The following is a 72,089-nucleotide window of genomic DNA, read 5'->3' as shown; positions in this document are numbered from 1 at the left end:
GAAAAGACATATGACAATGTTGTTTCCAATGCAAATGATAAAAACCAATGTGTTTTCAATTGAATTAACTAAAATGTTCCTGATTTTCCGTTTATATTACCGATAGAAGATGTACACGAAAACCGCTCTATTCCGGCTGAAATGTCGATATATGCAATAAAAACAGAACTTCTCCCCTTTTCAATATCTTACTCAGCATTTTAACGAGAAACAAATAGTTGATTGAAAATGAAGTATTTAAGGTTATTATCTAATCAATTGTGTGCTTGCATCATTTTTATCGTATATATAATGAATTAATACCCATAAACTGAAAATTCAAAAAAACGTGGAAAAACGGCAAAATATTGCCTAATTCGATGATATTTTGTTTAAATCACATAGAGGAAAAGGGGATGATAAACGTCAAAATATTGCTAAATTCGATGATTTTTCGTACGAAAGAAAATGCAAGAAAACTTGCTTAAAATGCAATATTATGCGACATTCTGAGATTTGAAGGCCAAATCACATATCGTGATACTACATGAAATAGTATCGAAATATTGGTAAAAACGAATATATTTACGTAAAATCACACTACATGAAAAACGTGAAAAAAGTCACTATTTTACCATATATGAGGATTTTAACTTCAAATCATAGAGCGAGGTTTCAGATTATTTAGATCCCAGAAAAGACATATGACAATGTTGTTTCCAATACAAATGATAGAAACCAATGTGTTTTCATTAGAATTAACTAAAATGTTCCTGATTTTCCGTTTATATTACCAATGGAAGATGTACACGAAAACCGCTCTATTCCGGCTGAAACGTCGATATATGCAATTAAAACAGAACTTCCCCCCTTTTCAATAACTTACTCAGTATTTTATCGAGAAACAAATAGTTGATTGAAAATGAAGTATTTAAGGTTATTATCTAATCAATTATGTGTTTGCATCATTTTTATCGTATATATAATGAATTAATACCTATAAACTGAAAAAAAAAAAAACGTGGAAAAACAGCAAAATATTGCCTAATTCGATATTTTTTTTAAATCACAATCACATAGAGGAAAAGGGGATGATAAACGTCAAAATATTGCTAAATTCGATGATTTTTCGTACGAAACAAAATGCAAGAAAGCTTGCTTAAAATGCAATATTATGCGACATTCTGAGATTTGAAGGCCAAATCACATATCGTGATACTACATGAAATAGTATCGAAATATTGGTAAAAATGAATATATTTACGTAAAATCACACTACATGAAAAACGTGAAAAAAGTCACTATTTTACCCTATATGAGGATTTTAACTTCAAATCATAGAGCGAGTTTCGTATTATTTAGATCCAAGAAAAGACATATGACAATGTTGTTTCCAATACAAATGATAAAAAACAATGTGTTTTCATTAGAATTAACTAAAATGTTCCTGATTTTCCGTTTATATTACCATTGGAAGATGTACACGAAAACCGCTCTATTCCGGCTGAAACGTCGATATATGCAATAAAAACCGAACTTCTCCCCTCTTCAATATCCTACTCGGTATTTCAACGAGAAACAAATGGTTGATTGAAAATGAAGTATTTAAGGTTAATTTCTAATCAATTATGTGTTTGCATCATTTTTATCGTATATTTATTGAATTAATACCCATACACTGAAAATTCACAAAAACGTGGAAAAACGGCAAAATATTGCATAATTCGATGATATTTTGTTTAAATCACATAGAGGAAAATGAGATGATAAACGTCAAAATATTGCTAAATTCGGTGATTTTTCGTACGAAACAAAATGCAAGAAAACTTGCTTAAAATGCAATATTATGCGACATTCTGAGATTTGAAGGCCAAATCACATATCGTGATACTACATGAAATAGTATCGAAATATTGGTAAAAATTAATATATTTACGTAATATCAAACTACATGATTAACGTGAAAAAGTCACTATTTTACCATATTTGAGGATTTTGACTTCAAATCATAGAGCGAGGTTTTGTATTATTTAGATCCAAGAAAAGACATATGACAATGTTGTTTCCAATGCAAATGATAAAAACCAATGTGTTTTCATTAGAATTAACTAAAATGTTCCTGATTTTCCGTTTATATTACCGATGGAAGATGTACACGAAAACGGCTCTATTCCGGCAGAAACGTCGATATATGCAATAAAAACAGAACTTCTCCTCTTTTCAATATCTTGCTCAGTATTTTAACGAGAAACAAATAGTTGATTGAAAATTAAGTATTGAAAGTTATTATCTAATCAATTATGTGTTTGCATCATTTTTATCGTATATATAATGAATTAATACCCATAAAATAAAAATTAAAAAAAACTTGGAAAAACAGCAAAATATTGCCTAATTCGATGATATTTTGTTTAAATCACATAGAGGAAAAGGGGATGATAAACGTCAAAATATTGCTAAATTCGGTAATTTTTCGTACGAAACAAAATGCAAGAAAACTTGCTTAAAATGCAATATTATGCGACATTCTGAGATTTGAAGGCCAAATCACATATTGAGATACTACATGAAATAGTATCGAAATATTGGTAAAAATGAATATATTTACGTAATATCAAACTACATGATTAACGTGAAAAAGTCACTATTTTACCATATATGAGGATTTTAACTTCAAATCATAGAGCGTGGTTTCGTATTATTTAGATCCAAGAAAAGACATATGACAATAATGTTTCCAATACAAATGATAAAAACCAATGTGTTTTCAATTGAATTAACTAAAATGTTCCTGATTTTCCGTTTATATTACCGATGGAAGATGTACACGAAAACCGCTCTATTCCGGCTGAAATGTCGATATATGCAATAAAAACAGAACTTTTCCCCTTTTCAATATCTTACTCAGTATTTTAACGAGAAACAAATAGTTGATTGAAAATGAAGTATTTAAGGTTATTATCTAATCAATTATGTGTTTGCATCATTTTTATCGTATATATAATGAATTAATACCCATAAACTGAATGTTCAAAAAAATTTGGAAAAACGGCAAAATATTGCATAATTCGATTATATTTTGTTTAAATCACATAGGGGAAAATGAGATGATAAACGTCAAAATATTGCTAAATTCGGTGATTTTTCGTACGAAACAAAATGCAAGAAAACATGCTTAAAATGCAATATTATGCGACATTCTGAGATATGAAGGCCAAATCACATATCGTGATACTACATGAAATAGTATCGAAATATTGGTAAAAATGAATAAATTTACGAAATATCAAACTACATGATTAACGTGAAAAAGTCACTATTTTACCATATTTGAGGATTTTGATTTCAAATCATAGAGCGAGGTTTTGTATTATTTAGATCCAAGAAAAGACATATGACAATGTTGTTTCCAAAACAAATGATAAAAAACAATGTGTTTTCATAAGAATTAACTAAAATATTCCTGATTTTCCGTTTATATTACAGATGGAAGATGTACACGTAAAACCGCTCTAATCCGGCTGAAACGTCGATATATGCAATAAAAACCGAACTTCTCCCCTCTTCAATATCCTACTCAGTATTTTAACGAGAAACAAATAGTTGATTGAAAATGAAGTATTTAAGGTTATTATCTAATCAATTATGTGCTTGCATCATTTTTATCGTATATATAATGAATTAATACCCATAAACTGAAAATTCAAAAAAACGTGGAAAAACGGCAAAATATTGCCTAATTCGATGATATTTTGTTTAAATCACATAGAGGAAAAGGGGATGATAAACGTCAAAATATTGCTAAATTCGATGATTTTTCGTACGAAACAAAATGCAAGAAAACTTGCTTAAAATGCAATATTATGCGACATTCTGAGATTTGAAGGCCAAATCACATATCGTGATACTACATGAAATAGTATCGAAATATTGGTAAAAATTAATATATTTGCGTAATATCAAACTATATGATTAACGTGAAAAAGTCACTATTTTACCATATATGAGGATTTTAACTTCAAATCATAGAGCGAGGTTTCGTATTATTTAGATCCAAGAATAGACATATGACAATGTTGTTTCCAATACAAATGATAAAAACCAATGTGTTTTCATTAGAATTAACTAAAATGTTTCTGATTTTCCGTTTATATTACCGATGGAAGATGTACACGAAAACCGCTCTATTCCGGCTGAAACGTCGATATATGCAATAAAAACCGAACTTCTCCCCTCTTCAATATCTTACTCAGTATTTTACCGAGAAACAAATAGTTGATTGAAAATGAAGTATTTAAGGTTAATTTCTAATCAATTATGTGTTTGCATCATTTTTATCGTATATTTATTGAATTAATACCCATAGACTGAAAATTCACAAAAACGTGGAAAAACGGCAAAATATTGCCTAATTCGATGATATTTTGTTTAAATCACATAAAGGAAAAGGAGATGATAAACGTCAAAATATTGCTAAATTCGGTGATTTTTCGTACGAAACAAAATGCAAGAAAACTTGATTAAAATGCAATATTACGCGAAATTCTGAGATTTGAAGGGCAAATCACATATCCTGATACTACATGAAATAGTATCGAAATAATGGTAAAAATTAATATATTTGCGTAATATCAAACTACATGATTAACGTGAAAAAGTCACTATTTTACCATATTTGAGGATTTTAACTTCAAATCATGGAGCTAGGTTTCGTATTATTTAAATCCAAGAAAAGACATATGACAATGTTGTTTCCAATACAAATGATAAAAACCAATGTGTTTTCATTAGAATTAACTAAAATGTTCCTGATTTTCCGTTTATATTACCGATGGAAGATGTACACGAAAACGGCTCTATTCCGGCAGAAACGTCGATATATGCAATAAAAACAGAACTTCTCCCCTTTTCAATATCTTACTCAGTATTTTAACGAGAAACAAATAGTTGATTGAAAATGAAGTATTTAAGGTTATTATCAATTATGTGTTTGCATCATTTTTTATCGTATATTTATTGAATTAATACTCATAGACTGAAAATTCACAAAAACGTGGAAAAACGGCAAAATATTGCCTAATTCGATGATATTTTGTTTAAATCATATAGAGGAAAAGGAGATGATAAACGTCAAAATAATGCTAAATTCGGTGATTTTTCGTACGAAACAAAATGCAAGAAAACTTGCTTAAAATGCTATATTACGCGAAATTCTGAGATTTGAAGGGCAAATCACATATCGTGATACTACATGAAATAGTATCGAAATATTCGTAAAAACGAATATATTTACGTAAAATAACACTACATGAAAAAAGTCACTATTTTACCATATATGAGGATTTTAACTTCAAATCATTGTGCGAAGTTTCGTATTATTTAGATCCAAGAAAAGACATATGACAATGTTGTTCAAATATACAAATGATAAAAACCAATGTGTTTTCATTAGAATTAACTAAAATGTTCCTGATTTTCAGTTTATATTACAGATGGAAGATGTACAGGTAAAACCGCTCTTATCCAGCTGAAACGTCGATATATGCAATAAAAACCGAATTTCTCCCCTCTTCAATATCCTACTCAGTATTTTAACGAGAAACAAATGGTTGATTGAAAATGAAGTATTTAAGGTTATTTTCTAATCAATTATGTGTTTGCATCATTTGTATCGTATATTTATTGAATTAATACCCATTGACTGAAAATTCACAAAACTTGGAAAACGGCAAAATGTTGCCTAATTCGATGATATTTTGTTTATTCCCATAAAGGAAAAGGAGATGATAAACGTCAAAATATTGCTAAATTCAAGGATTTCTCGTACGAAACAAAATGCAAGAAAACTTGCTTAAAATGCAATATTACGCGAAATTCTGAGATTTGAAGGCCAAATCACTTATCGTGATACTACATGAAATAGTATCGAAATATTGGTAAAAACGAATATATTTACGTAAAATCACACTACATGAAAAACGTGAAAAAAGTCACTATTTTACCATATATGAGGATTTTAACTTCAAATCATAGAGCGAGGTTTCGGATTATTTAGATCCAAGAAAAGACATATGACAATGTTGTTTCCAATACAAATGATAGAAACCAATGTGTTTTCATTAGAATTAACTAAAATGTTCCTGATTTTCCGTTTATATTACCGTTGGAAGATGTACACGAAAACCGCTCTATTCCGGCTGAAACGTCGATATATGCAATAAAAACAGAACTTCCCCCTTTTCAATAACTTAGTATTTTATCGAGAAACAAATAGTTGATTGAAAATGAAGTATTTAAGGTTATTATCTAATCAATTATGTGTTTGCATCATTTTTATCGTATATTTAATGAATTAATACCCATAAACTGAAAATTAAAAAAAAACGTGGAAAAACAGCAAAATATTGCCTAATTCGATGATATTTTTTTTAAATCACATAGAGGAAAAGGGGATGATAAACGTCAAAATATTGCTAAATTCGATGATTTTTCGTACGAAACAAAATGCAAGAAAACTTGCTTAAAATGCAATATTATGCGACATTCTGAGATTTGAAGGCCAAATCACATATTGAGATACTACATGAAATAGTATCGAAATATTGGTAAAAATGAATATATTTACGTAATATCAAACTACATGATTAACGTGAAAAAGTCACTATTTTACCATATATGAGGATTTTAACTTCAAATCATAGAGCGTGGTTTCGTATTATTTAGATCCAAGAAAAGACATATGACAATAATGTTTCCAATACAAATGATAAAAACCAATGTGTTTTCAATTGAATTAACTAAAATGTTCCTGATTTTCCGTTTATATTACCGATGGAAGATGTACACGAAAACCGCTCTATTCCGGCTGAAACGTCGATATATGCAATAAAAACCGAACTTCTCCCCTCTTCAATATCTTACTCAGTATTTTACCGAGAAACAAATAGTTGATTGAAAATGAAGTATTTAAGGTTAATTTCTAATCAATTATGTGTTTGCATCATTTTTATCGTATATTTATTGAATTAATACCCATAGACTGAAAATTCACAAAAACGTGGAAAAACGGCAAAATATTGCCTAATTCGATGATATTTTGTTTAAATCACATAAAGGAAAAGGAGATGATAAACGTCAAAATATTGCTAAATTCGGTGATTTTTCGTACGAAACAAAATGCAAGAAAACTTGATTAAAATGCAATATTACGCGAAATTCTGAGATTTGAAGGGCAAATCACATATCCTGATACTACATGAAATAGTATCGAAATAATGGTAAAAATTAATATATTTGCGTAATATCAAACTACATGATTAACGTGAAAAAGTCACTATTTTACCATATTTGAGGATTTTAACTTCAAATCATGGAGCTAGGTTTCGTATTATTTAAATCCAAGAAAAGACATATGACAATGTTGTTTCCAATACAAATGATAAAAACCAATGTGTTTTCATTAGAATTAACTAAAATGTTCCTGATTTTCCGTTTATATTACCGATGGAAGATGTACACGAAAACGGCTCTATTCCGGCAGAAACGTCGATATATGCAATAAAAACAGAACTTCTCCCCTTTTCAATATCTTACTCAGTATTTTAACGAGAAACAAATAGTTGATTGAAAATGAAGTATTTAAGGTTATTATCAATTATGTGTTTGCATCATTTTTTATCGTATATTTATTGAATTAATACTCATAGACTGAAAATTCACAAAAACGTGGAAAAACGGCAAAATATTGCCTAATTCGATGATATTTTGTTTAAATCATATAGAGGAAAAGGAGATGATAAACGTCAAAATAATGCTAAATTCGGTGATTTTTCGTACGAAACAAAATGCAAGAAAACTTGCTTAAAATGCTATATTACGCGAAATTCTGAGATTTGAAGGGCAAATCACATATCGTGATACTACATGAAATAGTATCGAAATATTCGTAAAAACGAATATATTTACGTAAAATAACACTACATGAAAAAAGTCACTATTTTACCATATATGAGGATTTTAACTTCAAATCATTGTGCGAAGTTTCGTATTATTTAGATCCAAGAAAAGACATATGACAATGTTGTTCAAATATACAAATGATAAAAACCAATGTGTTTTCATTAGAATTAACTAAAATGTTCCTGATTTTCAGTTTATATTACAGATGGAAGATGTACAGGTAAAACCGCTCTTATCCAGCTGAAACGTCGATATATGCAATAAAAACCGAATTTCTCCCCTCTTCAATATCCTACTCAGTATTTTAACGAGAAACAAATGGTTGATTGAAAATGAAGTATTTAAGGTTATTTTCTAATCAATTATGTGTTTGCATCATTTGTATCGTATATTTATTGAATTAATACCCATTGACTGAAAATTCACAAAACTTGGAAAACGGCAAAATGTTGCCTAATTCGATGATATTTTGTTTATTCCCATAAAGGAAAAGGAGATGATAAACGTCAAAATATTGCTAAATTCAAGGATTTCTCGTACGAAACAAAATGCAAGAAAACTTGCTTAAAATGCAATATTACGCGAAATTCTGAGATTTGAAGGCCAAATCACTTATCGTGATACTACATGAAATAGTATCGAAATATTGGTAAAAACGAATATATTTACGTAAAATCACACTACATGAAAAACGTGAAAAAAGTCACTATTTTACCATATATGAGGATTTTAACTTCAAATCATAGAGCGAGGTTTCGGATTATTTAGATCCAAGAAAAGACATATGACAATGTTGTTTCCAATACAAATGATAGAAACCAATGTGTTTTCATTAGAATTAACTAAAATGTTCCTGATTTTCCGTTTATATTACCGTTGGAAGATGTACACGAAAACCGCTCTATTCCGGCTGAAACGTCGATATATGCAATAAAAACAGAACTTCCCCCTTTTCAATAACTTAGTATTTTATCGAGAAACAAATAGTTGATTGAAAATGAAGTATTTAAGGTTATTATCTAATCAATTATGTGTTTGCATCATTTTTATCGTATATTTAATGAATTAATACCCATAAACTGAAAATTAAAAAAAAACGTGGAAAAACAGCAAAATATTGCCTAATTCGATGATATTTTTTTTAAATCACATAGAGGAAAAGGGGATGATAAACGTCAAAATATTGCTAAATTCGATGATTTTTCGTACGAAACAAAATGCAAGAAAACTTGCTTAAAATGCAATATTATGCGACATTCTGAGATTTGAAGGCCAAATCACATATCGTGATACTACATGAAATAGTATCGAAATATTGGGAAAAATGAATATATTTACGTAAAATCACACAACATGAAAAACGTGAAAAAAGTCACTATTTTACCATATATGAGGATTTTAACTTCAAATCATAGAGTGAGGATCGTATTATTTAGATCCAAGAAAAGACATATGACAATGTTGTTTCCAATACAAATGATAAAAACCAATGTGTTTTCATTAGAATTAACTAAAATGTTCCTGATTTTCCGTTTATATTACCGATGGAAGATGTACACGAAAACCGCTCTATTCCGGCTGAAACGTCGATATATGCAATAAAAACCGAACTTCTCCCTTCTTCAATATCCTACTCGGTATTTTAACGAGAAAAAAATGGTTGATTGAAAATGAAGTATTTAAGGTTAATTTCTAATCAATTATGTGTTTGCATCATTTTTATCGTATATTTATTGAATTAATACCCATAGACTGAAAATTCACAAAAACGTGGAAAAACGGCAAAATATTGCCTAATTCGATGATATTTTGTTTAAATCACATATAGGAAAAGGAGATGATAAACGTCAAAATATTGCTAAATTCGGTGACTTTTTCGTACGAAACAAAATGCAAGAAAACTTGCTTTAAATGCAATATTACGCGAAATTCTGAGATTTGAAGGCCAAATCACATATCGTGATACTACATGAAATAGTATCGAAATATTCGTAAAAACGAATATATTTACGTAAAATAACACTACATGAAAAAAGTCACTATTTTGCCATATATGAGGATTTTAACTTCAAATCATGGAGCGAGGTTTCGTATTATTTAGATCCAAGAAAAGACATATGACAATGTTGTTTCCAATGCAAATGATAAAAACCAATGTGTTTTCATTAGAATTAACTAAAATGTTCCTGATTTTCAGTTTATATTACCGATGGAAGATGTACACGAAAACGGCTCTTTTCCGGCAGAAACGTCGATATATGCAATAAAAACAGAACTTCTCCTCTTTTCAATATCTTACTCAGTATTTTAACGAGAAACAAATAGTTGATTGAAAATGAAGTATTTAAGGTTATTATCTAATCAATTATGTGTTTGCATCATTTTTATCGTATATATAATGAATTAATACCCATAAACTGAAAGTTCAAAAAAATGTGGAAAAACGGCAAAATATTGCATAATTCGATGATATTTTGTTTAAATCACATAGAGGAAAATGAGATGATAAACGTCAAAATATTGCTAAATTCGGTGATTTTTCGTACTAAACAAAATGCAAGAAAACTTGCTTAAAATGCAATATTATGCGACATTCTGAGATTTGAAGGCCAAATCACATATCGTGATACTACATGAAATAGTATCGAAATATTGGTAAAAATGAATATATTTACGTAATATCAAACTATATGATTAACGTGAAAAAGTCACTATTTTACCATATATGAGGATTTTAACTTCAAATCATAGAGCGAGGTTTCGTATTATTTAGATCCAAGAATAGACATATGACAATGTTGTTTCCAATACAAATGATAAAAACCAATGTGTTTTCATTAGAATTAACTAAAATGTTCCTGATTTTCCGTTTATATTACCGATGGAAGATGTACACGAAAACCGCTCTATTCCGGCTGAAACGTCGATATATGCAATAAAAACCGAACTTCTCCCTTCTTCAATATCCTACTCGGTATTTTAACGAGAAAAAAATGGTTGATTGAAAATGAAGTATTTAAGGTTAATTTCTAATCAATTATGTGTTTGCATCATTTTTATCGTATATTTATTGAATTAATACCCATAGACTGAAAATTCACAAAAACGTGGAAAAACGGCAAAATATTGCCTAATTCGATGATATTTTGTTTAAATCACATATAGGAAAAGGAGATGATAAACGTCAAAATATTGCTAAATTCAAGGATTTCTCGTACGAAACAAAATGCAAGAAAACTTGCTTAAAATGCAATATTACGCGAAATTCTGAGATTTGAAGGCCAAATCACTTATCGTGATACTACATGAAATAGTATCGAAATATTGGTAAAAACGAATATATTTACGTAAAATCACACTACATGAAAAAAGTCACTATTTTACCATATATGAGGATTTTAACTTCAAATCATAGAGCGAGGTTTCGGATTATTTAGATCCAAGAAAAGACATATGACAATGTTGTTTCCAATACAAATGATAGAAACCAATGTGTTTTCATTAGAATTAACTAAAATGTTCCTGATTTTCCGTTTATATTACCGTTGGAAGATGTACACGAAAACCGCTCTATTCCGGCTGAAACGTCGATATATGCAATAAAAACAGAACTTCCCCCTTTTCAATAACTTAGTATTTTATCGAGAAACAAATAGTTGATTGAAAATGAAGTATTTAAGGTTATTATCTAATCAATTATGTGTTTGCATCATTTTTATCGTATATTTAATGAATTAATACCCATAAACAGAAAATTAAAAAAAAACGTGGAAAAACAGCAAAATATTGCCTAATTCGATGATATTTTTTTTAAATCACATAGAGGAAAAGGGGATGATAAACGTCAAAATATTGCTAAATTCGATGATTTTTCGTACGAAACAAAATGCAAGAAAACTTGCTTAAAATGCAATATTATGCGACATTCTGAGATTTGAAGGCCAAATCACATATCGTGATACTACATGAAATAGTATCGAAATATTGGAAAAAATGAATATATTTACGTAAAATCACACAACATGAAAAACGTGAAAAAAGTCACTATTTTACCATATATGAGGATTTTAACTTCAAATCATAGAGTGAGGATCGTATTATTTAGATCCAAGAAAAGACATATGACAATGTTGTTTCCAATACAAATGATAAAAACCAATGTGTTTTCATTAGAATTAACTAAAATGTTCCTGATTTTCCGTTTATATTACCGATGGAAGATGTACACGAAAACCGCTCTATTCCGGCTGAAACGTCGATATATGCAATAAAAACCGAACTTCTCCCTTCTTCAATATCCTACTCGGTATTTTAACGAGAAAAAAATGGTTGATTGAAAATGAAGTATTTAAGGTTAATTTCTAATCAATTATGTGTTTGCATCATTTTTATCGTATATTTATTGAATTAATACCCATAGACTGAAAATTCACAAAAACGTGGAAAAACGGCAAAATATTGCCTAATTCGATGATATTTTGTTTAAATCACATATAGGAAAAGGAGATGATAAACGTCAAAATATTGCTAAATTCGGTGACTTTTTCGTACGAAACAAAATGCAAGAAAACTTGCTTTAAATGCAATATTACGCGAAATTCTGAGATTTGAAGGCCAAATCACATATCGTGATACTACATGAAATAGTATCGAAATATTCGTAAAAACGAATATATTTACGTAAAATAACACTACATGAAAAAAGTCACTATTTTGCCATATATGAGGATTTTAACTTCAAATCATGGAGCGAGGTTTCGTATTATTTAGATCCAAGAAAAGACATATGACAATGTTGTTTCCAATGCAAATGATAAAAACCAATGTGTTTTCATTAGAATTAACTAAAATGTTCCTGATTTTCCGTTTATATTACCGATGGAAGATGTACACGAAAACGGCTCTTTTCCGGCAGAAACGTCGATATATGCAATAAAAACAGAACTTCTCCTCTTTTCAATATCTTACTCAGTATTTTAACGAGAAACAAATAGTTGATTGAAAATGAAGTATTTAAGGTTATTATCTAATCAATTATGTGTTTGCATCATTTTTATCGTATATATAATGAATTAATACCCATAAACTGAAAGTTCAAAAAAATGTGGAAAAACGGCAAAATATTGCATAATTCGATGATATTTTGTTTAAAAAACATAGAGGAAAATGAGATGATAAACGTCAAAATATTGCTAAATTCGGTGATTTTTCGTACTAAACAAAATGCAAGAAAACTTGCTTAAAATGCAATATTATGCGACATTCTGAGATTTGAAGGCCAAATCACATATCGTGATACTACATGAAATAGTATCGAAATATTGGTAAAAATGAATATATTTACGTAATATCAAACTATATGATTAACGTGAAAAAGTCACTATTTTACCATATATGAGGATTTTAACTTCAAATCATAGAGCGAGGTTTCGTATTATTTAGATCCAAGAATAGACATATGACAATGTTGTTTCCAATACAAATGATAAAAACCAATGTGTTTTCATTAGAATTAACTAAAATGTTCCTGATTTTCCGTTTATATTACCGATGGAAGATGTACACGAAAACCGCTCTATTCCGGCTGAAACGTCGATATATGCAATAAAAACCGAACTTCTCCCCTCTTCAATATCTTACTCAGTATTTTACCGAGAAACAAATAGTTGATTGAAAATGAAGTATTTATGGTTATTATCAATTATGTGTTTGCATCATTTTTATCGTATATTTATTGAATATACGATATACCCATAGACTGAAAATTCACAAAAACGTGGAAAAACGGCAAAATATTGCCTAATTCGATGATATTTTGTTTAAATCATATAGAGGAAATGGAGATGATAAACGTCAAAATAATGCTAAATTCGGTGATTTTTCGTACGAAACAAAATGCAAGAAAACTTGCTTAAAATGCTATATTACGCGAAATTCTGAGATTTGAAGGGCAAATCACATATCGTGATACTACATGAAATAGTATCGAAATATTGGTAAAATGAATGTATTTACGTGAAATCACACTACATGAAAAACGTGAAAAAAAGTCACTATTTTACCATATATGAGGATTTTAACTTCAAATCATAGAGTGAGGTTTCGTATTATTTAGATCCAAGAAAAGACATATGACAATGTTGTTTCCAATACAAATGATAAAAACCAATGTGTTTTCATTAGAATTAACTAAAATGTTCCTGATTTTCCGTTTAAATTACCGATGGAAGATGTACACGAAAACCGCTCTATTCCATCTGAAACGTCGATATATGCAATAAAAACCGAATTTCTCCCCTCTTCAATATCCTACTCAGTATTTTAACGAGAAACAAATGGTTGATTGAAAATGAAGTATTTAAGGTTATTTTCTAATCAATTATGTGTTTGCATCATTTGCATCGTATATTTATTGAATTAATACCCATTGACTGAAAATTCACAAAACTTGGAAAAACGGCAAAATGTTGCCTAATTCGATGATATTTTGTTTATTCCCATAAAGGAAAAAGAGATGATAAACGTCAAAATATTGCTAAATTCAAGGATTTTTCGTACGAAACAAAATGCAAGAAAACTTGCTTAAAATGCAATATTACGCGAAATTCTGAGATTTGAAGGCCAAATCACGTATCGTGATACGACATGAAATAGTATCGAAATATTGGTAAAAACGAATATATTTACGAAAAATCACACTACATGAAAAACGTGAAAAAAGTCACTATTTTACCATATATGAGGATTTTAACTTCAAATCATAGAGCGAGGTTTCGGATTATTTAGATCCAAGAAAAGACATATGACAATGTTGTTTCCAATACAAATGATTGAAACCAATGTGTTTTCATTAGAATTAACTAAAATGTTCCTGATTTTCCGTTTATATTACCAATGGAAGATGTACACGAAAACCGCTCTATTCCGGCTGAAACGTCGATATATGCAATAAAAACAGAGCTTCCCCCTTTTCAATAATTTACTCAGTATTTTATCGAGAAACAAATAGTTGATTGAAAATGAAGTATTTAAGGTTATTATCTAATCAATTATGTGTTTGCATCATTTTTATCGTATATATAATGAATTAATACCCATAAACTGAAAATTTAAAAAAAAACGTGGAAAAACAGCAAAATATTGCCTAATTCGATGATATTTTTTTTAAATCACATAGAGGAAAAGGGGATGATAAACGTCAAAATGTTGCTAAATTCGATGATTTTTCGTACGAAACAAAATGCAAGAAAACTTGTTAAAATGCAATATTATGCGACATTCTGAGATTTGAAGGCCAAATCACATATCGTGATACTACATGAAATAGTATCGAAATATTGGGAAAAATGAATATATTTACGTAAAATCACACAACATGAAAAACGTGAAAAAAGTCACTATTTTACCATATATGAGGATTTTAACTTTAAATCATAGAGCGAGGATCGTATTATTTAGATCCAAGAAAAGACATATGACAATGTTGTTTTCATATACAAATGATAAAAACCAATGTGTTTTCATTAGAATTAACTAAAATGTTCCTGATTTTCCGTTTATATTACCGATGGAAGATGTACACGAAAACGGCTCTTTTCCGGCAGAAACGTCGATATATGCAATAAAAACAGAACTTCTCCTCTTTTCAATATCTTACTCAGTATTTTAACGAGAAACAAATAGTTGATTGAAAATGAAGTATTTAAGGTTATTATCTAATCAATTATGTGTTTGCATCATTTTTATCGTATATATAATGAATTAATACCCATAAACTAAAAATTAAAAAAAAACGTGGAAAAACGGCAAAATATTGCCTAATTCGATGATATTTAGTTTAAATCACATAGAGGAAAGAGAGATGTTAAACGTCAAAATATTGCTAAATTCGGTGATTTTTCGTATGAAACAAAATGCAAGAAAACTTGCTTAAAATGCAATATTATGCGACATTCTGAGATTTGAAGGCCAAATCACATATTGTGATACTACATGAAATAGTATCGAAATATTGGTAAAAATGAATATATATACATAATATCAAACTACATGATTAACGTGAAAAAGTCACTATTTTACCTTATTTGAGGATTTTAACTTTAAATCATAGTGCGTGGTTTCGTATTATTTAGATCCAAGAAAAGACATATGACAATAATGTTTCCAATACAAATGATAAAAACCAATGTGTTTTCAATTGAATTAACTAAAATGTTCCTGATTTTCCGTTTATATTACCGATAGAAGATGTACACGAAAACCGCTCTATTCCAGGTGAAATGTCGATATATGCAATAAAAACAGAACTTCTCCCCTTTTCAATATCTTACTCAGTATTTTAACGAGAAACAAATAGTTGATTGAAAATGAAGTATTTAAGGTTATTATCTAATCAATTATGTGTTTGCATCATTTTTATCGTATATATAATGAATTAATACCCATAAACTGAAAGTTCAAAAAAATGTGGAAGAACGGCAAAATATTGCATAATTCGATGATATTTTGTTTAAATCACATAGAGGAAAATGAGATGATAAACGTCAAAATATTGATAAATTCGGTGATTTTTCGTACGAAACAAAATGCAAGAAAACTTGCTTTAAATGCAATAATATGCGACATTCTGAGATTTGAAGGCCAAATCACCTATCGTGATACTACATGAAATAGTATCGAAATATTGGTAAAAATTAATATATTTGCGTAATATCAAACTAGATGATTAACGTGAAAAAGTCACTATTTTACCATATTTGAGGATTTTGACTTCAAATCATAGAGCGAGGTTTTGTATTATTTAGATCCAAGAAAAGACATATGACAATGTTGTTTCCAAAACAAATGATAAAAAACAATGTGTTTTCATAAGAATTAACTAAAATATTCCTGATTTTCCGTTTATATTACAGATGGAAGATGTACACGTAAAACCGCTCTAATCCGGCTGAAACGTCGATATATGCAATAAAAACAGAACTTCTCCCCTCTTCAATATCCTACTCAGTATTTTAACGAGAAACAAATAGTTGATTGAAAATGAAGTATTTAAGGTTATTATCTAATCAATTATGTGCTTGCATCATTTTTATCATTTTTTATCATTTGAAGGCCAAATCACATATCGTGATACTACATGAAATAGTATCGAAATATTGGTAAAAATGAATATAGTTACGTAATATCAAACTACATGATTAACGTGAAAAAGTCACTATTTTACCATATATGAGGATTTTACTTCAAATCATAGAGCGAGGTTTCGAATTATTTAGATCCAAGAATAGACATATGACAATGTTGTTTCCAATACAAATGATAAAAACCAATGTGTTTTCATTAGAATTAACTAAAATGTTCCTGATTTTCCGTTTATATTACCGATAAAAGATGTACACGAAAACCGCTCTCTTTCGGCTGAAATGTCGATATATGCAATAAAAACAGAACTTCTCCCCTTTTCAATATCTTACTCAGTATTTTAACGAGAAACAAATACTTGATTGAAAATGAAGTATTTAAGGTTATTATCTAATCAATTATGTGTTTGCATCATTTTTATCGTATATATAATGAATTAATACCCACAAACTGAAAGTTCAAAAAAATGTGGAAAAACGGCAAAATATTGCATAATTCGATGATATTTTGTTTAAATCACATAGAGGAAAATGAGATGATAAACGTCTAAATATTGCTAAATTCGGTGATTTTTCGTACGAAACAAAATGCAAGAAAACTTGCTTAAAATGCAATAATATGCGACATTCTGAGATTTGAAGGACAAATCACCTATCGTGATACTACATGAAATAGTATCGAAATATTGGTAAAAATGAATATATTTACATAATATCAAACTACATGATTAACGTGAAAAAGTCACTATTTTACCTTATTTGAGGATTTTAACTTTAAATCATAGAGCGTGGTTTCGAATTATTTAGATCCAAGAAAAGACATATGACAATAATGTTTCCAATACAAATGATAAAAACTAATGTGTTTTCAATTGAATTAACTAAAATGTTCCTGATTTTCCGTTTATATTACCGATAGAAGATGTACACGAAAACCGCTCTATTCCGGCTGAAATGTCGATATATGCAATAAAAACAGAACTTCTCCCCTTTTCAATATCTTACTCAGTATTTTAACGAGAAACAAATAGTTGATTGAAAATGAAGTATTTAAGGTTATTATCTAATCAATTATGTGTTTGCATCATTTTTATCGTATATATAATGAATTAATACCCATAAACTGAAAGTTCAAAAAAATGTGGAAAAACGGCAAAATATTGCATAATTCGATGATATTTTGTTTAAATCACATAGAGGAAAATGAGATGATAAACGTCAAAATATTGCTAAATTCGGTGATTTTTCGTACGAAACAAAATGCAAGAAAACTTGCTTAAAATGCAATAATATGCGACATTCTGAGATTTGAAGGCCAAATCACCTATCGTGATACTACATGAAATAGTATCGAAATATTGGTAAAAATTAATATATTTGCGTAATATCAAACTAGATGATTAACGTGAAAAAGTCACTATTTTACCATATTTGAGGTTTTTGACTTCAAATCATAGAGCGAGGTTTTGTATTATTTAGATCCAAGAAAAGACATATGACAATGTTGTTTCCAAAACAAATGATAAAAAACAATGTGTTTTCATAAGAATTAACTAAAATATTCCTGATTTTCCGTTTATATTACAGATGGAAGATGTACACGTAAAACCGCTCTAATCCGGCTGAAACGTCGATATATGCAATAAAAACAGAACTTCTCCCCTCTTCAATATCCTACTCAGTATTTTAACGAGAAACAAATAGTTGATTGAAAATGAAGTATTTAAGGTTATTATCTAATCAATTATGTGCTTGCATCATTTTTATCATTTTTTATCATTTGAAGGCCAAATCACATATCGTGATACTACATGAAATAGTATCGAAATATTGGTAAAATTGAATATAGTTACGTAATATCAAACTACATGATTAACGTGAAAAAGTCACTATTTTACCATATATGAGGATTTTAACTTCAAATCATAGAGCGAGGTTTCGAATTATTTAGATCCAAGAAAAGACATATGACAATGTTGTTTCCAATACAAATGATAAAAACCAATGTGTTTTCATTAGAATTAACTAAAATGTTCCTGATTTTCCGTTTATATTACCGATAAAAGATGTACACGAAAACCGCTCTCTTCCGGCTGAAATGTCGATATATGCAATAAAAACAGAACTTCTCCCCTTTTCAATATCTTACTCAGTATTTTAACGAGAAAAAATTGTTGATTGAAAATGAAGTATTTAAGGTTATTATCTAATCAATTATGTGTTTGCATCATTTTTATCGTATATATAATGAATTAATACCCAAAAACTGAAAGTTCAAAAAAATGTGGAAAAACGGCAAAATATTGAATAATTCGATGATATTTTGTTTAAATCACATAGAGGAGAATGAGATGATAAACGTCAAAATATTGCTAAATTCGGTGATTTTTCGTACGAAACAAAATGCAAGAAAACTTGCTTAAAATGCAATAATATGCGACATTCTGAGATTTAAAGGCCAAATCACCTATCGTGATACTACATGAAATAGTATCGAAATATTGGTAAAAATTAATATATTTGCGTAATATCAAACTAGATGATTAACGTGAAAAAGTCACTATTTTACCATATTTGAGGATTTTGACTTCAAATCATAGAGCGAGGTTTTGTATTATTTAGATCCAAGAAAAGACATATGACAATGTTGTTTCCAAAACAAATGATTAAAAACAATGTGTTTTCATAAGAATTAACTAAAATATTCCTGATTTTCCGTTTATATTACAGATGGAAGATGTACACGTAAAACCGCTCTAATCCGGCTGAAACGTCGATATATGCAATAAAAACAGAACTTCTCCCCTCTTCAATATCCTACTCAGTATTTTAACGAGAAACAAATAGTTGATTGAAAATGAAGTATTTAAGGTTATTATCTCATCAATTATGTGTTTGCATCATTTTTATCGTATATATAATGAATTAATACCTATAAACTGAAAATTCAAAAAAAACGTGGAAAAACAGAAAAATATTGCCTAATTCGATGATATTTTTTTTAAATCACATAGAGGAAAAGGGGATGATAAACGTCAAAATATTGCTAAATTCGATGATTTTTCGTACGAAACAAAATACAAGAAAACTTGCTTAAAATGCAATATTATGCGACATTCTGAGATTTGAAGGCCAAATCACATATCGTGATACTACATGAAATAGTATCGAAATATTGGGAAAAATGAATATATTTACGTAAAATCACACTACATGAAAAACGTGAAAAAAGTCACTATTTTACCATATATGAGGATTTTAACTTTAAATCATAGAGCGAGGATCGTATTATTTAGATCCAAGAAAAGACATATGACAATGTTGTTTCCAATACAAATGATAAAAACCAATGTGTTTTCATTAGAATTAACTAAAATGTTCCTGATTTTCCGTTGATATTACCGATGGAAGATGTACACGAAAACCGCTCTATTCCGGCTGAAACGTCGATATATGCAATAAAAACCGAACTTCTCCCTTCTTCAATATCCTACTCGGTATTTTAACGAGAAAAAAATGGTTGATTGAAAATGAAGTATTTAAGGTTAATTTCTAATTAATTATGTGTTTGCGTCATTTTTATCGTATATTTATTGAATTAATACCCATAGACTGAAAATTCACAAAAACGTGGAAAAACGGCAAAATATTGCCTAATTCGATGATATTTTGTTTAAATCACATAAAGGAAAAGGAGATGATAAACGTCAAAATATTGCAAAATTCGGTGACTTTTTCGTACGAAACAAAATGCAAGAAAACTTGCTTTAAATGCAATATTACGCGAAATTCTGAGATTTGAAGGCCAAATCACATATCGTGATACTACATGAAATAGTATCGAAATATTCGTAAAAACGAATATATTTACGTAAAATAACACTACATGAAAAAAGTCACTATTTTACCATATATGAGGATTTTAACTTCAAATCATGGAGCGAGGTTTCGTATTATTTAGATCCAAGAAAAGACATATGACAATGTTGTTTCCAATGCAAATGATAAAAACCAATGTGTTTTCATTAGAATTAACTAAAATGTTCCTGATTTTCCGTTTATATTACCGATGGAAGATGTACACGAAAACGGCTCTTTTCCGGCAGAAACGTCGATATATGCAATAAAAACAGAACTTCTCCTCTTTTCAATATCTTACTCAGTATTTTAACGAGAAACAAATAGTTGATTGAAAATGAAGTTTTTAAGGTTATTATCTAATCAATTATGTGTTTGCATCATTTTTATCGGATATATAATGAATTAATACCCATAAACTAAAAATTCAAAATAAAACGTGGAAAAACGGCAAAATATTGCCTAATTCGATGATATTTTGTTTAAATCACATAGAGGAAAGAGAGATGTTAAACGTCCAAATATTGCTAAATTCGGTGATTTTTCGTACGAAACAAAATGCAAGAAAACTTGCTTAAAATGCAATATTATGCGACATTCTGAGATTTGAAGGCCAAATCACATATTGTGATACTACATGAAATAGTATCGAAATATTGGTAAAAATGAATATATTTACATAATATCAAACTACATGATTAACGTGAAAAAGTCACTATTTTACCTTATTTGAGGATTTTAACTTTAAATCATAGAGCGTGGTTTCGTATTATTTAGATCCAAGAAAAGACATATGACAATAATGTTTCCAATACAAATGATAAAAACCAATGTGTTTTCAATTGAATTAACTAAAATGTTCCTGATTTTCCGTTTATATTACCGATAGAAGATGTACACGAAAACCGCTCTATTCCGGCTGAAATGTCGATATATGCAATAAAAACAGAACTTCTCCCCTTTTCAATATCTTACTCAGTATTTTAACGAGAAACAAATAGTTGATTGAAAATGAAGTATTTAAGGTTATTATCTAATCAATTATGTGTTTGCATCATTTTTATCGTATATATAATGAATTAATACCCATAAACTGAAAGTTCAAAAAAATGTGGAAAAACGGCAAAATATTGCATAATTCGATGATATTTTGTTTAAATCACATAGAGGAAAATGAGATGATAAACGTCAAAATATTGCTAAATTCGGTGATTTTTCGTACGAAACAAAATGCAAGAAAACTTGCTTAAAATGCAATAATATGCGACATTCTGAGATTTGAAGGCCAAATCACCTATCGTGATACTACATGAAATAGTATCGAAATATTGGTAAAAATTAATATATTTGCGTAATATCAAACTAGATGATTGACGTGAAAAAGTCACTATTTTACCATATTTGAGGATTTTGACTTCAAATCATAGAGCGAGGTTTTGTATTATTTAGATCCAAGAAAAGACATATGACAATGTTGTTTCCAAAACAAATGATAAAAAACAATGTGTTTTCATAAGAATTAACTAAAATATTCCTGATTTTCCGTTTATATTACAGATGGAAGATGTACACGTAAAACGGCTCTAATCCGGCTGAAACGTCGATATATGCAATAAAAACAGAACTTCTCCCCTCTTCAATATCCTACTCAGTATTTTAACGAGAAACAAATAGTTGATTGAAAATGAAGTATTTAAGGTTATTATCTAATCAATTATGTGCTTGCATCATTTTTATCATTTTTTATCATTTGAAGGCCAAATCACATATCGTGATACTACATGAAATAGTATCGAAATATTGGTAAAATTGAATATAGTTACGTAATATCAAACTACATGATTAACGTGAAAAAGTCACTATTTTACCATATATGAGGATTTTAACTTCAAATCATAGAGCGAGGTTTCGAATTATTTAGATCCAAGAAAAGACATATGACAATGTTGTTTCCAATACAAATGATAAAAACCAATGTGTTTTCATTAGAATTAACTAAAATGTTCCTGATTTTCCGTTTATATTACCGATAAAAGATGTACACGAAAACCGCTCTCTTCCGGCTGAAATGTCGATATATGCAATAAAAACAGAACTTCTCCCCTTTTCAATATCTTACTCAGTATTTTAACGAGAAAAAATTGTTGATTGAAAATGAAGTATTTAAGGTTATTATCTAATCAATTATGTGTTTGCATCATTTTTATCGTATATATAATGAATTAATACCCAAAAACTGAAAGTTCAAAAAAATGTGGAAAAACGGCAAAATATTGCATAATTCGATGATATTTTGTTTAAATCACATAGAGGAGAATGAGATGATAAACGTCAAAATATTGCTAAATTCGGTGATTTTTCGTACGAAACAAAATGCAAGAAAACTTGCTTAAAATGCAATAATATGCGACATTCTGAGATTTAAAGGCCAAATCACCTATCGTGATACTACATGAAATAGTATCGAAATATTGGTAAAAATTAATATATTTGCGTAATATCAAACTAGATGATTAACGTGAAAAAGTCACTATTTTACCATATTTGAGGATTTTGACTTCAAATCATAGAGCGAGGTTTTGTATTATTTAGATCCAAGAAAAGACATATGACAATGTTGTTTCCAAAACAAATGATTAAAAACAATGTGTTTTCATAAGAATTAACTAAAATATTCCTGATTTTCCGTTTATATTACAGATGGAAGATGTACACGTAAAACCGCTCTAATCCGGCTGAAACGTCGATATATGCAATAAAAACAGAACTTCTCCCCTCTTCAATATCCTACTCAGTATTTTAACGAGAAACAAATAGTTGATTGAAAATGAAGTATTTAAGGTTATTATCTAATCAATTATGTGTTTGCATCATTTTTATCGTATATATAATGAATTAATACCCATAAACTGAAAATTCAAAAAAAACGTGGAAAAACAGAAAAATATTGCCTAATTCGATGATATTTTTTTTAAATCACATAGAGGAAAAGGGGATGATAAACGTCAAAATATTGCTAAATTCGATGATTTTTCGTACGAAAAAAATGCAAGAAAACTTGCTTAAAATGCAATATTATGCGACATTCTGAGATTTGAAGGCCAAATCACATATCGTGATACTACATGAAATAGTATCGAAATATTGGGAAAAATGAATATATTTACGTAAAATCACACTACATGAAAAACGTGAAAAAAGTCACTATTTTACCATATATGAGGATTTTAACTTTAAATCATAGAGCGAGGATCGTATTATTTAGATCCAAGAAAAGACATATGACAATGTTGTTTCCAATACAAATGATAAAAACCAATGTGTTTTCATTAGAATTAACTAAAATGTTCCTGATTTTCCGTTGATATTACCGATGGAAGATGTACACGAAAACCGCTCTATTCCGGCTGAAACGTCGATATATGCAATAAAAACCGAACTTCTCCCTTCTTCAATATCCTACTCGGTATTTTAACGAGAAAAAAATGGTTGATTGAAAATGAAGTATTTAAGGTTAATTTCTAATCAATTATGTGTTTGCGTCATTTTTATCGTATATTTATTGAATTAATACCCATAGACTGAAAATTCACAAAAACGTGGAAAAACGGCAAAATATTGCCTAATTCGATGATATTTTGTTTAAATCACATAAAGGAAAAGGAGATGATAAAAGTCAAAATATTGCTAAATTCGGTGACTTTTTCGTACGAAACAAAATGCAAGAAAACTTGCTTTAAATGCAATATTACGCGAAATTCTGAGATTTGAAGGCCAAATCACATATCGTGATACTACATGAAATAGTATCGAAATATTCGTAAAAACGAATATATTTACGTAAAATAACACTACATGAAAAAAGTCACTATTTTACCATATATGAGGATTTTAACTTGAAATCATGGAGCGAGGTTTCGTATTATTTAGATCCAAGAAAAGACATATGACAATGTTGTTTCCAATGCAAATGATAAAAACCAATGTGTTTTCATTAGAATTAACTAAAATGTTCCTGATTTTCCGTTTATATTACCGATGGAAGATGTACACGAAAACGGCTCTTTTCCGGCAGAAACGTCGATATATGCAATAAAAACAGAACTTCTCCTCTTTTCAATATCTTACTCAGTATTTTAACGAGAAACAAATAGTTGATTGAAAATGAAGTATTTAAGGTTATTATCTAATCAATTATGTGTTTGCATCATTTTTATCGGATATATAATGAATTAATACCCATAAACTAAAAATTAAAAATAAAACGTGGAAAAACGGCAAAATATTGCCTAATTCGATGATATTTTGTTTAAATCACATAGAGGAAAGAGAGATGTTAAACGTCCAAATATTGCTAAATTCGGTGATTTTTCGTACGAAACAAAATGCAAGAAAACTTGCTTAAAATGCAATATTATGCGACATTCTGAGATTTGAAGGCCAAATCACATATTGTGATACTACATGAAATAGTATCGAAATATTGGTAAAAATGAATATATTTACATAATATCAAACTACATGATTAACGTGAAAAAGTCACTATTTTACCTTATTTGAGGATTTTAACTTTAAATCATAGAGCGTGGTTTCGTATTATTTAGATCCAAGAAAAGACATATGACAATAATGTTTCCAATACAAATGATAAAAACCAATGTGTTTTCAATTGAATTAACTAAAATGTTCCTGATTTTCCGTTTATATTACCGATAGAAGATGTACACGAAAACCGCACTATTCCGGCTGAAATGTCGATATATGCAATAAAAACAGAACTTCTCCCCTTTTCAATATCTTACTCAGTATTTTAACGAGAAACAAATAGTTGATTGAAAATGAAGTATTTAAGGTTATTATCTAATCAATTATGTGTTTGCATCATTTTTATCGTATATATAATGAATTAATACCCATAAACTGAAAGTTCAAAAAAATGTGGAAAAACGGCAAAATATTGCATAATTCGATGATATTTTGTTTAAATCACATAGAGGAAAATGAGATGATAAACGTCAAAATATTGCTAAATTCGGTGATTTTTCGTACGAAACAAAATGCAAGAAAACTTGCTTAAAATGCAATAATATGCGACATTCTGAGATTTGAAGGCCAAATCACCTATCGTGATACTACATGAAATAGTATCGAAATATTGGTAAAAATTAATATATTTGCGTAATATCAAACTAGATGATTAACGTGAAAAGGTCACTATTTTACCATATTTGAGGATTTTGACTTCAAATCATAGAGCGAGGTTTTGTATTATTTAGATCCAAGAAAAGACATATGACAATGTTGTTTCCAAAACAAATGATAAAAAACAATGTGTTTTCATAAGAATTAACTAAAATATTCCTGATTTTCCGTTTATATTACAGATGGAAGATGTACACGTAAAACCGCTCTAATCCGGCTGAAACGTCGATATATGCAATAAAAACAGAACTTCTCCCCTCTTCAATATCCTACTCAGTATTTTAACGAGAAAGAAATAGTTGATTGAAAATGAAGTATTTAAGGTTATTATCTAATCAATTATGTGCTTGCATCATTTTTATCATTTTTTATCATTTGAAGGCCAAATCACATATCGTGATACTACATGAAATAGTATCGAAATATTGGTAAAAATTAATATATTTACGTAATATCAAACTACATGATTAACGTGAAAAAGTCACTATTTTACCATATATGAGGATTTTAACTTCAAATCATAGAGCGAGGTTTCGTATTATTTAGATCCAAGAATAGACATATGACAATGTTGTTTCCAATACAATGATAAAAACCAATGTGTTTTCATTAGAATTAACTAAAATGTTATTGATTTTCCATTTATATTACCGATGGAAGATGTACACGAAAACCGCTCTCTTCCGGCTGAAACGTCGATATATGCAATAAAAACCGAACTTCTCCCCTCTTCAATATCCTACTCGGTATTTCAACGAGAAACAAATGGTTGATTGAAAATGAAGTATTTAAGGTTAATTTCTAATAAATTATGTGTTTGCATCATTTTTATCGTATATTTATTGAATTAATACCCATAGACTGAAAATTCACAAAAACGCGGAAAAACGGCAAAATATTGCCTAATTCGATGATATTTTGTTTAAATCACATAATGGAAAAGGAGATGATAAACGTCAAAATATTGCTAAATTCGGTGATTTTTCGTACGAAACAAAATGCAAGAAAACTTGCTTAAAATACAATATTACGCGAAATTCTGAGATTTAAAGGGCAAATCACATATCGTGATACTACATGAAATAGTATCGAAATATTCGTAAAAACGAATATATTTACGTAAAATAACACTACATGAAAAAAGTCACTATTTTACCATATATGAGGATTTTAACTTCAAATCATGGAGCGAGGTTTCGTATTATTTAGATCCAAAAAAAGACATATGACAATGTTGTTCAAATATACAAATGATAAAAACCAATGTGTTTTCATTAGAATTAACTAAAATGTTACTGATTTTCCGTTTAAATTACCGATGGAAGATGTACACGAAAACCGCTCTATTCCGGCTGAAACGTCGATATATGCAATAAAAACAGAACTTCTCCCCTTTTCAATATCTTACTCAGTATTTTAACGAGAAACAAATAGTTGATTGAAAATGAAGTATTTAAAGTTATTATCTAATCAATTATGTGTTTGCATCATTTTTATCGTATATATAGAGAATTAATACCCATAAACTAGAAATTCAAAAAAACGTGCAAAAACGGCAAAATATTGCCTAATTCGATGATATTTTGTTTATTCCCATAAAGGAAAAGGAGATGATAAACGTCAAAATATTGCTAAATTCGAGGATTTTTCGCACGAAACAAAATGCAAGAAAACTTGCTTAAAATGCAATATTACGCGAAATTCTGAGATTTGAAGGCCAAATCACGTATCGTGATACTATATGAAATAGTATCGAAATATTGGTAAAAACGAATATATTTACGTAAAATCACACTACATGAAAAACGTGAAAAAAGTCACTATTTTACCATATATGAGGATTTTAACTTCAAATCATAGAGCGAGGTTTCGGATTATTTAGATCCAAGAAAAGACATATGACAATTTTGTTTCCAATACAAATGATAGAAACCAATGTGTTTTCATTAGAATTAACTAAAATGTTCCTGATTTTCCGTTTATATTACCGATGGAAGATGTACACGAAAACCGCTCTATTCCGGCTGAAACGTCGATATATGCAATAAAAACAGAACTTCCCCCCTTTTCAATAACTTACTCAGTATTTTATCGAGAAACAAATAGTTGATTGAAAATGAATTATTTAAGGTTATTATCTAATCAATTATGTGTTTGCATCATTTTTATCGTATATATAATGAATTAATACCTATAAACTGAAAATTCACAAAAACGTGGAAAAACGGCAAAATATTGCCTAATTCGATGATATTTTGTTTAAATCACATAGAGGAAAAAGAGATGTTAAACGTCAAAATATTGCTAAATTCGGTGATTTTTCGTACGAAACAAAATGCAAGAAAACTTGCTTAAAATGCAATATTATGCGACATTCTGAGATTTGAAGGCCAAATCACATATCGTGATACTACATGAAATAGTATCGAAATATTGGTAAAAATGAATATATTTACGTAAAATCACACTACATGAAAAACGTGAAAAAAGTCACTATTTTACCATATATGAGGATTTTATCTTCAAATCATAGAGCGAGGTTTCGTATTATTTAGATCCAAGAAAAGACATATGACAATGTTGTTTCCAATACAAATGATAAAAACCAATGTGTTTTCATTAGAATTAACTAAAATGTTCCTGATTTTCCGTTTATATTACCGATGGAAGATGTACACGAAAACCGCTCTATTCCGGCTGAACCGTCGATATATGCAATAAAAACCGAACTTCTCCCCTCTTCAATATCCTACTCGGTATTTCAACGAGAAACAAATGGTTGATTGAAAATTAAGTATTTAAGGTTAATTTCTAATCAATTATGTGTTTGCATCATTTTTATCGTATATTTATTGAATTAATACCCATACACTGAAAATTCACAAAAACGTGGAAAAACGGCAAAATATTGCCTAATTCGATGATATTTTGTTTAAATCACATAGAGGAAAAAGAGATGTTAAACGTCAAAATATTGCTAAATTCGGTGATTTTTCGTACGAAACAAAATGCAAGAAAACTTGCTTAAAATGCAATATTATGCGACATTCTGAGATTTGAAGGCCAAATCACATATTGTGATACTACATGAAATAGTATCGAAATATTGGTAAAAATGAATATATTTACGTAATATCAAACTACATGATTAACGTGAAAAAGTCACTATTTTACCTTATTTGAGGATTTTAACTTCAAATCATAGAGCGTGGTTTCGTATTATTTAGATCCAAGAAAAGACATATGACAATAATGTTTCCAATACAAATGATAAAAACCAATGTGTTTTCAATTGAATTAACTAAACTGTTCCTGATTTTCCGTTTATATTACCGATGGAAGATATACACGAAAACCGCTCTATTCCGGCTGAAATGTCGATATATGCAATAAAAACAGAACTTCTCCCCTTTTCAATATCTTACTCAGTATTTTAACGAGAAACAAATAGTTGATTGAAAATGAAGTATTTAAGGTTATTATCTAATCAATTATGTGTTTGCATCATTTTTATCGTATATATAATGAATTAATACCCATAAACTGATAGTTCAAAAAAATGTGGAAAAACGGAAAAATATTGCATAATTCGATGATATTTTGTTTAAATCACATAGAGGAAAAGGGGATGATAAACGTCAAAATATTGCTAAATTCGGTGATTTTTCGTACGAAACAAAATGCAAGAAAACTTGCTTAAAATGCAATAATATGCGACATTCTGAGATTTGAAGGCCAAATCACCTATCGTGATACTACATGAAATAGCATCGAAATATTGGTAAAAATTAATATATTTGCGTAATATCAAACTACATGATTAACGTGAAAAAGTCACTATTTTACCATATTTGAGGATTTTGACTTCAAATCATAGAGCGAGGTTTTGTATTATTTACATCCAAGAAAAGACATATGACAATGTTGTTTCCAAAACAAATGATAAAAAACAATGTGTTTTCATAAGAATTAACTAAAATATTCCTGATTTTCCGTTTATATTACAGATGGAAGATGTACACGTAAAACCGCTCTAATCCGGCTGAAACGTCGATATATGCAATAAAAACAGAACTTCTCCCCTCTTCAATATCCTACTCAGTATTTTAACGAGAAACAAATAGTTGATTGAAAATGAAGTATTTAAGGTTAATTTCTAATCAATTATGTGTTTGCATCATTTTTATCGTATATATAATGAATTAATACCCATAAACTAAAAATTCAAAAAAACGTGGAAAAACGGCAAAATATTGCCTAATTCGATGATATTTTGTTTAAATCACAAAAAGGAAAAGGAGATGATAAACGTCAAAATATTGCTAAATTCGGTGATTTTTCGTACGAAACAAAATGCAAGAAAACTTGCTTAAAATGCAATATTATGCGACATTCTGAGATTTGAAGGCCAAATCACATATCGTGATACTACATGAAATAGTATCGAAATATTGGTAAAAATTAATATATTTGCGTAATATCAAACTACATGATTAACGTGAAAAAGTCACTATTTTACCATATTTGAGGATTTTAACTTCAAATCATGGAGCGAGGTTTCGTATTATTTCGATCCAAGAAAAGACATATGACAATGTTGTTCAAATATACAAATGATAAAAACCAATGTGTTTTCATTAGAATTAACTAAAATGTTCCTAATTTTCCGTTTAAATTACCGATGGAAGATGTACACGAAAACCGCTCTATTGCGGCTGAAACGTCGATATATGCAATAAAAACAGAACTTCTCCCCTTTTCAATATCTTACTCAGTGTTTTATCGAAAAACAAATGGTTGATTGAAAATGAAGTATTTAAGGTTATTATCTAATCAATTACGTGTTTGCATCATTTTTATCGTATATATAATGAATTAATACCCATAAACTAAAAATTCAAAAAAACGTGGAAAAACGGCAAAATATTGCCTAATTCGATGATATTTTGTTTAAATCACATAGAGGAAAAAGAGATGATAAACGTCGAAATATTGCTAAATTCGGTGATTTTTCGTACGAAACAAAATGCAAGAAAACTTGCTTAAAATGCAATATTACGCGAAATTCTGAGATTTAAAGGGCAAATCACATATCGTGATACTACATGAAATAGTATCGAAATATTCGTAAAAACGAATATATTTACGTAAAATAACACTACATGAAAAAAGTCACTATTTTACCATATATGAGGATTTTAACTTCAAATCATGGAGCGTGGTTTCGTATTATTTAGATCCAAAAAAAGACATATGACAATGTTGTTCAAATATACAAATGATAAAAACCAATGTGTTTTCATTAGATTTAACTAAAATGTTACTGATTTTCCGTTTAAATTACCGATGGAAGATGTACACGAAAACCGCTCTATTCCGGCTGAAACGTCGATATATGCAATAAAAACAGAACTTCTCCCCTTTTCAATATCTTACTCAGTATTTTAACGAGAAACAAATAGTTGATTGAAAATGAAGTATTTAAAGTTATTATCTAATCAATTATGTGTTTGCATCATTTTTATCGTATATATAGAGAATTAATACCCATAAACTAGAAATTCAAAAAAACGTGGAAAAACGGCAAAATATTGCCTAATTCGATGATATTTTGTTTATTCCCATAAAGGAAAAAGAGATGATAAACGTCAAAATATGGCTAAATTCGAGGATTTTTCGCACGAAACAAAATGCAAGAAAACTTGCTTAAAATGCAATATTACGCGAAATTCTGAGATTTGAAGGCCAAATCACGTATCGTGATACTACATGAAATAGTATCGAAATATTGGTAAAAACGAATATATTTACGTAAAATCACACTACATGAAAAACGTGAAAAAAGTCACTATTTTACCATATATGAGGATTTTAACTTCAAATCATAGAGCGAGGTTTCGGATTATTTAGATCCAAGAAAAGACATATGACAATGTTGTTTCCAATACAAATGATAGAAACCAATGTGTTTTCATTAGAATTAACTAAAATGTTCCTGATTTTCCGTTTATATTACTGATGGAAGATGTACACGAAAACCGCTCTATTCCGGCTGAAACGTCGATATATGCAATAAAAACAGAACTTCCCCCCTTTTCAATAACTTACTCAGTATTTTATCGAGAAACAAATAGTTGATTGAAAATGAAGTATTTAAGGTTATTATCTAATCAATTATGTGTTTGCATCATTTTTATCGTATATATAATGAATTAATACCCATAAACTGATAGTTCAAAAAAATGTGGAAAAACGGAAAATATTGCATAATTCGATGATATTTTGTTTAAATCACATAGAGGAAAAGGGGATGATAAACGTCAAAATATTGCTAAATTCGGTGATTTTTCGTACGAAACAAAATGCAAGAAAACTTGCTTAAAATGCAATAATATGCGACATTCTGAGATTTGAAGGCCAAATCACCTATCATGATACTACATGAAATAGCATCGAAATATTGGTAAAAATTAATATATTTGCGTAATATCAAACTACATGATTAACGTGAAAAAGTCACTATTTTACCATATTTGAGGATTTTGACTTCAAATCATAGAGCGAGGTTTTGTATTATTTGCATCCAAGAAAAGACATATGACAATGTTGTTTCCAAAACAAATGATAAAAAACAATGTGTTTTCATAAGAATTAACTAAAATATTCCTGATTTTCCGTTTATATTACAGATGGAAGATGTACACGTAAAACCGCTCTAATCCGGCTGAAACGTCGATATATGCAATAAAAACAGAACTTCTCCCCTCTTCAATATCCTACTCAGTATTTTAACGAGAAACAAATAGTTGATTGAAAATGAAGTATTTAAGGTTAATTTCTAATCAATTATGTGTTTGCATCATTTTTATCGTATATATAATGAATTAATACCCATAAACTAAAAATTCAAAAAAACGTGGAAAAACGGCAAAATATTGCCTAATTCGATGATATTTTGTTTAAATCACAAAAAGGAAAAGGAGATGATAAACGTCAAAATATTGCTAAATTCGGTGATTTTTCGTACGAAACAAAATGCAAGAAAACTTGCTTAAAATGCAATATTATGCGACATTCTGAGATTTGAAGGCCAAATCACATATCGTGATACTACATGAAATAGTATCGAAATATTGGTAAAAATTAATATATTTGCGTAATATCAAACTACATGATTAACGTGAAAAAGTCACTATTTTACCATATTTGAGGATTTTAACTTCAAATCATGGAGCGAGGTTTCGTATTATTTCGATCCAAGAAAAGACATATGACAATGTTGTTCAAATATACAAATGATAAAAACCAATGTGTTTTCATTAGAATTAACTAAAATGTTCCTAATTTTCCGTTTAAATTACCGATGGAAGATGTACACGAAAACCGCTCTATTGCGGCTGAAACGTCGATATATGCAATAAAAACAGAACTTCTCCCCTTTTCAATATCTTACTCAGTGTTTTATCGAAAAACAAATGGTTGATTGAAAATGAAGTATTTAAGGTTATTATCTAATCAATTACGTGTTTGCATCATTTTTATCGTATATATAATGAATTAATACCCATAAACTAAAAATTCAAAAAAACGTGGAAAAACGGCAAAATATTGCCTAATTCGATGATATTTTGTTTAAATCACATAGAGGAAAAAGAGATGATAAACGTCGAAATATTGCTAAATTCGGTGATTTTTCGTACGAAACAAAATGCAAGAAAACTTGCTTAAAATGCAATATTACGCGAAATTCTGAGATTTAAAGGGCAAATCACATATCGTGATACTACATGAAATAGTATCGAAATATTCGTAAAAACGAATATATTTACGTAAAATAACACTACATGAAAAAAGTCACTATTTTACCATATATGAGGATTTTAACTTCAAATCATGGAGCGTGGTTTCGTATTATTTAGATCCAAAAAAAGACATATGACAATGTTGTTCAAATATACAAATGATAAAAACCAATGTGTTTTCATTAGATTTAACTAAAATGTTACTGATTTTCCGTTTAAATTACCGATGGAAGATGTACACGAAAACCGCTCTATTCCGGCTGAAACGTCGATATATGCAATAAAAACAGAACTTCTCCCCTTTTCAATATCTTACTCAGTATTTTAACGAGAAACAAATAGTTGATTGAAAATGAAGTATTTAAAGTTATTATCTAATCAATTATGTGTTTGCATCATTTTTATCGTATATATAGAGAATTAATACCCATAAACTAGAAATTCAAAAAAACGTGGAAAAACGGCAAAATATTGCCTAATTCGATGATATTTTGTTTATTCCCATAAAGGAAAAAGAGATGATAAACGTCAAAATATGGCTAAATTCGAGGATTTTTCGCACGAAACAAAATGCAAGAAAACTTGCTTAAAATGCAATATTACGCGAAATTCTGAGATTTGAAGGCCAAATCACGTATCGTGATACTACATGAAATAGTATCGAAATATTGGTAAAAACGAATATATTTACGTAAAATCACACTACATGAAAAACGTGAAAAAAGTCACTATTTTACCATATATGAGGATTTTAACTTCAAATCATAGAGCGAGGTTTCGGATTATTTAGATCCAAGAAAAGACATATGACAATGTTGTTTCCAATACAAATGATAGAAACCAATGTGTTTTCATTAGAATTAACTAAAATGTTCCTGATTTTCCGTTTATATTACTGATGGAAGATGTACACGAAAACCGCTCTATTCCGGCTGAAACGTCGATATATGCAATAAAAACAGAACTTCCCCCCTTTTCAATAACTTACTCAGTATTTTATCGAGAAACAAATAGTTGATTGAAAATGAAGTTTTTAAGGTTAATTTCTAATCAATTATGTGTTTGCATCATTTTTATCGTATATATAATGAATTAATACCCATAAACTGAAAATTCAAAAAACGTGGAAAAACGGCAAAATATTGCCTAATTCGATGATATTTTGTTTAAATCACATAGAGGAAAAGGGGATGATAAACGTCAAAATATTGCTAAATTCGATGATTTTTCGTAGGAAACAAAATGCAAGAAAACTTGCTTAAAATGCAATATTATGCGACATTCTGAGATTTGAAGGCCAAATCACATATCGTGATACTACATGAAATAGTATCGAAATATTGGTAAAAATGAATATATTTACGTAATATCAAACTACACGATTAACGTGAAAAAGTCACTATTTTACCATATATGAGGATTTTAACTTCAAATCATAGAGCGAGGTTTCGTATTATTTAGATCCAAGAATAGACATATGACAATGTTGTTTCCAATACAAATGATAAAAACCAATGTGTTTTCATTAGAATTAACTAAAATGTTCCTGATTTTCCGTTTATATTACCGATGGAAGATGTACACGAAAACCCCTCTATTCCGGCTGAAACGTCGATATATGCAATAAAAACCGAACTTCTCCCCTCTTCAATATCCTACTCGGTATTTCAACGAAAAACAAATAGTTGATTGAAAATGAAGTATTTAAGGTTATTATCTAATCAATTATGTGTTTGCATCATTTTTATCGTATATATAATGAATTAATACCCATAAACTAAAAATTCAAAAAAACGTGGAAAAACGGCAAAATATTGCCTAATTCGATGATATTTTGTTTAAATCACATTAAGGAAAAGGAGATGATAAACGTCAAAATATTGCTAAATTCGGTGATTTTTCGTACGAAACAAAATGCAAGAAAACTTGCTTAAAATGCAATATTATGCGACATTCTGAGATTTGAAGGCCAAATCACCTATCGTGATACTACATGAAATAGCATCGAAATATTGGTAAAAATTAATATATTTGCGTAATATCAAACTACATGATTAACGTGAAAAAGTCACTATTTTACCATATTTGAGGATTTTGACTTCAAATCATAGAGCGAGGTTTTGTATTATTTACATCCAAGAAAAGACATATGACAATGTTGTTTCCAAAACAAATGATAAAAAACAATGTGTTTTCATAAGAATTAACTAAAATATTCCTGATTTTCCGTTTATATTACAGATGGAAGATGTACACGTAAAACCGCTCTAATCCGGCTGAAACGTCGATATATGCAATAAAAACCGAACTTCTCCCCTCTTCAATATCCTACTCAGTATTTTAACGAGAAACAAATAGTTGATTGAAAATGAAGTTTTTAAGGTTAATTTCTAATCAATTATGTGTTTGCATCATTTTTATCGTATATATAATGAATTAATACCCATAAACTGAAAATTCAAAAAACGTGGAAAAACGGCAAAATATTGCCTAATTCGATGATATTTTGTTTAAATCCCATAGAGGAAAAGGGGATGATAAACGTCAAAATATTGCTAAATTCGATGATTTTTCGTACGAAACAAAATGCAAGAAAACTTGCTTAAAATGCAATATTATGCGACATTCTGAGATTTGAAGGCCAAATCACATATCGTGATACTACATGAAATAGTATCGAATTATTGGTAAAAATGAATATATTTACGTAATATCAAACTACACGATTAACGTGAAAAAGTCACTATTTTACCATATATGAGGATTTTAACTTCAAATCATAGAGCGAGGTTTCGTATTATTTAGATCCAAGAATATACATATGACAATGTTGTTTCCAATACAAATGATAAAAACCAATGTGTTTTCATTAGAATTAACTAAAATGTTCCTGATTTTCCGTTTATATTACCGATGTAAGATGTACACGAAAACCGCTCTATTCCGGCTGAAACGTCGATATATGCAATAAAAACCGAACTTCTCCCCTCTTCAATATCCTACTCGGTATTTCAACGAAAAACAAATAGTTGATTGAAAATGAAGTATTTAAGGTTATTATCTAATCAATTATGTGTTTGCATCATTTTTATCGTATATATAATGAATTAATACCCATAAACTAAAAATTCAAAAAAACGTGGAAAAACGGCAAAATATTGCCTAATTCGATGATATTTTGTTTAAATCACATAAAGGAAAAGGAGATGATAAACGTCAAAATATTGCTAAATTCGGTGATTTTTCGTACGAAACAAAATGCAAGAAAACTTGCTTAAAATGCAATATTATGCGACATTCTGAGATTTGAAGGCCAAATCACATATCGTGATACTACATGAAACAGTATCGAAATATTGGTAAAAATTAATATATTTGCGTAATATCAAACTACATGATTAACGTGAAAAAGTCACTATTTTACCATATTTGAGGATTTTAACTTCAAATCATGGAGCGAGGTTTCGTATTATTTCGATCCAAGAAAAGACATATGACAATGTTGTTCAAATATACAAATGATAAAAACCAATGTGTTTTTATTAGAATTAACTAAAATGTTCCTAATTTTCCGTTTAAATTACCGATGGAAGATGTACACGAAAACCGCTCTATTGCGGCTGAAACGTCGATATATGCAATAAAAACAGAACTTCTCCCCTTTTCAATATCTTACTCAGTGTTTTAACGAAAAACAAATGGTTGATTGAAAATGAAGTATTTAAGGTTACTATCTAATCAATTATGTGTTTGCATCATTTTTATCGTATATATAATGAATTAATACCCATAAACTAAAAATTCAAAAAAACGTGGAAAAACGGCAAAATATTGCCTAATTCGATGATATTTTGTTAATAATCACATAGAGGAAAAAGAGATGATAAACGTCGAAATATTGCTAAATTCGGTGATTTTTCGTACGAAACAAAATGCAAGAAAACTTGCTTAAAATGCAATATTACGCGAAATTCTGAGATTTAAAGGGCAAATCACATATCGTGATACTACATGAAATAGTATCGAAATATTCGTAAAAACGAATATATTTACGTAAAATAACACTACATGAAAAAAGTCACTATTTTACCATATATGAGGATTTTAACTTCAAATCATGGAGCGTGGTTTCGTATTATTTAGATCCAAAAAAAGACATATGACAATGTTGTTCAAATATACAAATGATAAAAACCAATGTGTTTTCATTAGAATTAACTAAAATGTTACTGATTTTCCATTTAAATTACCGATGGAAGATGTACACGAAAACCGCTCTATTCCGGCTGAAACGTCGATATATGCAATAAAAACAGAACTTCTCCCCTTTTCAATATCTTACTCAGTATTTTAACGAGAAACAAATAGTTGATTGAAAATGAAGTATTTAAAGTTATTATCTAATCAATTATGTGTTTGCATCATTTTTATCGTATATATAGAGAATTAATACCCATAAACTAGAAATTCAAAAAAACGTGGAAAAACGGCAAAATATTGCCTAATTCGATGATATTTTGTTTATTCCCATAAAGGAAAAAGAGATGATAAACGTCAAAATATGGCTCAATTCGAGGATTTTTCGCACGAAACAAAATGCAAGAAAACTTGCTTAAAATGCAATATTACGCGAAATTCTGAGATTTGAAGGCCAAATCACGTATCGTGATACTACATGAAATAGTATCGAAATATTGGTAAAAACGAATATATTTACGTAAAATCACACTACATGAAAAACGTGAAAAAAGTCACTATTTTACCATATATGAGGACTTTAACTTCAAATCATAGAGCGAGGTTTCGGATTATTTAGATCCAAGAAAAGACATATGACAATGTTGTTTCCAATACAAATGATAGAAACCAATGTGTTTTCATTAGAATTAACTAAAATGTTCCTGATTTTCCGTTTATATTACCGATGGAAGATGTACACGAAAACCCCTCTATTCCGGCTGAAACGTCGATATATGCAATAAAAACCGAACTTCTCCCCTCTTCAATATCCTACTCGGTATTTCAACGAAAAACAAATAGTTGATTGAAAATGAAGTATTTAAGGTTATTATCTAATCAATTATGTGTTTGCATCATTTTTATCGTATATATAATGAATTAATACCCATAAACTAAAAATTCAAAAAAACGTGGAAAAACGGCAAAATATTGCCTAATTCGATGATATTTTGTTTAAATCACATAAAGGAAAAGGAGATGATAAACGTCAAAATATTGCTAAATTCGGTGATTTTTCGTACGAAACAAAATGCAAGAAAACTTGCTTAAAATGCAATATTATGCGACATTCTGAGATTTGAAGGCCAAATCACCTATCGTGATACTACATGAAATAGCATCGAAATATTGGTAAAAATTAATATATTTGCGTAATATCAAACTACATGATTAACGTGAAAAAGTCACTATTTTACCATATTTGAGGATTTTGACTTCAAATCATAGAGCGAGGTTTTGTATTATTTACATCCAAGAAAAGACATATGACAATGTTGTTTCCAAAACAAATGATAAAAAACAATGTGTTTTCATAAGAATTAACTAAAATATTCCTGATTTTCCGTTTATATTACAGATGGAAGATGTACACGTAAAACCGCTCTAATCCGGCTGAAACGTCGATATATGCAATAAAAACCGAACTTCTCCCCTCTTCAATATCCTACTCAGTATTTTAACGAGAAACAAATAGTTGATTGAAAATGAAGTTTTTAAGGTTAATTTCTAATCAATTATGTGTTTGCATCATTTTTATCGTATATATAATGAATTAATACCCATAAACTGAAAATTCAAAAAACGTGGAAAAACGGCAAAATATTGCCTAATTCGATGATATTTTGTTTAAATCCCATAGAGGAAAAGGGGATGATAAACGTCAAAATATTGCTAAATTCGATGATTTTTCGTACGAAACAAAATGCAAGAAAACTTGCTTAAAATGCAATATTATGCGACATTCTGAGATTTGAAGGCCAAATCACATATCGTGATACTACATGAAATAGTATCGAATTATTGGTAAAAATGAATATATTTACGTAATATCAAACTACACGATTAACGTGAAAAAGTCACTATTTTACCATATATGAGGATTTTAACTTCAAATCATAGAGCGAGGTTTCGTATTATTTAGATCCAAGAATATACATATGACAATGTTGTTTCCAATACAAATGATAAAAACCAATGTGTTTTCATTAGAATTAACTAAAATGTTCCTGATTTTCCGTTTATATTACCGATGTAAGATGTACACGAAAACCGCTCTATTCCGGCTGAAACGTCGATATATGCAATAAAAACCGAACTTCTCCCCTCTTCAATATCCTACTCGGTATTTCAACGAAAAACAAATAGTTGATTGAAAATGAAGTATTTAAGGTTATTATCTAATCAATTATGTGTTTGCATCATTTTTATCGTATATATAATGAATTAATACCCATAAACTAAAAATTCAAAAAAACGTGGAAAAACGGCAAAATATTGCCTAATTCGATGATATTTTGTTTAAATCACATAAAGGAAAAGGAGATGATAAACGTCAAAATATTGCTAAATTCGGTGATTTTTCGTACGAAACAAAATGCAAGAAAACTTGCTTAAAATGCAATATTATGCGACATTCTGAGATTTGAAGGCCAAATCACATATCGTGATACTACATGAAACAGTATCGAAATATTGGTAAAAATTAATATATTTGCGTAATATCAAACTACATGATTAACGTGAAAAAGTCACTATTTTACCATATTTGAGGATTTTAACTTCAAATCATGGAGCGAGGTTTCGTATTATTTCGATCCAAGAAAAGACATATGACAATGTTGTTCAAATATACAAATGATAAAAACCAATGTGTTTTTATTAGAATTAACTAAAATGTTCCTAATTTTCCGTTTAAATTACCGATGGAAGATGTACACGAAAACCGCTCTATTGCGGCTGAAACGTCGATATATGCAATAAAAACAGAACTTCTCCCCTTTTCAATATCTTACTCAGTGTTTTAACGAAAAACAAATGGTTGATTGAAAATGAAGTATTTAAGGTTACTATCTAATCAATTATGTGTTTGCATCATTTTTATCGTATATATAATGAATTAATACCCATAAACTAAAAATTCAAAAAAACGTGGAAAAACGGCAAAATATTGCCTAATTCGATGATATTTTGTTAATAATCACATAGAGGAAAAAGAGATGATAAACGTCGAAATATTGCTAAATTCGGTGATTTTTCGTACGAAACAAAATGCAAGAAAACTTGCTTAAAATGCAATATTACGCGAAATTCTGAGATTTAAAGGGCAAATCACATATCGTGATACTACATGAAATAGTATCGAAATATTCGTAAAAACGAATATATTTACGTAAAATAACACTACATGAAAAAAGTCACTATTTTACCATATATGAGGATTTTAACTTCAAATCATGGAGCGTGGTTTCGTATTATTTAGATCCAAAAAAAGACATATGACAATGTTGTTCAAATATACAAATGATAAAAACCAATGTGTTTTCATTAGAATTAACTAAAATGTTACTGATTTTCCATTTAAATTACCGATGGAAGATGTACACGAAAACCGCTCTATTCCGGCTGAAACGTCGATATATGCAATAAAAACAGAACTTCTCCCCTTTTCAATATCTTACTCAGTATTTTAACGAGAAACAAATAGTTGATTGAAAATGAAGTATTTAAAGTTATTATCTAATCAATTATGTGTTTGCATCATTTTTATCGTATATATAGAGAATTAATACCCATAAACTAGAAATTCAAAAAAACGTGGAAAAACGGCAAAATATTGCCTAATTCGATGATATTTTGTTTATTCCCACAAAGGAAAAAGAGATGATAAACGTCAAAATATGGCTCAATTCGAGGATTTTTCGCACGAAACAAAATGCAAGAAAACTTGCTTAAAATGCAATATTACGCGAAATTCTGAGATTTGAAGGCCAAATCACGTATCGTGATACTACATGAAATAGTATCGAAATATTGGTAAAAACGAATATATTTACGTAAAATCACACTACATGAAAAACGTGAAAAAAGTCACAATTTTACCATATATGAGGACTTTAACTTCAAATCATAGAGCGAGGTTTCGGATTATTTAGATCCAAGAAAAGACATATGACAATGTTGTTTCCAATACAAATGATAGAAACCAATGTGTTTTCATTAGAATTAACTAAAATGTTCCTGATTTTCCGTTTATATTACCGATGGAAGATGTACACGAAAACCCCTCTATTCCGGCTGAAACGTCGATATATGCAATAAAAACCGAACTTCTCCCCTCTTCAATATCCTACTCGGTATTTCAACGAAAAACAAATAGTTGATTGAAAATGAAGTATTTAAGGTTATTATCTAATCAATTATGTGTTTGCATCATTTTTATCGTATATATAATGAATTAATACCCATAAACTAAAAATTCAAAAAAACGTGGAAAAACGGCAAAATATTGCCTAATTCGATGATATTTTGTTTAAATCACATAAAGGAAAAGGAGATGATAAACGTCAAAATATTGCTAAATTCGGTGATTTTTCGTACGAAACAAAATGCAAGAAAACTTGCTTAAAATGCAATATTATGCGACATTCTGAGATTTGAAGGCCAAATCACCTATCGTGATACTACATGAAATAGCATCGAAATATTGGTAAAAATTAATATATTTGCGTAATATCAAACTACATGATTAACGTGAAAAAGTCACTATTTTACCATATTTGAGGATTTTGACTTCAAATCATAGAGCGAGGTTTTGTATTATTTACATCCAAGAAAAGACATATGACAATGTTGTTTCCAAAACAAATGATAAAAAACAATGTGTTTTCATAAGAATTAACTAAAATATTCCTGATTTTCCGTTTATATTACAGATGGAAGATGTACACGTAAAACCGCTCTAATCCGGCTGAAACGTCGATATATGCAATAAAAACCGAACTTCTCCCCTCTTCAATATCCTACTCAGTATTTTAACGAGAAACAAATAGTTGATTGAAAATGAAGTTTTTAAGGTTAATTTCTAATCAATTATGTGTTTGCATCATTTTTATCGTATATATAATGAATTAATACCCATAAACTGAAAATTCAAAAAACGTGGAAAAACGGCAAAATATTGCCTAATTCGATGATATTTTGTTTAAATCCCATAGAGGAAAAGGGGATGATAAACGTCAAAATATTGCTAAATTCGATGATTTTTCGTACGAAACAAAATGCAAGAAAACTTGCTTAAAATGCAATATTATGCGACATTCTGAGATTTGAAGGCCAAATCACATATCGTGATACTACATGAAATAGTATCGAATTATTGGTAAAAATGAATATATTTACGTAATATCAAACTACACGATTAACGTGAAAAAGTCACTATTTTACCATATATGAGGATTTTAACTTCAAATCATAGAGCGAGGTTTCGTATTATTTAGATCCAAGAATATACATATGACAATGTTGTTTCCAATACAAATGATAAAAACCAATGTGTTTTCATTAGAATTAACTAAAATGTTCCTGATTTTCCGTTTATATTACCGATGTAAGATGTACACGAAAACCGCTCTATTCCGGCTGAAACGTCGATATATGCAATAAAAACCGAACTTCTCCCCTCTTCAATATCCTACTCGGTATTTCAACGAAAAACAAATAGTTGATTGAAAATGAAGTATTTAAGGTTATTATCTAATCAATTATGTGTTTGCATCATTTTTATCGTATATATAATGAATTAATACCCATAAACTAAAAATTCAAAAAAACGTGGAAAAACGGCAAAATATTGCCTAATTCGATGATATTTTGTTTAAATCACATAAAGGAAAAGGAGATGATAAACGTCAAAATATTGCTAAATTCGGTGATTTTTCGTACGAAACAAAATGCAAGAAAACTTGCTTAAAATGCAATATTATGCGACATTCTGAGATTTGAAGGCCAAATCACATATCGTGATACTACATGAAACAGTATCGAAATATTGGTAAAAATTAATATATTTGCGTAATATCAAACTACATGATTAACGTGAAAAAGTCACTATTTTACCATATTTGAGGATTTTAACTTCAAATCATGGAGCGAGGTTTCGTATTATTTCGATCCAAGAAACGACATATGACAATGTTGTTCAAATATACAAATGATAAAAACCAATGTGTTTTTATTAGAATTAACTAAAATGTTCCTAATTTTCCGTTTAAATTACCGATGGAAGATGTACACGAAAACCGCTCTATTGCGGCTGAAACGTCGATATATGCAATAAAAACAGAACTTCTCCCCTTTTCAATATCTTACTCAGTGTTTTAACGAAAAACAAATGGTTGATTGAAAATGAAGTATTTAAGGTTACTATCTAATCAATTATGTGTTTGCATCATTTTTATCGTATATATAATGAATTAATACCCATAAACTAAAAATTCAAAAAAACGTGGAAAAACGGCAAAATATTGCCTAATTCGATGATATTTTGTTAATAATCACATAGAGGAAAAAGAGATGATAAACGTCGAAATATTGCTAAATTCGGTGATTTTTCGTACGAAACAAAATGCAAGAAAACTTGCTTAAAATGCAATATTACGCGAAATTCTGAGATTTAAAGGGCAAATCACATATCGTGATACTACATGAAATAGTATCGAAATATTCGTAAAAACGAATATATTTACGTAAAATAACACTACATGAAAAAAGTCACTATTTTACCATATATGAGGATTTTAACTTCAAATCATGGAGCGTGGTTTCGTATTATTTAGATCCAAAAAAAGACATATGACAATGTTGTTCAAATATACAAATGATAAAAACCAATGTGTTTTCATTAGAATTAACTAAAATGTTACTGATTTTCCATTTAAATTACCGATGGAAGATGTACACGAAAACCGCTCTATTCCGGCTGAAACGTCGATATATGCAATAAAAACAGAACTTCTCCCCTTTTCAATATCTTACTCAGTATTTTAACGAGAAACAAATAGTTGATTGAAAATGAAGTATTTAAAGTTATTATCTAATCAATTATGTGTTTGCATCATTTTTATCGTATATATAGAGAATTAATACCCATAAACTAGAAATTCAAAAAAACGTGGAAAAACGGCAAAATATTGCCTAATTCGATGATATTTTGTTTATTCCCATAAAGGAAAAAGAGATGATAAACGTCAAAATATGGCTAAATTCGAGGATTTTTCGCACGAAACAAAATGCAAGAAAACTTGCTTAAAATGCAATATTACGCGAAATTCTGAGATTTGAAGGCCAAATCACGTATCGTGATACTACATGAAATAGTATCGAAATATTGGTAAAAACGAATATATTTACGTAAAATCACACTACATGAAAAACGTGAAAAAAGTCACTATTTTACCATATATGAGGATTTTAACTTCAAATCATAGAGCGAGGTTTCGGATTATTTAGATCCAAGAAAAGACATATGACAATGTTGTTTCCAATACAAATGATAGAAACCAATGTGTTTTCATTAGAATTAACTAAAATGTTACTGATTTTCCGTTTATATTACCGATGGAAGATGTACACGAAAACCGCTCTATTCCGGCTGAAACGTCGATATATGCAATAAAAACAGAACTTCCCCCCTTTTCAATAACTTACTCAGTATTTTATCGAGAAACAAATAGTTGATTGAAAATGAAGTATTTAAGGTTATTATCTAATCAATTATGTGTTTGCATCATTTTTATCGTATATATAATGAATTAATACCTATAAACTGAAAATTCAAAAAAAACGTGGAAAAACAGCAAAATATTGCCTAATTCGATATTTTTTTTAAATCACATAGAGGAAAAGGGGATGATAAACGTCAAAATATTGCTAAATTCGATGATTTTTCGTACGAAACAAAATGCAACAAAGCTTGCTTAAAATGCAATATTATGCGACATTCTGAGATTTGAAGGCCAAATCACATATCGTGATACTACATGAAATAGTATCGAAATATTGGAAAAAATGAATATATTTACGTAAAATCACACTACATGAAAAACGTGAAAAAAGTCACTATTTTACCATATATGAGGATTTTAACTTCAAATCATAGAGCGAGGTTTCGGATTATTTAGATCCAAGAAAAGACATATGACAATGTTGTTTCCAATACAAATGATAGAAACCAATGTGTTTTCATTAGAATTAACTAAAATGTTCCTGATTTTCCGTTTATATTACCGATGGAAGATGTACACGAAAACCGCTCTATTCCGGCTGAAACGTCGATATATGCAATAAAAACAGAACTTCCCCCCTTTTCAATAACTTACTCAGTATTTTATCGAAAAACAAATAGTTGATTGAAAATGAAGTATTTAAGGTTATTATCTAATCAATTATGTGTTTGCATCATTTTTATCGTATATATAATGAATTAATACCTATAAACTGAAAATTCAAAAAAAAACGTGGAAAAACAGCAAAATATTGCCTAATTCGATATTTTTTTTAAATCACATAGAGGAAAAGGGGATGATAAACGTCAAAATATTGCTAAATTCGATGATTTTTCGTACGAAACAAAATGCAACAAAGCTTGCTTAAAATGCAATATTATGCGACATTCTGAGATTTGAAGGCCAAATCACATATCGTGATACTACATGAAATAGTATCGAAATATTGGAAAAAATGAATATATTTACGTAAAATCACACTACATGAAAAACGTGAAAAAAGTCACTATTTTACCATATATGAGGATTTTATCTTCAAATCATAGAGCGAGGTTTCGAATTATTTAGATCCAAGAAAAGACATATGACAATGTTGTTTCCAATACAAATGATATAAACCAATGTGTTTTCATTAGAATTAACTAAAATGTTCATGATTTTCATGCAATAAAAACCGAACTTCTCCCCTCTTCAATATCCTACTCGGTATTTCAACGAGAAACAAATGGTTGATTGAAAATGAAGTATTTAAGGTTAATTTCTAATCAATTATGTGTTTGCATCATTTTTATCGTATATTTATTGAATTAATACCCATACACTGAAAATTCACAAAAACGTGGAAAAACGGCAAAATATTGCCTAATTCGATGATATTTTGTTTAAATCACATAGAGGAAAAAGAGATGTTAAACGTCAAAATATTGCTAAATTCGGTGATTTTTCGTACGAAACAAAATGCAAGAAAACTTGCTTAAAATGCAATATTATGCGACATTCTGAGATTTGAAGGCCAAATCACATATTGCGATACTACATGAAATAGTATCGAAATATTGGTAAAAATGAATATATTTACGTAATATCAAACTACATGATTAACGTGAAAAAGTCACTATTTTACCTTATTTGAGGATTTTAACTTCAAATCATAGAGCGTGGTTTCGTATTATTTAGATCCAAGAAAAGACATATGACAATAATGTTTCCAATACAAATGATAAAAACCAATGTGTTTTCAATTGAATTAACTAAAATGTTCCTGATTTTCCGTTTATATTACCGATGGAAGATATACACGAAAACCGCTCTATTCCGGCTGAAATGTCGATATATGCAATAAAAACAGAACTTCTCCCCTTTTCAATATCTTACTCAGTATTTTAACGAGAAACAAATAGTTGATTGAAAATGAAGTATTTAAGGTTATTATCTAATCAATTATGTGTTTGCATCATTTTTATCGTATATATAATGAATTAATACCCATAAACTGATAGTTCAAAAAAATGTTGAAAAACGGAAAAATATTGCATAATTCGATGATATTTTGTTTAAATCACATAGAGGAAAAGGGGATGATAAACGTCAAAATATTGCTAAATTCGGTGATTTTTCGTACGAAACAAAATGCAAGAAAACCTGCTTAAAATGCAATAATATGCGACATTCTGAGATTTGAAGGCCAAATCACCTATCGTGATACTACATGAAATAGCATCGAAATATTGGTAAAAATTAATATATTTGCGTAATATCAAACTACATGATTAACGTGAAAAAGTCACTATTTTACCATATTTGAGGATTTTGACTTCAAATCATAGAGCGAGGTTTTGTATTATTTACATCCAAGAAAAGACATATGACAATGTTGTTTCCAAAACAAATGATAAAAAACAATGTGTTTTCATAAGAATTAACTAAAATATTCCTGATTTTCCTTTTATATTACAGATGGAAGATGTACACGTAAAACCGCTCTAATCCGGCTGAAACGTCGATATATGCAATAAAAACAGAACTTCTCCCCTCTTCAATATCCTACTCAGTATTTTAACGAGAAACAAATAGTTGATTGAAAATGAAGTATTTAAGGTTAATTTCTAATCAATTATGTGTTTGCATCATTTTTATCGTATATATAATGAATTAATACCCATAAACTGAAAATTCAAAAAACGTGGAAAAACGGCAAAATATTGCCTAATTCGATGATATTTTGTTTAAATCACATAGAGGAAAAGGGGATGATAAACGTAAAAATATTGCTAAATTCGATGATTTTTCGTACGAAACAAAATGCAAGAAAACTTGCTTAAAATGCAATATTATGCGACATTCTGAGATTTGAAGGCCAAATCACATATCGTGATACTACATGAAATAGTATCGAAATATTGAAAAAAATGAATATATTTACGTAATATCAAACTACACGATTAACGTGAAAAAGTCACTATTTTACCATATATGAGGATTTTAACTTCAAATCATAGAGCGAGGTTTCGTATTATTTAGATCCAAGAATAGACATATGACAATGTTGTTTCCAATACAAATGATAAAAACCAATGTGTTTTCATTAGAATTAACTAAAATGTTCCTGATTTTCCGTTTATATTACCGATGGAAGATGTACACGAAAACCGCTCTATTCCGGCTGAAACGTCGATATATGCAATAAAAACCGAACTTCTCCCCTCGTCAATATCCTACTCGGTATTTCAACGAAAAACCAATAGTTGATTGAAAATGAAGTATTTAAGGCTATTATCTAATCAATTATGTGTTTGCATCATTTTTATCGTATATATAATGAATTAATACCCATAAACTAAAAATTCAAAAAAACGTGGAAAAACGGCAAAATATTGCCTAATTCGATGATATTTTGTTTAAATCACATAAAGGAAAAGGAGATGATAAACGTCAAAATATTGCTAAATTCGGTGATTTTTCGTACGAAACAAAATGCAAGAAAACTTGCTTAAAATGCAATATTATGCGACATTCTGAGATTTGAAGGCCAAATCACATATCGTGATACTACATGAAATAGTATCGAAATATTGGTAAAAATTAATATATTTGCGTAATATCAAACTACATGATTAACGTGAAAAAGTCACTATTTTAACATATTTGAGGATTTTAACTTCAAATCATGGAGCGAGGCTTCGTATTATTTCGATCCAAGAAAAGACATATGACAATGTTGTCCAAATATACAAATGATAAAAACCAATGTATTTTCATTGGAATTAACTAAAATGTTCCTAATTTTCCGTTTAAATTACCGATGGAAGATGTACACGAAAACCGCTCTATTGCGGCTGAAACGTCGATATATGCAATAAAGACAGAACTTCTCCCCTTTTCAATATCTTACTCAGTGTTTTAACGAAAAACAAATGGTTGATTGAAAATGAAGTATTTAAGGTTATTATCTAATCAATTATGTGTTTGCATCATTTTTATCGTATATATAATGAATTAATACCCATAAACTAAAAATTCAAAAAAACGTGGAAAAACGGCAAAATATTGCCTAATTCGATGATATTTTGTTTAAATCACATAGAGGAAAAAGAGATGATAAACGTCGAAATATTGCTAAATTCGGTGATTTTTCGTACGAAACAAAATGCAAGAAAACTTGCTTAAAATGCAATATTATGCGACATTCTGAGATTTGAAGGCCAAATCACATATCCTGATACTACATGAAATAGTATCGAAATATTGGTAAAAATGAATATATTTACGTAATATCAAAATACATGATTAACGTGAAAAAGTCACTATTTTACCATATATGAGGATTTTAACTTCAAATCATAGAGCGAGGTTTCGTATTATTTAGATCCAAGAATAGACATATGACAATGTTGTTTCCAATACAAATGATATAAACCAATGTGTTTTCATTAGAATTAACTAAAATGTTCCTAATTTTCCGTTTAAATTACCGATGGAAGATGTACACGAAAACCGCTCTATTGCGACTGAAACGTCGATATATGCAATAAAAACAGAACTTCTCCCCTTTTCAATATCTTATTCAGTATTTTAACGAAAAACAAATGGTTGATTGAAAATGAAGTATTTAAGGTTATTATCAAATCAATTATGTGTTTGCATCATTTTTATCGTATATATAATGAATTAATACCCATAAACTAAAAATTCAAAAAAACGAGGAAAAACGGCAAAATATTGCCTAATTCGATGATATTTTGTTTAAATCACATAGAGGAAAAAGAGATGATAAACGTCGAAATATTGCTAAGTTCGGTGATTTTTCGTACGAAACGAAATGCAAGAAAACTTGCTTGAAATGCAATATTATGCGACATTCTGAGATTTGAAGGCCAAATCACATATCCTGATACTACATGAAATAGTATCGAAATATTGGTAAAAATTAATATATTTGCGTAATATCAAACTACATGATTAACGTGAAAAAGTCAATATTTTACCATATTTGAGGATTTTAACTTCAAATCATGGAGCGAGGTTTCGAATTATTTAGATCCAAGAAAAGACATATGACAATGTTGTTCAAATATACAAATGAAAAAAACCAATGTGTTTTCATTAGAATTAACTAAAATGTTCCTAATTTTCCGTTTAAATTACCGATGGAAGATGTACACGAAAACCGCTCTATTGCGGCTGAAACGTCGATATATGCAATAAAAACAGAACTTCTCCCCTTTTCAATATCTTACTTAGTATTTTAACAAAAAACAAATAAATGATTGAAAAGAAAGTATTTAAGGTTATTATCTAATCAATTATGTGTTTGCATCATTTTTATCGTATATATATTGAATTAATACCCATAAACTAAAAATTCAAAAAAACGTGGAAAAACGGCAAAATATTGCCTAATTCGATGATATTTTGTTTAAATCACATAGAGGAAAAAGAGATGATAAACGTCGAAATATTGCTAAATTCGGTGATTTTTCGTACGAAACAAAATGCAAGAAAACTTGCTTAAAATGCAATATTATGCGACATTCTGAGATTTGAAGGCCAAATCACATATCGTGATATTACATGAAATAGTATCGAAATATTGGTAAAAATTAATATATTTGCGTAATATCTCACTACATGAAAAACGTGAAAAAGTCACTATTTTACCATATATGAGGATTTTAACTTCAAATCATAGTGCGAGGTTTCGTATTATATAGATTCAAGAAAAGACATATGACAATGTTGTCTCCAATACAAATGATAAAAACTAATGTGTTTTCATTAGAATTAACTAAAATGTTCCTGATTTTCCGTTTATATTACCGATGGAAGATGTACACGAAAACGGCTCTATTCCGGCAGAAACGTCGATATATGCAATTAAAACAGAACTTCTCCCCTTTTCAATATCTTACTCAGTATTTTAACGAGAAACAAATAGTTGATTGAAAATGAAGTATTTAAGGTTATTATCTAATCAATTATGTGTTTGCATCATTTTTATCGCATATTTACCCATAGACTGAAAATTCACAAAAACGTGGAAAAACGGCAAAATATTGCCTAATTCGATGATATTTTGTTTAAATCACATAGAGGAAAAGGAGATAATAAACGTCAAAATATTGCTAAATTCGGTGATTTTTCGTACGAAACAAAATGCAAGAAAACTTGCTTAAAATGCAATATTACGCGAAATTCTGAGATTTGAAGGCCAAATCACGTATCGTGATACTACATGAAATAGTATCGAAATATTGGTAAAAACGAATATATTTGCGTAAAATCACACTACATGAAAAACGTGAAAAAATTCACTATTTTACCATATATGAGGATTTTAACTTGAAATCATAGTGCGAGGTTTCGTATTATTTAGATCCAAGAAAAGACATATGACAATGTTATTTAAAAAACAAATGATAAAAACCAATGTGTTTTCATTAAAATTCACTAAATTGTTCCTGATTTTCCGTTTATATTACCGATGGAAGATGTACACGAAAACCGCTCTATTCCGGCTGAAACGTCGATATATGCAATAAAACAGAACTTCCCCCCTTTTCAATAACTTACTCAGTATTTTATCGAGAAACAAATAGTTGATTGAAAATGAAGTATATAAGGTTATTATCTAATCAATTATGTGTTTGCATCATTTTTATCGTATATATAATGAATTAATACCCATAGACTGAAAATTCACAAAAACGTGGAAAAACGGCAAAATATTTCCTAATTCGATGATATTTTGTTTAAATCACATAAAGGAAAAGGAGATGTTAAACGTCAAAATATTGCTAAATTCGGTGATTTTTCGTACGAAACAAAATGCAAGAAAACTTGCTTAAAATGCAATATTATGCGACATTCTGAGATTTGAAGGCCAAATCACATATCGTGATACTACATGAAATAGTATCGAAATATTGGTAAAAATTAATATATTTGCGTAATATCAAACTACATGATTAACGTGAAAAAGTCACTATTTTACCATATATGAGGATTTTGACTTCAAATCATAGAGCGAGGTTTTGTATTATTTAGATCCAAGAAAAGACATATGACAATGTTGTTTCCAAAACAAATGATAAAAAACAATGTGTTTTCATAAGAATTAACTAAAATATTCCTGATTTTCCGTTTATATTACAGATGGAAGATGTACACGTAAAACCGCTCTAATCCGGCTGAAACGTCGATATATGCAATAAAAACAGAACTTCTCCCCTCTTCAATATCCTACTCAGTATTTTAACGAGAAACAAATAGTTGATTGAAAATGAAGTATTTAAGGTTATTATCTAATCAATTATGTGCTTGCATCATTTTTATCGTATATATAATGAATTAATACCCATAAACGGAAAATTAAAAAAAACGTGGAAAAACGGCAAAATATTGCCTAATTCGATGATATTTTGTTTAAATCACATAGAGGAAAAGGGGATGATAAACGTCAAAATATTGCTAAATTCGATGATTTTTCGTACGAAACAAAATGCAAGAAAACTTGCTTAAAATGCAATATTATGCGACATTCTGAGATTTGAAGGCCAAATCACATATCGTGATACTACATGAAATAGTATCGAAATATTGGTAAAAATGAATATATTTACGTAATATCAAACTACATGATTAACGTGAAAAAGTCACTATTTTACCATATATGAGGATTTTAACTTCAAATCATAGAGCGAGGTTTCGTATTATTTAGATCCAAGAATAGACATATGACAATGTTGTTTCCAATACAAATGATAAAAACCAATGTGTTTTCATTAGAATTAACTAAAATGTTCCTAATTTTCCGTTTAAATTACCGATGGAAGATGTACACGAAAACCGCTCTATTGCGACTGAAACGTCGATATATGCAATAAAAACAGAACTTCTCCCCTTTTCAATATCTTACTCAGTATTTTAACAAAAAACAAATGGTTGATTGAAAATGAAGTATTTAAGGTTATTATCAAATCAATTATGTGTTTGCATCATTTTTATCGTATATATAATGAATTAATACCCATAAACTAAAAATTCAAAAAAACGAGGAAAAACGGCAAAATATTGCCAAATTCGATGATATTTTGTTTAAATCACATAAAGGAAAAAGAGATGATAAACGTCGAAATATTGCTAAGTTCGGTGATTTTTCGTACGAAACAAAATGCAAGAAAACTTGCTTGAAATGCAATATTATGCGACATTCTGAGATTTGAAGGCCAAATCACATATCCTGATACTACATGAAATAGTATCGAAATATTGGTAAAAACTAATATATTTGCGTAATATCACACTACATGAAAAACGTGAAAAAGTCACTATTTTACCATATATGAGGATTTTAACTTCAAATCATAGTGCGAGGTTTCGTATTATATAGATTCAAGAAAAGACATATGACAATATTGTCTCCAATACAAATGATAAAAACTAATGTGTTTTCATTAGAATTAACTAAATTGTTCCTGATTTTCCGTTTATATTACCGATGGAAGATGTACACGAAAACCGCTCTATTCCGGCTGAAACGTCGATATATGCAATAAAATCTGAACTTCCCCCCTTTTCAATAACTTACTCAGTATTTTATCGAGAAACAAATAGTTGATTGAAAATGAAGTATTTAAGGTTATTATCTAATCAATTATGTGTTTGCATCATTTTTATCGTATATATAATGAATTAATACCCATAAACTAGAAATTCAAAAAAACGTGGAAAAACGGCAAAATATTGCCTAATTCGATGATATTTTGTTTAAATCACATAGAGGAAAAAGAGATGATAAACGTCGAAATATTGCTAAATTCGGTGATTTTTCGTACGAAACAAAATGCAAGAAAACTTGCTTAAAATGCAATATTATGCGACATTCTGAGATTTGAAGGCCAAATCACATATCGTGATATTACATGAAATAGTATCGAAATATTGGTAAAAATTAATATATTTGCGTATTATCAAACTACATGATTAACGTGAAAAAGTCACTATTTTACCATATTTGAGGATTTTAACTTCAAATCATAGAGCGAGGTTTCGTATTATTTAGATCCAAGAAAAGACATATGACAATGTTGTTTCCAATACAAATGATAAAAAACAATGTGTTTTCATTAGAATTAACTAAAATGTTCCTGATTTTCCGTTTATATTACAGATGGAAGATGTGCACGTAAAACCGCTCTAATCCGGCTGAAACGTCGATATATGCAATAAAAACCGAATTTCTCCCCTCTTCAATATCCTACTCAGTATTTTAACGAGAAACAAATGGTTAATTGAAAATGAAGTATTTAAGGTTATTTTCTAATCAATTATGTGTTTGCATCATTTGTATTGTATATTTATTGAATTAATACCCATAGACTTAAAATTCACAAAACTTGGAAAAACGGCAAAATATTGCCTAATTCGATGATATTTTGTTTATTCCCATAAAGGAAAATGAGATGATAAACTTCAAAATATTGCTAAATTCGAGGATTTTTCGTACGACACAAAATGCAAGAAAACTTGCTTAAAATGCAATATTACGCGAAATTCTGAGATTTGAAGGCCAAATCACGTATCGTGATACTACATGAAATAGTATCGAAATATTGGTAAAAATGAATATATTTACGTAAAATCACACTACACGAAAAACGTGAAAAAAGTCACTATTTTACCATATATGAGGATTTTAACTTCAAATCATAGAGCGAAGTTTCGTATTATTTATATCCAAGAAAAGACATATGACAATGTTGTTTCCAATACAAATGATAAAAACCAATGTGTTTTCATTAGAATTAACTAAAATGTTCCTGATTTTCCGTTTATATTACCGATGGAAGATGTACACGAAAACCGCTCTATTCCGGCTGAAACGTCGATATATGCAATAAAAACAGAACTTCCCCCTTTTCAATAACTTACTCAGTATTTTATCGAGAAACAAATAGTTGATTGAAAATGAAGTATTTAAGGTTATTATCTAATCAATTATGTGTTTGCATCATTTTTATCGTATATATAATGAATTAATACTTATAAACTGAAAATTCAAAAAAACGTGGAAAAACAGCAAAATATTGCCTAATTCGAAGATATTTTTTTTTTATCACATAGAGGAAAAGGGGATGATAAACGTCAAAATATTGCTAAATTCGATGATTTTTCGTACGAAACAAAATGCAAGAAAACTTGCTTGAAATGCAATATTATGCGAAATTCTGAGATTTGAAGGCCAAATCACATATCGTGATACTACATGAAATAGTATCGAAATATTGGTAAAAATGAATATATTTACGTAAAATCACACTACATGAAAAACGTGAAAAAAGTCACTATTTTACCATATATGAGGATTTTAACTTCAAATCATAGATCGAGGTTTCGTATTATTTAGATCCAAGAAAAGACATGACAATGTTGTTTCCAATGCAAATGATAAAAACCAATGTGTTTTCATTAGAATTAACTAAAATGTTCCTGATTTTCCGTTTAAATTACCGATGGAAGATTAACACGAAAACGGCTCTATTCCGGCAGAAACGTCGATATATGCAATAAAAACAGAACTTCTCCCCTCTTCAATATCTTACTCAGTATTTTAACGAGAAACAAATAGTTGATTGAAAATTAAGTATTTAAGGTTATTATCTAATCAATTATCTGCTTGCATCATTTTTATCGTATATATATTGAATTAATACCCATAAACTGAAAATTCAAAAAAACGTGGAAAAACGGCAAAATATTGCCTAATTCGATGATATTTTGTTTAAATCACATAAAGGAAAAGGAGATGATAAACGTCAAAATATTGCTAAATTCGGTGAATTTTCGTACGAAACAAAATGCAAGAAAACTTGCTTAAAATGCAATATTATGCGACAATCTGAGATTTGAAGGCCAAATCACATATCGTGATACTACATGAAATAGTATCGAAATATTGGTAAAAATGAATATATTTACGTAAAATCACACTACATGATTAACGTGAAAAAGTCACTATTTTACCATATTTGAGGATTTAAACTTCAAATCATAGAGCGAGGTTTCGTATTATTTAGAGCCAAGAAAAGACATATGACAATGTTGTTCAAATATACAAATGATAAAAACCAATGTGTTTTCATTAGAATTAACTAAAATGTTCCTGATTTTCCGTTTAAATTACCGATGGAAGATTAACACGAAAACGGCTCTATTCCGGCAGAAACGTCGATATATGCAATAAAAACAGAACTTCTCCCCTTTTCAATATCTTTCTCAGTATTTTAACGAGAAACAAATAGTTGATTGAAAATGAAGTATTTAAGGTTATTATCTAATCAATTATGTGTTTGCATCATTTTTATCGTATATATAATGAATTAATACCCATAAACTAGAAATTCAAAAAAACGTGGAAAAACGGCAAAATATTGCCTAATTCGATGATATTTTGTTTAAATCACATAGAGGAAAAAGAGATGATAAACGTCGAAATATTGCTAAATTCGGTGATTTTTCGTACGAAACAATATGCAAGAAAACTTGCTTAAAATGCAATATTATGCGACATTCTGAGATTTGAAGGCCAAATCACATATCGTGATATTACATGAAATAGTATCGAAATATTGGTAAAAATTAATATATTTGCGTATTATCAAACTACATGATTAACGTGAAAAAGTCACTATTTTACCATATTTGAGGATTTTAACTTCAAATCATAGAGCGAGGTTTCGTATTATTTAGATCCAAGAAAAGACGTATGACAATGTTGTTTCCAATACAAATGATAAAAAACAATGTGTTTTCATTAGAATTAACTAAAATGTTCCTGATTTTCCGTTTATATTACAGATGGAAGATGTACAGGTAAAACCGCTCTAATCCGGCTGAAACGTCGATATATGCAATAAAAACCGAATTTCTCCCCTCTTGAATATCCTACTCAGTATTTTAACGAGAAACAAATGGTTGATTGAAAATGAAGTATTTAAGGTTATTTTCTAATCAATTATGTGTTTGCATCATTTGTATCGTATATTTATTGAATTAATACCTATAGACTGAAAATTCACAAAACTTGGAAAAACTGCAAAATATTGCCTAATTCGATGATATTTTGTTTATTCCCATAAAGGAAAAGGAGATGATAAACGTCAAAATATTGCTAAATTCGAGGATTTTTCGTACGAAACAAAATGCAAGAAAACTTGCTTAAAATGCAATATTACGCGAAATTCTGAGATTTGAAGGCCAAATCACGTATCGTGATACTACATGAAATAGTATCGAAATATTGGTAAAAACGAATATATTTACGTAAAATCACACTACATGAAAAACGTGAAAAAAGTCACTATTTTACCATATATGAGGATTTTATCTACAAATTATGGTGCGAGGTTTCGTATTATTTAGATCCAAGAAAAGACATATGACAATGTTGTTTCCAATACAAATGATAAAAACCAATGTGTTTTCATTAGAATTAACTAAATTGTTCCTGATTTTCCGTTTATATTACCGATGGAAGATGTACACGAAAACCGCTCTATTCCGGCTGAAACGTCGATATATGCAATAAAAACAGAACTTCTCCCCTTTTCAATATCTTACTCAGTATTTTAACGAAAAACAAATGGTTGATTGAAAATGAAGTATTTAAGGTTATTATCTAATCAATTATGTGTTTGCATCATTTTTATCGTATATATAATGAATTAATACCCATAAACTAAAAATTAAAAAAAACGAGGAAAAATGGCAAAATATTGCCTAATTCGATAATATTTTGTTTAAATCACATAGAGGAAAAAGAGATGATAAACGTCGAAATATTGCTAATTTCGGTGATTTTTCGTACGAAACAAAATGCAAGAAAACTTGCTTAAAATGCTATATTACGCAAAATTCTGAGATTTGAAGGGCAAATCACATATCGTGATACTACATATAATAGTATCGAAATATTCGTAAAAACGAATATATTTACGTAAAATAACACTACATGAAAAAAGTCACTATTTTACCATATATGAGGATTATAACTTCAAATCATGGAGCGAAGTTTCGTATTATTTATATCCAAGAAAAGACATGACAATGTTGTTCAAATATACAAATGATAAAAACCAATGTGTTTTCATTTGAATTAACTAAAATGTTCCTGATTTTCCGTTTAAATTACCGATGGAAGATGTACACGAAAACCGCTCTATTCCGGCTGAAACGTCGATATATGCAATAAAAACAGAACTTCTCCCCTTTTCAATATCTTACTCAGTATTTTAACGAGAAACAAATAGTTGATTGAAAATGAAGTATTTAAGGTTATTATCTAATCAATTATGTGTTTGCATCATTTTTAACGTATATATAATGAATTAATACCCATAAACTAGAAATTAAAAAAAAACGTGGAAAAACGGCAAAATATTGCCTAATTCGATGATATTTTGTTTAAATCACATAGAGGAAAAAGAGATGATAAACGTCGAAATATTGCAAAAATTCGGTGATTTTTCGTACGAAACAAAATGCAAGAAAACTTGCTTAAAATGCAATATTATACGACATTCTGAGATTTGAAGGCCAAATCACATATCGTGATATTACATAAAATAGTATCGAAATATTGGTAAAAATTATTATATTTGCGTAATATCACACTACATGAAAAACGTGAAAAAGTCACTATTTTACCATATATGAGGATTTTATCTTCAAATCATAGTGCGAGGTTTCGTATTATATAGATCCAAGAAAAGACATATGACAATGTTGTTTTCAATACAAATGATAAAAAACAATGTGTTTTCATTAGAATTAACTAAAATGTTCCTGATTTTCCGTTTATATTACAGATGGAAGAGGTACACGTAAAACCGCTCTAATCCAGCTGAAACGTCGATATATGCAATAAAAACCGAATTTCTCCCCTCTTCAATATCCTACTCAGTATTTTAACGAGAAACAAATGGTTGATTGAAAATGAAGTATTTAAGGTTATTTTCTAATCAATTATGTGTTTGCATCATTTGTATCGTATATTTATTGAATTAAAACCCATAGACCTAAAATTCACAAAACTTGGAAAAACGGCAAAATATTGCCTAATTCGATGATATTTTGTTTATTCCCATAAAGGAAAAGGAGATGATAAACGTCAAAATATTGCTAAATTCGAGGATTTTTCGTACGAAACAAAATGCAAGAAAACTTGCTTAAAATGCAATATTACACGAAATTCTGAGATTTGAAGGCCAAATCACGTATCGTGATACTACATGAAATAGTATCGAAATATTGGTAAAAATGAATATATTTACGTAAAATCACACTACACGAAAAACGTGAAAAAAGTCACTATTTTACCATATATGAGGATTTTAACTTTAAATCATAGAGCGAGGTTTCGTATTATTTATATCCAAGAAAAGACATATGACAATGTTGTTTCCAATACAAATGATAAAAACCAATGTGTTTTCATTAGAATTAACTAAAATGTTCCTAATTTTCCGTTTAAATTACCGATGGAAGATGTACACGAAAACCGCTCTATTGCGGCTGAAACGTCGATATATGCAATAAAAACAGAACTTCTCCCCTTTTCAATATCTTACTCAGTATTTTAACGAAAAACAAATAGTTGATTGAAAATGAAGTATTTAAGGATATTATCTAATCAATTATGTGTTTGCATCATTTTTATCGTATATATATTGAATTAATCCCCATCAACTAAAAATTCAAAAAAACGTGGAAAAACATCAAAATATTGCCTAATTCGATGATATTTTGTTTAAATCACATAGAGGAAAAAGAGATGATAAACGTCGAAATATTGCTAAATTCGGTGATTTTTCGTAGGAAACAAAATGCAAGAAAACTTGCTTAAAATGCAATATTATGCGACATTCTGAGATTTGAAGGCCAAATCACATATCCTGATACTACATGAAATAGTATCGAAATATTGGTAAAAATTAATATATTTGCGTAATATAAAACTACATGATTAACGTGAAAAAGTCACTATTTTACCATATTTGAGGATTTTAACTTCAAATCATGGAGCGAGGTTTCGTATTATTTAGATCCAAGAAAAAACATATGACAATGTTGTTTCCAATACAAATGATAAAAAACAATGTGTTTTCATTAGAATTAACTAAAATGTTCCTGATTTTCCGTTTATATTACCGATGGAAGATGTACACGTAAAACCGCTCTAATCCGGCTGAAACGTCGATATATGCAATAAAAACCGAACTTCTCCCCTCTTCAATATTGTACTCAGTATTTTAACGAGAAACAAATGGTTGATTGAAAATGAAGTATTTAAGGTTATTTTCTAATCAATTATGTGTTTGCATCATTTGTATCGTATATTTATTGAATTAATACCCATAGACTGAAAATTCACAAAACTTGGAAAAACGGCAAAATATTGCCTAATTCGATGATATTTTGTTTATTCCCATAAAGGAAAAGGAGATGATAAACGTCAAAATATTGCTAAATTCGAGGATTTTTCGTACGAAACAAAATGCAAGAAAACTTGCTTAAAATGCAATATTACGCGAAATTCTGAGATTTGAAGGACAAATCACGTATCGTGATACTACATGAAATAGTATCGAAATATTGGTAAAAACGAATATATTTACGTAAAATCACACTACATGAAAAACGTGAAAAAAGTCACTATTTTACCATATATGAGGATTTTAACTTTAAATCATAGTGCGAGGTTTCGTATTATTTAGATCCAAGAAAAGACATATGACAATGTTGTTTCCAATACAAATGATAAAAACCAATGTGTTTTCATTAGCATTAACTAAATTGTTCCTCATTTTCCGTTTATATTACCGATGGAAGATGTACACGAAAACCGCTCTATTCCGGCTGAAACGTCGATATATGCAATAAAAACTGAACTTCCCCCCTTTTCAATAACTTACTCAGTATTTTATCGAGAAACAAATAGTTGATTGAAAATGAAGTATTTAAGGTTATTATCTAATCAATTATGTGTTTGCATCATTTTTATCGTATATTTAATGAATTAATACCCATAGACTGAAAATTCACAAAAACGTGGAAAAACGGCAAAATATTGCCTAATTCGATGATATTTTGTTTAAATCACATAAAGGAAAAGGAGATGTTAAACGTGAAAATATTGCTAAATTCGGTGATTTTTCGTACGAAACAAAATGCAAGAAAACTTGCTTAAAATGCAATATTATGCGACATTCTGAGATTTGATGGCCAAATCGATATTGTGATACTACATGAAATAGTATCGAAATATTGGTAAAAATAAATATATTTACGTAATATCAAACTACATGATTAACGTGAAAATGTCACTATTTTACCATATATGAGGATTTTAACTTCAAATCATAGAGCGTGGTTTCGTATTATTTAGATCTAAGAAAAGACATATGACAATGTTGTTTTCAATACAAATGATAAAAAACAATGTGTTTTCATTAGAATTAACTAAAATGTTCCTGATTTTCCGTTTATATTACAGATGGAAGATGTACACGTAAAACCGCTCTAATCCGGCTGAAACGTCGATATATGCAATAAAAACCGAATTTCTCCCCTCTTCAATATCCTACTCAGTATTTTAACGAGAAACAAATGGTTGATTGAAAATGAAGTATTTAAGGTTATTATCTAATCAATTATGGGTTTGCATCATTTTTATCGTATATATAATGAATTAATACAAATACACTAAAAATTCAAAAAAACGTGGAAAAACGGCAAAATATTGCCTAATTCGATGATATTTTGTTTAAATCTCATAGAGGAAAAGGGGATGATAAACGTCAAAATATTGCTAAATTCGATGATTTTTCGCACGAAACAAAATGCAAGAAAACTTGCTTAAAATGCAATATTATGCGACATTCTGAGATTTGAAGGCCAAATCACATATCGTGATACTACATGAAATAGTATCGAAATATTGGTAAAATGAATGTATTTACGTGAAATCACACTACATGAAAAACGTGAAAAAAGTCATTATTTTACCATATTTGAGGATTTTAACTTCAAATCATAGAGCGAGGTATCGTATTATTTAGATCCAAGAAAAGACATATGACAATGTTCTTTCCAATACAAATCATAAAAAACAATGTGTTTTCATTAGAATTAACTAAAATGTTCCTGATTTTCCGTTTATATTACAGATGGAAGATGTACACGTAAAACCGCTCTAATCCGGCTGAAACGTCGATATATGCAATAAAAACCGAACTTCTCCCCTCTTCAAAATCCTACTCAGTATTTTAACGAGAAACAAATAGTTGATTGAAAATGAAGTATTTAAGGTTATTTTCTAATCAACTATGTGTTTGCATCATTTGTATCGTATATTTATTGAATTAATACCCATAGACCGAAAATTCACAAAACTTGGAAAAACGGCCAAATATTGCCTAATTTGATGATATTATGTTTATTTCCATAAAGGAAAAGGAGATGATAAACGTCAAAATATTGCTAAATTCGATGATTTTTCGTACGAAACAAAATGCAAAAAACTTGCTTAAAATGCAATATTACGCGAAATTCTGAGATTTCAAGGCCAAATCACGTATCGTGATACTACATGAAATAGTATCGAAATATTGGTAAAAACGAATATATTTACGTAAAATCACACTACATGAAAAATGTGAAAAAAATCACTATTTTACTATATATGAGGATTTTAAATTCAAATCATAGAGCGAGGTTTCGTATTATTTAGATCCATGAAAAGACATATGACAATGTTGTTCAAATATACAAATGATAAAAACCAATGTGTTTTAATTAGAATTAACTAAAATGTTCCTGATTTTCCGTTTAAATTACCGATGGAAGATGTACACGAAAACCGCTCTATTCCGGCTGAAACGTCGATATATGCAATAAAAACAGAACTTCTCTCCTTTTCAATATCTTACTCAGTATTTTAAAAAGAAACAAATAGTTGATTGAAAATGAAGTATTTAAGGTTATTATCTAATCAATTATGTGTTTGCATCATATTTATCGTATATATAATGAATTAATACCCATACACTAAAAATTCAAAAAAACGTGGAAAAACGGCAAAATATTGCCTAATTCGATGATATTTTGTGTAAATCACATAGAGGAAAAAGAGATGATTAACGTCAAAATATTTCTAAATTCGGTGATTTTTCGTACGAAACAAAATGCAAGAAAACTTGCTTAAAATGCAGTATTATGCGACATTCTGAGATTTGAAGGCCAAATCACATATCGTGATACTACATGAAATAGTATCGAAATATTGGTAAAAATTAATATGTTTGCGTAATATCAAACTACATGAAAAACGTGAAAAAGTCACTATTTTACCATAATTGAGGATTTTAACTTCAAATCATAGAGCGAGGTTTCGTATTATTTAGATACAAGAAAAGACATATGACAATGTTGTTTCCAATACAAATGATAAAAAACAATGTGTTTTCATTAGAATTAACTAAAATGTTCCTGATTTTCCGTTTATATTACCGATGGAAGATGTACACGTAAAACCGCTCTAATCCGGCTGAAACGTCGATATATGCAATAAAAACAGAACTTCTCCCCTCTTCAATATTCTACTCAGTATTTTAACGAGAAACAAATGGTTGATTGAAAATGAAGTATTTAAGGTTAATTTCTAATCAATTATGTGTTTGCATCATTTGTATCGTATATTTACTGAATTAATACCCATAGACTGAAAATTCACAAAACTTGGAAAAACGGCAAAGAATTGCCTAATTCGATGATATTTTCTTTAATTCCCATAAAGGAAAAGGAGATGATAAACGTCAAAATATTGCTAAATTCGATGATTTTTCGTATGAAACAAAATGTAAGAAAACTTGCTTAAAATGCAATATTACGCAAAATTCTGAGATTCGAAGGCCAAATCACGTATCGTGATACTACATGAAATAGTATCGAAATATTGGTAAAAACGAATATATTTACGTAAAATCACACTACATGAAAAACGTGAAAAAAGTCACTATTTTACCATATATAAGGATTTTAACTTCAAATCATAGTGCGAGGTTTCGTATTATTTAGATCCAAGAAAAGACATATGACAATGTTGTTTCCAATACAAATGATAAAAACCAATGTGTTTTCATTAGCATTAACTAAAATGTTCCTGATTTTCCGTTTATATTACCGATGGAAGATGTACACGAAACCGCTCTATTACGGCTGAAACGTCGATATATGCAATAAAAACAGAACTTTCCCCCTTTTCAATAACTTACTCAGTATTTTCTCGAGAAACAAATAGTTGATTAAAAATGAAGGATTTAAGGTTATTATCTAATCAATTATGTGTTTGCATCATTTTTATCTTATATATAATTAATTAATACCCATGAACTGAAAATTCAAAAAAACGTGGAAAAACGGCAAAATATTGCCTAATTCGATGATATTTTGTTTAAATCACATAGAGGAAAAGGGGATGATAAACGTCAAAATATTGCTAAATTCGATGATTTTTCGTACGAAACAAAATGCAAGAAAACTTGCTTAAAATGCAATATTATGCGACATTCTGAGATTTGAAGGCCAAATCACATATCGTGATACTACATGAATCTCGTGATACTACCAGTGTATCGAAATATTGGTAAAAATGAATGTATTTACGTAAAATCACACTACATGAAAAACGTGAAAAAGTCACTATTTTACCATATATGAGGATTTTAACTTCAAATCATAGAGCGAGGTTTCGTATTATTTAGATCCAAGAAAAGACATATGACAATGTTGTTTCCAATACAAATGATAAAAACCCATGTGTTTTCATTAGAATTATCCAAAATGTTCCTGATTTTCCGTTTATATTACCGATGGAAGATGTACACGAAAACCGCTCTATTACGGCTGAAACGTCGATATATGCAATAAAAACAGAACTTCCCCCCTTTTCAATAACTTACTCAGTATTTTATCGAGAAACAAATAGTTGATTCAAAATGAAGTAATTAAGGTTATTATCTAATCAACTATGTGTTTGCATCATTTTTATCGTATATATAATGAATTAATACCCATAAACTGAAAATTCACAAAAACGTGGAAAAACGGCAAAATATTGCCTAATTCGATGATATTTTGTTTAAATCACATAAAGGAAAGGATGATGATAAACGTAAAAATATTGCTAAATTCGGTGAATTTTCGTACGAAACAAAATGCAAGAAAACTTGCTAAAAATGCAATATTATGCGACATTCTGAGATTTGAAGGCCAAGTCACATATCGTGATACTACATGAAATAGTATCGAAATATTGGTAAAAATGAATATATTTACGTAATATCAAACTACATGATTAACGTGAAAAAGTCATTATTTTACCATATTTGAGGATTTTAACTTCAAATCATAGAGCGAGGTTTCGTATTATTTAGATCCAAGAAAAGACATATGACAATGTTGTTTCCAATACAAATGATAAAAAACAATGTGTTTTCATTAGAATTAACTAAAATGTTCCTGATTTTCAGTTTATATTACAGATGGAAGATGTACACGTAAAACCGCTCTAATCCGGATGAAACGTCGATATATGCAATAAAAACCGAACTTCTCCCCTCTTCAAAATCCTACTCAGTATTTTAATGAGAAACAAATAGTTGATTGAAAATGAAGTATTTAAGGTTATTTTCTAAACAACTATGTGTTTGCATCATTTGTATCGTATATTTATTGAATTAATACCCATAGACCGAAAATTCACAAAACTTGGAAAAACGGCCAAATATTGCCTAATTTGATGATATTATGTTTATTTCCATAAAGGAAAAGGAGATGATAAACGTCAAAATATTGCTAAATTCGATGATTTTTCGTACGAAACAAAATGCAAAAAACTTGCTTAAAATGCAATATTACGCGAAATTCTGAGATTTGAAGGCCAAATCACGTATCGTGATACTACATGAAATAGTATCGAAATATTGGTAAAAACGAATATATTTACGTAAAATCACACTACATGAAAAATGTGAAAAAAATCACTATTTTACTATATATGAGGATTTTAGATTCAAATCATAGAGCGAGGTTTCGTATTATTTAGATCCATGAAAAGACATATGACAATGTTGTTCAAATATACAAATGATAAAAACCAATGTGTTTTAATTAGAATTAACTAAAATGTTCCTGATTTTCCGTTTAAATTACCGATGGAAGATGTACACGAAAACCGCTCTATTCCGGCTGAAACGTCGATATATGCAATAAAAACAGAACTTCTCTCCTTTTCAATATCTTACTCAGTATTTTAAAAAGAAACAAATAGTTGATTGAAAATGAAGTATTTAAGGTTATTATCTAATCAATTATGTGTTTGCATCATATTTATCGTATATATAATGAATTAATACCCATACACTAAAAATTCAAAAAAACGTGGAAAAACGGCAAAATATTGCCTAATTCGATGATATTTTGTGTAAATCACATAGAGGAAAAAGAGATGATTAACGTCAAAATATTTCTAAATTCGGTGATTTTTCGTACGAAACAAAATGCAAGAAAACTTGCTTAAAATGCAGTATTATGCGACATTCTGAGATTTGAAGGCCAAATCACATATCGTGATACTACATGAAATAGTATCGAAATATTGGTAAAAATTAATATGTTTGCGTAATATCAAACTACATGAAAAACGTGAAAAAGTCACTATTTTACCATAATTGAGGATTTTAACTTCAAATCATAGAGCGAGGTTTCGTATTATTTAGATACAAGAAAAGACATATGACAATGTTGTTTCCAATACAAATGATAAAAAACAATGTGTTTTCATTAGAATTAACTAAAATGTTCCTGATTTTCCGTTTATATTACCGATGGAAGATGTACACGTAAAACCGCTCTAATCCGGCTGAAACGTCGATATATGCAATAAAAACAGAACTTCTCCCCTCTTCAATATTCTACTCAGTATTTTAACGAGAAACAAATGGTTGATTGAAAATGAAGTATTTAAGGTTAATTTCTAATCAATTATGTGTTTGCATCATTTGTATCGTATATTTACTGAATTAATACCCATAGACTGAAAATTCACAAAACTTGGAAAAACGGCAAAGAATTGCCTAATTCGATGATATTTTCTTTAATTCCCATAAAGGAAAAGGAGATGATAAACGTCAAAATATTGCTAAATTCGATGATTTTTCGTATGAAACAAAATGCAAGAAAACTTGCTTAAAATGCAATATTACGCAAAATTCTGAGATTCGAAGGCCAAATCACGTATCGTGATACTACATGAAATAGTATCGAAATATTGGTAAAAACGAATATATTTACGTAAAATCACACTACATGAAAAACGTGAAAAAAGTCACTATTTTACCATATATAAGGATTTTAACTTCAAATCATAGTGCGAGGTTTCGTATTATTTAGATCCAAGAAAAGACATATGACAATGTTGTTTCCAATACAAATGATAAAAACCAATGTGTTTTCATTAGCATTAACTAAAATGTTCCTGATTTTCCGTTTATATTACCGATGGAAGATGTACACGAAACCGCTCTATTACGGCTGAAACGTCGATATATGCAATAAAAACAGAACTTTCCCCCTTTTCAATAACTTACTCAGTATTTTCTCGAGAAACAAATAGTTGATTAAAAATGAAGGATTTAAGGTTATTATCTAATCAATTATGTGTTTGCATCATTTTTATCTTATATATAATTAATTAATACCCATGAACTGAAAATTCAAAAAAACGTGGAAAAACGGCAAAATATTGCCTAATTCGATGATATTTTGTTTAAATCACATAGAGGAAAAGGGGATGATAAACGTCAAAATATTGCTAAATTCGATGATTTTTCGTACGAAACAAAATGCAAGAAAACTTGCTTAAAATGCAATATTATGCGACATTCTGAGATTTGAAGGCCAAATCACATATCGTGATACTACATGAATCTCGTGATACTACCAGTGTATCGAAATATTGGTAAAAATGAATGTATTTACGTAAAATCACACTACATGAAAAACGTGAAAAAGTCACTATTTTACCATATATGAGGATTTTAACTTCAAATCATAGAGCGAGGTTTCGTATTATTTAGATCCAAGAAAAGACATATGACAATGTTGTTTCCAATACAAATGATAAAAACCAATGTGTTTTCATTAGAATTATCCAAAATGTTCCTGATTTTCCGTTTATATTACCGATGGAAGATGTACACGAAAACCGCTCTATTACGGCTGAAACGTCGATATATGCAATAAAAACAGAACTTCCCCCCTTTTCAATAACTTACTCAGTATTTTATCGAGAAACAAATAGTTGATTCAAAATGAAGTAATTAAGGTTATTATCTAATCAACTATGTGTTTGCATCATTTTTATCGTATATATAATGAATTAATACCCATAAACTGAAAATTCACAAAAACGTGGAAAAACGGCAAAATATTGCCTAATTCGATGATATTTTGTTTAAATCACATAAAGGAAAGGATGATGATAAACGTAAAAATATTGCTAAATTCGGTGAATTTTCGTACGAAACAAAATGCAAGAAAACTTGCTTAAAATGCAATATTATGCGACATTCTGAGATTTGAAGGCCAAGTCACATATCGTGATACTACATGAAATAGTATCGAAATATTGGTAAAAATGAATATATTTACGTAATATCAAACTACATGATTAACGTGAAAAAGTCATTATTTTACCATATTTGAGGATTTTAACTTCAAATCATAGAGCGAGGTTTCGTATTATTTAGATCCAAGAAAAGACATATGACAATGTTGTTTCCAATACAAATGATAAAAAACAATGTGTTTTCATTAGAATTAACTAAAATGTTCCTGATTTTCAGTTTATATTACAGATGGAAGATGTACACGTAAAACCGCTCTAATCCGGATGAAACGTCGATATATGCAATAAAAACCGAACTTCTCCCCTCTTCAAAATCCTACTCAGTATTTTAATGAGAAACAAATAGTTGATTGAAAATGAAGTATTTAAGGTTATTTTCTAAACAACTATGTGTTTGCATCATTTGTATCGTATATTTATTGAATTAATACCCATAGACCGTAAATTCACAAAACTTGGAAAAACGGCCAAAGATTGCCTAATTTGATGATATTATGTTTATTTCCATAAAGGAAAAGGAGATGATAAACGTCAAAATATTGCTAAATTCGATGATTTTTCGTACGAAACAAAATGCAAAAAACTTGCTTAAAATGCAATATTACGCGAAATTCTGAGATTTGAAGGCCAAATCACGTATCGTGATACTACATGAAATAGTATCGAAATATTGGTAAAAACGAATATATTTACGTAAAATCACACTACATGAAAAATGTGAAAAAATCACTATTTTACTATATATGAGGATTTTAAATTCAAATCATGGAGCGAGGTTTCGTATTATTTAGATCCATGAAAAGACATATGACAATGTTGTTCAAATATACAAATGATAAAAACCAATGTGTTTTAATTAGAATTAACTAAAATGTTCCTGATTTTCCGTTTAAATTACCGATGGAAGATGTACACGAAAACCGCTCTATTCCGGCTGAAACGTCGATATATGCAATAAAAACAGAACTTCTCTCCTTTTCAATATCTTACTCAGTATTTTAATAAGAAACAAATAGTTGATTGAAAATGAAGTATTTAAGGTTATTATCTAATCAATTATGTGTTTGCATCATTTTTATCGTATATTTAATGAATTAATACCCATAGACTGAAAATTCACAAAAACGTGGAAAAACTGCAAAATATTGCCTAATTCGATGATATTTTGTTTAAATCACATAAAGGAAAAGGAGATGTTAAACGTGAAAATATTGCTAAATTCGGTGATTTTTCGTACGAAACAAAATGCAAGAAAACTTGCTTAAAATGCAATATTATGCGACATTCTGAGATTTGATGGCCAAATCGATATTGTGATACTACATGAAATAGTATCGAAATATTGGTAAAAATAAATATATTTACGTAATATCAAACTACATGATTAACGTGAAAATGTCACTATTTTACCATATATGAGGATTTTAACTTCAAATCATAGAGCGTGGTTTCGTATTATTTAGATCTAAGAAAAGACATATGACAATGTTGTTTTCAATACAAATGATAAAAAACAATGTGTTTTCATTAGAATTAACTAAAATGTTCCTGATTTTCCGTTTATATTACAGATGGAAGATGTACACGTAAAACCGCTCTAATCCGGCTGAAACGTCGATATATGCAATAAAAACCGAATTTCTCCCCTCTTCAATATCCTACTCAGTATTTTAACGAGAAACAAATGGTTGATTGAAAATGAAGTATTTAAGGTTATTATCTAATCAATTATGGGTTTGCATCATTTTTATCGTATATATAATGAATTAATACAAATACACTAAAAATTCAAAAAAACGTGGAAAAACGGCAAAATATTGCCTAATTCGATGATATTTTGTTTAAATCACATAGAGGAAAAGGGGATGATAAACGTCAAAATATTGCTAAATTCGATGATTTTTCGCACGAAACAAAATGCAAGAAAACTTGCTTAAAATGCAATATTATGCGACATTCTGAGATTTGAAGGTCAAATCACATATCGTGATACTACATGAAATAGTATCGAAATATTGGTAAAATGAATGTATTTACGTGAAATCACACTACATGAAAAACGTGAAAAAAAGTCACTATTTTACCATATATGAGGATTTTAACTTCAAATCATAGAGTGAGGTTTCGTATTATTTAGATCCAAGAAAAGACATATGACAATGTTGTTTCCAATACAAATGATAAAAACCAATGTGTTTTCATGAGAATTATCTAAAATGTTCCTGATTTTCCGTTTATATTACCGATGGAAGATGTACACGAAAACCGCTCTATTACGGCTGAAACGTCGATATATGCAATAAAAACAGAACTTCCCCCCTTTTCAATAACTTACTCAGTATTTTATCGAGAAACAAATAGTTGATTCAAAATGAAGTAATTAAGGTTATTATCTAATCAACTATGTGTTTGCATCATTTTTATCGTATATATAATGAATTAATACCCATAAACTGAAAATTCACAAAAACGTGGAAAAACGGCAAAATATTGCCTAATTCGATGATATTTTGTTTAAATCACATAAAGGAAAGGATGATGATAAACGTCAAAATATTGCTAAATTCGGTGAATTTTCGTACGAAACAAAATGCAAGAAAAC

This window comes from Procambarus clarkii, chromosome 28 (assembly GCF_040958095.1).
Source record: "Procambarus clarkii isolate CNS0578487 chromosome 28, FALCON_Pclarkii_2.0, whole genome shotgun sequence".
Taxonomy (NCBI): domain Eukaryota; kingdom Metazoa; phylum Arthropoda; class Malacostraca; order Decapoda; family Cambaridae; genus Procambarus; species Procambarus clarkii.
This window is presented reverse-complemented; position numbering follows the sequence as displayed.